The sequence below is a fragment of the Peromyscus maniculatus genome, chromosome 1 (assembly GCF_049852395.1).
Source record: "Peromyscus maniculatus bairdii isolate BWxNUB_F1_BW_parent chromosome 1, HU_Pman_BW_mat_3.1, whole genome shotgun sequence".
NCBI lineage: Eukaryota > Metazoa > Chordata > Mammalia > Rodentia > Cricetidae > Peromyscus > Peromyscus maniculatus.
In genome coordinates, this window is record NC_134852.1 from 2,730,276 (window position 1) to 2,802,364 (window position 72,089).

Here is a 72,089-nt window from a genome sequence, read left to right on the forward strand (position 1 = left end):
ACATACAGATTAACAGAAATGGGCTGAGTTAAGTGTAAGAGCTAGTCAATTGTAGGCCTGAGCTAATGGCCCAGCAGTTTAATTAATGTAAGTTACTGAGGGATTATTTTATAAGTGGTTTCAGGGACCATGGAACTAGCCAGGACTGGAGAAAACTCCAGCTACAGGTTAATTGAGGTAAAAAAAAAAAACTCTCTAAAGTGAGTGACCTCGAGTTATTTATTGGTCCTGGTCCCTAATGAATGTAAAGGAAGAAACAATGATAACAGTGGCATTCAGCTATCTCTGCATCCTGACGGTTGATGCAATGTGAACAGCTATCTCTATCACCTAAAAATATGACTTCCTGCAGTGAGTGAGTATACCTTCAAACTGTGACCCAAGGAAAACCTCCTATACTGCAAAGAGCAAAACAAAAAGTAACACATTTAAATATTTCCATCATGCTTTTCTGTCTTGACAGGGGCCTAGAAGCAAAAGGCCAACTGACCATTGACTGAAACCTTTCAAGATGGGTCCAAAATAAATCTTTTGTCAGATGATCTATGACAATGATGAAAGTCATCCTGAAAGAGATACAGTATATAGTATATTAAATAAATGGTCAGATTGGAAAATAAATACTTCATTCAGAAAAATTATATATGAAGACAGTCCTTTATATTGGTGGTCATTATGTGTTTATAAATTGGTCCTGTGTGGGCAGGGAAGGGTCATAACACACAGAAATACATTTTTTTGAAATTTCCATACAGGTCAAAATAATGGAGTAAGATGAAACTCACCTCTGTTAATCCTGTGGCCCACTGTATCAAGTGAGAAGATAAGGACAATTTCTGGCCCTCTGAAGCATTTGGAGAAAATGTTCCTACTTTTGCATTTATCCCAAGACCTTTTAGGAAATTCCAAAAATTAAGAATGTCATATTCTGCATGTGATTTTCTTTTCCAATCCAGGACCACCTGGTCTCCAGCATGATTGATGAGTTTAGTGTTCTTTAGAAAAGGTCTCAGCTGGAAGAGATGCATGCTCTTACGTTACATAAACTCCAGAGATGTACAACAGAGGCAGAATTAGGCAGCATCTCTTCTTGATTTTAATCCCTATTGTGAAAAGCACCTTTAACATAGGTATCACTCATATCAATCAAATTATACCCAAGGATATTGGAAACATCATTATGGTTCTAAAATATTCCAATCAGTTCTATTAGAAATCTTAGAACCAAGCACTCCTAAGTCATATATGCACATGGAGAAAGCTCCCACCTTCTTTCAAAATATATTCATACCTGGGCCTGAGAGATGTCTCTGAGGTTAAGAGCACCAACTGCTCTTAGAGAGGACTGGGGTTCAATTCCCAGAACCCACATGGCAGCTCACAACTGTCTGTAACTCCAGCGCCAGGGGACCTGACCCCCTCACCCAGATATACATGCAGTCAAAACACTAATCTTCATAAAACAAAATAAATAAAATAAAAAAAGAGTATTTAATCACATCAATTAAGTTTTGAAAATATTTGGATTTTCACTATGAGAAATGAATGATTTTATGAGAGTTCATTTATGTAACATAAGCATTTTAGAAGTATCCATGTCCATTGTGACAATTCTCTGTCTGTGTCTTTTCTGCTGTGTGAAATCTGTGTGGTTAATGGACTTTTATTATTGAAAAATATTGTATGACTCTTTGCAATACAACTACATATGGAAAATAAACAGACTCCTCCTTATACAGTCTCTCTCATAGATTTTGACAAAATAAACTATGCATTGTCTAGTTTTAGCACATTTATAGCCCCTTAGAGTGGCATGTTGCTAATGTTATAATACTACAGAATTCCCTTACTTGCCATGGAAAGAATACCATCTCTTTTCCTTTTCCAGGAGTGTGAAATTGTACTTGGTTGAGAGTCATCTCATGCAGACTGGGGGCCACAGCATACACTGCATTTTACACATTGTAACTCTCTACACTCATGGCCATATCAAACATGTTCCCTGGCAAGAATCCCAAGGAAGCATTAGGCAGACAGTTATCCACAATTTTACAGTCTTCCCTCAAAAGGAGCAATTGAAGAATTAATGCTACAATTATGAAGATAAATGTCTTCTGTATTTGGAAGGATTGGCTGTCTAGATAAAATCTGTAAAATTAATGATCTTCTCCTTATGGTGTGAAAAATAAGGGTCCCATGCAATGAGTCTAACAGGAAAAAGTTATCAAATTTGAAATGATCCCAGTGTGAGTTCAGGACCTAGACTTTCCATGTGAGTAACTTCTGCTTTATATTTAATATTAAGATCAACATAAAATCAGTGTCCCCCTAAAAAAAAAAAGCCGGGCGGTGGCGCACGCCTTTAATCCCAGCACTCGGGAGGCAGAGCCAGGCGGATCTCTGTGAGTTCGAGGCCAGCCTGGACTACCAAGTGAGTTCCAGGAAAAGGCGCAAAGCTACACAGAGAAACCCTGTCTCGGAAAAAAAAATCAGTGTCCCCATGAATAATAATCACATTTGCTGATGATTCCAGGATCTACACCTGATTTTTCCAGGGTGTGGTCAGAAATGAACCTCTGATAGCTAGGCTTATTTCCACAAATGCTATGCAGACTCCATTTTCTGCAGCTCACTTCTAAAATCTGACAGAATCTGGGAACCTTTGTCATCATCTATGATGAACAGCCAAACCCAGTTCCAGTGGAAATTAATCATCAATGATACAATGCCCAGTGTTAGATATGTGTCCTTGGGGGCCACATGGTACAGGAAAGAAAACCTTTGTTCACTCGGGGTAGTATCAAAAGGCCCAAAAGTAAGCTGTAGGGAGAAACAATCAGAAAGAAGAAAATTGTCATAAAAATCAACTCAATTGCAGAGCAATGGTTTGAAAGATTTAGGGCAATCCTGATTTGAAATTCAAATCACTCTTCCTATGGGTTTATGAGAACATACAATGATGTTCTTCTGTCAGCTCAGCAGCTGCACATGAATCTGCTGATACTTTAATTACTGTCTTCAGCCCCACAGTCCCACAGTCACAGCCACTCAGGCTGTAACTTTGAGGGACTTTCAGTCCCTGGCCTGGGTACATGGTGGTTGCTCTACATAAGTTTAAACTAAGATTCTATCATTTTATTTACCAACAAAGACTCAAAAATCAGATGTGAGGGTAAAATCTGTTAAATTAGAGAGACTGAGAAACATCCATCTGATCTTCCTGTTTGACTGGAGACATAGCAATAGACATGTCTCTCCATTTGTCCCAAAGCAAAACAAAGCACGAAATTCTGCATCACTCCCTACCCCTTCCTGTGATGTTTCTTTGTCTATATTCCTGATTCATCTGAGTGCTCTATGGCTAATTCTATTCAACTAGTTGTAGGCTGAGATCCCTGAACCAGGGTTGATTTTACTTAATTAATGTAAAGATACTACAGTGTGATTGAGGTCCTGAAGAAATACAGACAATATTCAGAGGTTTAATAGTGGTGTGTCTGCTTCAGCCTTCCTTCTCCTTCTCTCTCTTCTAAGCTACAAAAATATAGATGTGCCATCAACTATGTCAGGTTTATTTCCCTATCCATGAAGAGTTACTCAAGCTTGCCGTCTTTCCCTCACAGACAGCTGAAATGTTACCAAGCTGAGCCGACATCATGTCCTATTCCTGTGGTAATTTGTCCACTTTCATCTCTAGTTTTATTTTTTTTAATTCTTATATACTTATATGGAATGTCTGTTTTCTATTGTGTTTCTCTGTCTTTTTCTTAAGAGGTTTATAGTTTTCATTATAGAGTATATTGACTTCTTTGTTCAGATTTATTACTAGATAATTTTTGAGACTCATGTGAATGGCAATATGTTTATGAATTTCTTCTCTGTGCATTCGTTATTGATGAATTGGAAAGATATTCATTTGAGCAGTCGATATTCTATCTGCCAAAATTACTGAATCAGTTCATCATTTCTAGATTATTTTCTGTAGAAATTTTGGCATCACAAATATGGGCAGTTTGACTTCTTTTTCTCTTTTTTTCTCTTTTTTTAAATTTTATTTTATTTTACAATACCATTCAGTTCTACATATCAGCCACGGGTTCCCCTATTCTCCCCCCTTCCACCCCTCTCCTTACCTCCAGCTCACCCCCCATTCCCACCTCCTCCAGAGCAAATGCTCCCCTGAGGACTGCGATCGACCTGGTAGACTCAGTCCAGGCAGGTCCAGTCCCCTCCTCCCAGATTGAGCCAAGCATGTCCCTGCATAAGCTCCAGGTTTCACCAGCCAACTCATGCAATGAGCACAGGACTTGGTCCCACTGCCTAGTTGCTTCCCAAACTGATCAAACCAATCAACTGTCTCATCTATTCAGAGAGCCTATTCCAGCTGGGGGCCCCTCAGCCTTTGGTTCATAGTTCATGTGTTTCAATTCATTTGGTGATTTTTTCCAATAATTGAGTAAAACCAAAATTTATTATAAGCCACAGTCATCCTAGGGACCTCCATGCTATATATATATAGCCTCCAAGGTTCAATGGTTTGTGGTCTGATTGTACTTTATTTTATATCTAGAATCCACTTATGCGTGAGTACATACCATGACTGTCTTTCTGGGTTTGGGTTACCTCACTCAGGATGATTTTTTCTAGTTCCATCCATTTGCCTGCAAATTTCATGCTTTCATTGTTTTTCTCTGCTGAGTGGTACTCCATTGTGGATATGTACCACATTTTTTTCATCCATTCTTTCGTTGATGGGCATCTAGGTTGTTTCCAGGTTCTGGCTATTACAAATAGTGTTGCTATGAACACAGCTGAGCATGTATCTTTATGGTATGAATCAGCATTCCTTGGGTATATGCCCAAGAGTGGGATGGCTGGGTCTTGAGGTAGTTCGATTCCTAATTGTCTGAGAAACTGCCATACTGATTTCCACAGTGGTTGTACAAGTTTACATTCCCACCAACAGTGGAGGAGTGTTCCCTTTGCTCCACATCCTCTCCAACATTGACTGTCATTGGTGTTTTTGATCGTAGCCATTCTGACAGGTGTAAGGTGGTATCTCAGAATCATTTTGATTTGCATTTCTCTGATAATTAATGATGTTGAGCATTTCTTTAAATGTCTTTCAGCCATTTGTGATTCTTGTTTTGTGAATTCTCGGTTTAGCTCTTTAGCCCATTTTTTTAAATTGGAATGTTCAGTATTTTGATTCCTAGTTTCTTGAGTTCTTTATATACTGTGGAGATCAATCCTCTGTCAGATGTGGGGTTGGTGAAGATCTTTTCCCATTCTGTCTTTTTGTCTTATTGACTGTGTCTTTTACCCCGCAAAAGCTTCTCAATTTTGAGAGATCCCATTTATTAATTGTTGTGCTCAGTGTCTGTGCTGTTGGTGTTTTATTTAGGAAATGGTCTCTGGTGCCAATGTGTTCAAGAGTGCTTCCTACTTTCTATTCTAATAAGTTTAGTGTAACTGGATTTATGTTCAGGTCATTGATCCACTTGGACTTGAGTTTTGTGCATGGTGACAGATATGGATCTATTTGTAATCTTTTACATATTGACATCCAGTTATGCCAGCACCATTTGTTGAAAATACTTTCTTTTTTCCATTATATAGTTTTGGCTCCTTTGTCAAGAACCTGGTGTTCATATGTGCATGGATTAATGTCAGGGTCTTCAATTCAATTCCATTGGTCCGTATGTCGGTTTTTATACCAGTACCAAGCTGTTTTTATTACTATAGCTCTATAGTAGAGTTTGAGGTCAGGGATGGTGATGCCTCCAAAGGTTGCTTTATCGAATAGGATTATTTTAGCTATCCTGGGTCTTTTGTTTTTCCATATGAAGTTGAGTATTATTCTTTCCATCTCTGTGAAGAAGTGTGTTGGGGTTTTGATGGGGATTGCATTGAATCTGTAGATTGCTTTTGGTAAGATTGCCATTTTACTATGTTAATTCTACCTATCCATGAGCATGGGAGATCTTTCCTTTTTTGATATCTTCTTCAATTTCTTTCTTTAGAGATTTAAAGTTCTTGACAAAAAGTTCCTTCACTTACTTAGATAGTGTTATCCAAAGGTATTTTATATTATTTGTGGCTATTGTAATGGGTGATGTTTCTCTGACTTCTTTCTCGGCCCTTTTATCATTTGTGTATAGGAGGGCTACTGATTTTTTTTGAGTTAACCTTGTATCCTGCCACTTTACTGAAGGAGTTTATCAGCTGTAGGAGTTCCCTGGTAGAGTTTTTGGGGTCACTTATGTATACTATCATATCATCTGCAAATAGTGAAAGTTTGACTTCTTCCTTGCCAATTTGTATCCCTTTGATCTCCTTTTGTTGTCTTATTGCTCTAGCTAGAACTTCTAGTACTATATTGAATAAATATGGGGAGAGTGGACAGCCTTGTCTTGTTCCTGAATTTAGTGGTATTGCTTTGAGTTTCTCTCCACTTAATTTGATGTTTGCTGTTGGCTTGCTATAAATTGCTTTTATTATGTTTATAAATGTTCCTTGTATTCCTGATCTTTCTAAGACCTTTATCATGAAGGGGTGTTGGAGTTTGTCAAAGGCATTTTCAGCATCTAAGGAGATGATCATGTGGTTTTTTTCTTTCAGTTTGTTTATATGGTGTATTACATTGACAGATTTTTATATGTTGAACCATCGTTGCATCCCTGGGATGAATCCTACTTGGTCGTGATGGATAATTGTTTTGATGTATTCTTGGATTCGGTTTGCCAATATTTTTTGAGTATTTTTGCATCAGTGTTCATGAGGGAGATTGGTCTGTAGTTCTCTTTCTTTGTTGCATCTTTGTGTGGTTTGGGTATCAGGGTAATTTTAGCCTCATAAAAAGAGTTTGGTAGTGTTCCTTCTGTTTCTATTGTGTGGAACACTTTGAAGAGTATTGGTATTAGTTCTTTGAATGTCTGGTAGAATTCTACACTGAAACCATCTGGTCCTGGGCTTTTTTTGGTAGGGAGAATTTGATGACTGTTTCTATTTCTTTAGGGGTAATTGCTCTATTTAAATGGTTTATCTGGTCTTGATTTAATTTTGGTATGTGGTATTTGTCCAGAAAATTGTCCATTTCTTCCTGGTTTTCCATTTTTGTGGAGTACAGGTTTTTGAAGTATGATCTGGTGATTCTCTGGATTTCCTCATTGTCTGTTGTTATGTCTCCCTTTTCATTTCTGATTTTGTGAATTTGGGTGCTCTCTCTTTGCCTTTTGGTTAATTTGGCTAGGGATTTTTCTATCTTGTTGATTTTTTCAAAGAACAAACTCTTTGTTTCATTGATTTTTTGTATTGTTCTCTTGTTTTCTATTTCATTGATTTCAGCCCTCAATTTGATTATTTCCTGGTGTCTATTTCTTCTGGGTGAGTTTGTTTCTTTTTGTTCTAGAGCTTTCAGTTGTGCTGTTAATTGATTTGTATGGGATTGCTCCATCTTCTTTATGTATGCATTTAGAGCTATGAATTTTCCTCTTAGCATTGCTTTCATAGTGTCCCATAAGTTTGGGTATGTTGTATTTTCATTTTCATTGAATTCTAGGAAATCTTTAATTTCTTTCTTTATTTCTTCCTTGACCCATTGATGTTTCAGGTGGGCATTATTCAGTTTCCATGAGTTTGTGGGTTTTCTATAATTTTTGTTGTTGTTGATGTCTACCTTTAAGGCATGGTGGTCTGATAAGATACAGGAGGTTATTCCAAATTTTTTTGTATCTGTTGAGATTTGTTTTGTGGCCAAGCATGTGATCAATTTTTGCGAAGGTTCCATTGGGTGTTGAGAAGAATGTATATGCTTTAGTGTTAGGATGGAATGTTCTGTAGATATCTATTAAATCCATTTGAGTCATAACATCTGTTAGGTTTCTTTATTTCTTTGTTAAGTTTCAGTCTGGTAGATCTGTCTTTTGGTGAGAGTGGTGTGTTAATATCTCCCACTACTAATGTGTGGGGTTTGATGTGCGTTTTAAACTTCAGTAGTGTTTCTTTTATGAATGTGGGTGCTTTTGTATTTGGAGTATAAATGTTTGGAATCGAGACTTCATCTTGGTGGATTTTTCTAATGATAAATATGTAATGTCCATCCTGATCTCTTTTGATTGATTTTAGTTTGAAGTCTATTTTATTAGATATTAGGATAGCTACACCAGCTTATTTTTTAGGTCCATTTGCTTGGAAAGCCTTTTCCCAGCCCTTTACTCGGAGGTAGTGTCTGTCTTTGAAGTTAAGGTGTGTTTCTTGTATGCAGCAGATGGATGGGTCCTGTTTTCTTATCCATTCTGTTAGCCTGTGTCTTTTTATAGGTGAGTTGAGACGATTGATATTGAGGGATATTAATGACCAGTGATTGTTAATTCCTGTTATTTTTTGTGGTTGTTGTTGTGTTGTCCTTCTTTGGTGAATGTTGGTGTGAGATTATCTATTGCTTGATTTTTCATGGATGTGTTTAGTTTCTTTGGGTTGGATTTTCCCTTCTAGTGCTTTTTGTAGGGCTGGGTTTGTGGACAGGTATTGATTAAGTCTGGTTTTATCCTGAAATATTTTGTTTATGCCACCTATGGTGATTGAAAGTTTTGCTGGGTATAATAGTCTTGGTTGGCATCTGTGGTCTCTTAGTGTCTGCATAAGATATGTCCATGATCTTTTAGCTTTCATAACCTCTATTGAGAAGTCTGGTGTTATTCTGATGGGTTTGCCTTTATATGTTACTTGGTCTTTTTCCTTTGCAGCTCTTAATATTTTTTCTTTGTTCTGTGTGTTTAGTGTTTTGATTATTATGTGGCAAGGTGACTTTTTTTTGGATCCAGCCAATTCAGTGTTCTGTAAGCTTCTTGTATCTTCATAGGTATTTCTTTCTTTAGGTTAGGAAAGTTTTCTTCTATGATTTTGTTGAATATATTTTCTGTGCTTTTGAGTTGGTATTCTTCTCCCTCTTCTATCCCTATTATTCTTAGGTTTGGTCTTTTCATGGTGTCCCAAATTTCCTGGATGTTTTGTGTTACAACTTTTTTGTCTTTAGTGTTTTCTTTGACTGACGAACCTATTTTCTCTATTGTGTCTTCAGTGTCAGAGATTCTCTGTTCCATCTTTTGCAATCGGTTGGTTATGCTTGTTTCTGTAGTTCCTGTTTGTCTAGTCAGGATTTCTATTTCCTGCATTCCCTCAGCATGTGTTTTCTTTATTGTCTCAAATTCATTTTTCAGATCTTGGAATGTTTCTTTCATCTGTTTAATTGCTTTTTCTTGGCTTTCTTTGATTTCTTCCCATTTTTTGTTCGTTTTTTTCTTCCATTTCTTTAAGAGAGTTTTTTATTTCCTCCTTAATGTAGTTTTTCAATTCCTCTTTAAGGGAAGTTTTTATTTCCTCTTTAATGGAGTTTTTCATTTCCTCTTTAAGGGAAGTTTTTATTTCCTCTTTAAGGGAATGTTTTATTTCTTCTTTAAGTGCCTCTATCATCTTCTTAAAGTCATTTTAGGGTTGATTTCTTCTGTTTCTTCTGTCTTGGTATGTTCAGTTCTTGCAGGTGTAGAATCACTACATTCTGATGTTACCATATAGGTCTTTATGCTGTTGCCTGTATTTTTGTACTGGCGTCTGCTCATCTCTTCCTCTGCTCGGTGCAGGTGGTGTCTGTGTATGAGAGTGCCTCTCTTGTACTAATTTTTAGTCTTGGTTTAGTAGGAATTCTTGGTTAAATTGGTGTTATTGGGCTGTTTATTCAGGGGCAGCTGATCTCAGTCAGTGAAGTATATACTTATGATTCTGGTGATCTGGTTTGGTGGCTGGGCAGCACCTTCTTCTGTGTTCCCAGATCACATTTTGTTCATTCGTCAACTTCTCAGCTGATCTTGTTTCTTCAGACTTCAAACTGTAGGCATCTGAATCCTCTCCTGGATGGATTTCAGCTGAGTGGGTTAGTCTCACCAACACCTCAAAGTTGTTGGGTTTCTCAGGATCAGCAACTGGGCCCTGGGTTGTCCTCAGATAGAGTGTTCAGATTCATTCTGGTTCCGTCCCAGGGAGATAGCTTCTTCCAAAGGTGTTGGGGTTAGAGGTGTCCCTGTTCCAACCTGCATCTGCATGTCTCCATTGTTGGGCTTGTATACCTCTGCGGGCCGCCGCCGGGCCTGTATGTCTCTGTCGGCTGCTGCCATGGGTCTACCTACCTCTGCTTGTCACTGCTGCTGGGCCCTTATACCTCTGCAGGCCGCAGCTGGGCCTGTATGTCACTGTTGGCTGCTGCTGCCAGGCCCTTCTACCTATGCAGGCTGCCACCGGGCCTGTATGTCTCTGCCAGCAGCCGCTGGGCCTGTATGCCCCTGTTGGCTGCCGCTGCCGGGCCTGTCTACCTCTTTGGGCCGCTGCAGCAGGCCTACCTGTGTCTGCTTGTCTCCGCTGCCATGCCTGTCTGCCTCTGCGGGCTGCTGCTGGCCCTGTATTTCTCTGCCAGCTGCCCAGATTTTCTCAGTTCTTAGCTATGTCCTCTTACCCAAGAATCTTGGATTCCATAACCATTCTTACAGGTGTTCAAAGACCTCATTCCCGTTACTTGAGAACTTTCTAAAACACATTTTAGGTCATCACTTGTGCTCCTCTCAATTTGAGGAAAGTTTCCTTCAACAAACCATGAGTAATATGTTGCAACAAGTTTATGCAACTATCCCTCTGAATTGCCCAGAACGTCAGCAGAAAGCCAGATACCTTGGGTTGAGAGAATAAGAATGTGCATGTAATTATCTTTGGCATAAGAAAAGACTTTCTGAAAATGACTCTTATAACACAGACATTAATATTAATGGGTCATAGAAGGAACAACTTGGAACTAAAATGCTTCTGTACAGCAAAGGGCATCTTCGCTTAAGAAAAGTGACATGCTATGAAATGGGAAAAAAAAAAAAACCTTAACCAATTATTTAGCAGAAAGATAGTTAGATACTAGAAAGTACAAAGAACCCAGAAAACTGAACATGAGGAAAACAAACCAATTAAAAAATGGAGTTATATATCTAGTGAGTCCCTAAGAAATGAAATACTAATGACTGAGAAAACATTAAAATATTCAATGTCCTTAGCCATTGGGGAAATACAACTTCAAGGGAAAATGGCACAGCAAAATTGAGTGAGGAACCAAGATTCAGTAAAACAAGTACAGAGTGTTCTCTCTAATACGTGCATCTTCTCTTTAAATTTTACCCATGTACATCTATATATGAGATATAGAGGGCAAATGACATGAAACTTTAGAGGACCTCATGAATGAGAAAATTGTATCTGGCAGGAAAGAACCCTATACTTAAATCTTAGTAACTAGAATCTATGCCTTATATAAAATTTTAAAACATGAATGATTAGACTAGTATCTCACCTTTTATGGGAAAATTCAAAATTACTGATTGTGTTCTCTTAGAATTGAAGTTTAAATTTTTCTCCAGATCGACATCTCTTTCAATTTAATAATGTTAGTTTGGATGCCATGGCATTCTGTGGGTTTTGCTTTTTTGCATATGTCTACATATTTTTATTGGGGTTCAATTTTACATAATATTTTAAATCTTGAAGTATATAATCCCTCATATTTCCATCATACTTACCACCAACTCCTCCAGATGCAGCCCTCATTTACTCTTAACTGCAGCATTTTATCCCCCATATGTTATGTAAGCCACTGAGACCTATGTGTTGCCCATATACTACTGGCTATGTGGTCATTTACTACAACATGGTTGATCTAGAAGGTGCCATACCTTTAATAAAAACTGATTCTCCTTCTTCTGGAAGCTATGACACTTCAGTAGCTTCCCAGGAACTCCCATCTCCATTCTTGGTTAAATGGATTGCTCATCTACAGGCTTTGTTCTGCCAAACATAGCTTGTATTAGTTCATGAGTACTGCAGTCCTATTTGGTACAGAAGATACTGTTTTGATCAGATGATCCCTAACCTCTGATTCTTGAAAAACCTGTTCTTATCTTCCTTCATGGTGGTCCCTGAGCCTATGTCATTGGGTTGATATATATTTCCAAATGTGGCTGACCATTCTACTGTCACTCATTCTCCACACTCTGATGACTCCTGGGTATCTGAGTTAATGACTTTCCACTGGACAAATTTGCTTCTCTAATGGTGTCTAGAGTTGCACCAACCAGGGGATATGGAGATGAATTTAGAGGACTGTTTGATATTATGTTCACTTAGATAATTAATAGAAGTGATTTGCCCTTGGGGATCTTGGCCAGATTATATCACCAGGCATGCTTATCTGTCTACTGAGCACACCTTAAATCCAATAAGTAATTGGTTACCAACATAACATTTGTGCCACTACTGCAGATAAGGCATATCCTGCCTTGACAGGATATCATATCTAGCCTGTAGAGGGTTACTTTCATTTCTATCTTGATGAGTTTGATTTTAATTCATCATTATATAAATTTAAATTTTCTAATAAAAGAATAAAATCAAACACAAAAAAAATCCACAACCCCTCAACTATGTGTGAGCACCATGAGACAATAACCTTTCCATCCTAAATCTTTTTACTTTATTGATCTCTTTGAAGCCTTATATAACCACAGTTACTATTCATTCATGTATGTAACAAGCATGTTATGTCTAGGAGCTAGTCAAATTTGTCTTCTGACACTGATAAATGAACTTGGTTTTAGAATACATATGACTGAACATAGAATGTATTATGGAGTTCTGAGAGCTAAAGTTAAACAGCTAATTTCAGACTCCAAACAGGAATGCAACAACAACAACAAACACCTCATGTTGTATTGAAGGAATTGTATAAAGGCATGTCATTCTTAAAGTCAATCTTTCATTAACTCAACCATTTATTTACTGATATTCTGTTTCCAGTATGATTGTAACACAGAATTAAAAATTTGTATGTTCTTACAAAAGATGGATAGACCCCATGATCCTGGAACACTGAGGATAAAAAGGTTTCACTGTGTCTTTTATACTCTGAAATGGATGGAGAAAGAATTGTCTCTCTTGGAATCCACTACAGACAACGTTAGCCACCCTTGCATTGTTGTTACAATACTTTATTCTTTATCAAAGACACGACATAGGCTGTAATTTATTAAATAAACCAAATAATATGAAGCCCATCCACAGTTTACCTATTCTATTATGATTACTTCAAAAACCAACCAATTTCTAAAGAAGAATTACAGGGTATCAGGGATTAGATTATTATTAAAACCTGTGGTGAGACACAATAATCTTCATCAAGGTACAGGAAACTGGATGCAAGGTGATGTTTAGTTAAAGCTGAGTTGTTTTCACAATAGGAACCCTGTCACCATCTGTGCACAATGATCTACAGAGAAGCTGCTCTAGTGTTCACCAGGGGAGGAATACCATCTGCATTTTATTTTATTGTTCTGCAAAAGAGCCAAAGTAACTTTTACCATTGTATCATGGAATAAAACCCACAGACAACCTGATCTCACATGGCAAAAAGCATGAAGCAACAACACTGAAGCCAGGAAGAGGACAGAGATGCCCACTCTCCCCACTCCTTTATAAAACTGTGGTTAGAGTACTACCTGGAACAATAAGGCAAGAGAAGGAAGTCAAAGAGGGCACAGAGAGAAAAAGAAGTCAAACTATCCATGTTTGTGAATGACATGATGCTGTACATTAGAGATACCAAAAGTTCTTCAAAAAAAATCTAGACATAATCAATTGATTCAGCAATTTGGGCAGATAGTGGACTTGCTCAAAAAATATCTTTTCTATACATCAATAACAAATGCACAGAGAAGAAATTCATAAACATACTCCCATTCACAAGAGTCACAAAAACTATCTAGTAATAAATCTAACCAAAGAAGTGAAGGAATTCTTCAATTAAAACTTAAAATCTCTTAAAAAAATGGAAAAAGACAGTAGAAAATAGACATTCCATGTTCACGACTTGGTGAAACTAACACTGTGGAAATCATCATTTTACCAAAAGCTATTTTGTCACTACAATCCCAATCAAAATACCCACCTCCTTCTTCACACAAACAGCAAAAAGTTTCTGCATGGCTAAAGGAACAATCCACCAGGTGAAAAGGAGATCCACAGTATGGCAGAGTAAAAAAAATAAAAATAAAATAAAAATGAATTGAAATAAAACAAACAAACAAAATGACCAATTCAAAAACGTAGACCTGGAACCTATACAGAGAGTTATAAAAAGAAGAAAAAATGGATCAAGAAATCTTCAAAAAAACCCCATCATCCTTAGTTATTAAAGAAATGCAAATTTTGTAATTCATCTTACCTCATCCAGAATGGCAAAGATTAGCAAAACAATGGTCAACCAATGGTATTAGTGGTACTCAAGCCATGGAGTCCTCAGGGACCGGAGGTAGGGTAGCAGGAAAATCTCCTGAAGACAGATTGTTAAGGGAGAGGAGGGCAGGAAGGATAGTGAACCTTCTGTGAACTAGCCCTGTAATATTGATTCATCACTATCAAGAAGCTATTATATACACAATGATTCACATTCTATGTTGTGCATAGTTTGCATTGTGGTCACCTTTATGTTAGCACACATCATGGCTACCATGTCACATACAGTAGAGTCACAGACTTAACTCATTCCTGTGCTTATGGAAAGAGGGTCCTTCTCCTGACAGCTTTGCTCAGTGTTTGGAGGGGTGAAAACCTAGATGAATTTCTAAGGTATTATATTTCTTAATGACACTATGTTCTCAGACTTAAATAATTAGATTTAAAATATTACATCTAATAATTAAACTTAAATCAATCCAGTGTTCTAGGATTAGGGAGTATTATGACAATATGTAGATTCAGTGGTTTATGGTGGATAAATGAATATAACATAAAGTCAAAGTTTAGATTCAATGAGGAAACTTGATTTTTACATTAAAATGAAGTGGATAATTTGGAAATCAATTCGGTAGAACCATTAGTTTAATCAGAAAGAGACACAAACTATATAGAGAGGGGCATGGACATAATACTGGTGTTCAGATTTATATCTGTGGGAAAGTATTCTGTGACTCAAGGATACCATGGAAAACAAAACTAGGATTGAGAGTCTCCAGTTCTACGGAGCATGGTGTCAGCTATTGTGTCCTGGTCAGATCGCCATAGGGCCCTTTTGACCCTTTCCTTTATTATTTACCATGGCATCAAATGCTGTAACAAGTTTGTATCACCATAAATGGCTTTCCCATGAGTCGTTTCTTGGAAAACACTTGTGGCAGAATCCACTAGGACAATTTCATGTTTTGGGACTGGTTCTCTATGGTCTTGGATGAAATCATACTGCTTGTGGCTGGAGAAGACCTTAAAAAATATTTCTATGCATGTTGTTTGTTATTCTGAAAGCAAGACCTCAGATTCAATGCCTGAGGGAAGTAATTAGTAGATAATTCCACAGGGGAGTGAAGATTCCTGTCAGAAAGAACTTAGAATGGTTCAAGAATAGCTCCAGTCACCAATAAAATTAGAGACACACACTTACACACATGAGCTATGTATATACGGGCTGGACGCTGTAGAGTCCACCTTATCATGCTCATGGGTGGGCAGATGTTTTGTGAATATGCTGTGCTCTTGGATTTTTACCTCTTGCTTTCTGCAGATTCCTATTCTTGTGTGCTCCTACAGAAGCAGCGAGTGCTTAGTCCGAATGAACTACCATTTAACTGGTGAAGGAAATGTGGTGATTGTTGGATTTTTCCCAGTTTTTGCTGTCTACCCACTCAACAAAACAACTGATTGGATAATGACTAAATTTAACAGAGATATTATGATTGAGTAAGTCTTTTATTCATTTATTCCTTTTCAGAGTTTGGCATTCATATGCCCTAGGGGAAGTACAGACTCAAACATTATTCCATCTCTATCCCATTAAGATATTTCCTAGTGACTCTTCTAGTATTTTCAAATTGAAAAATGAATTTGGGTTTTATTCTTTCTCTTTTCTGTTGCAGACATGGAATTTCCCCCATATTACCTGTCATGCCTATATCTCCTCAGTATTTTGCTGTCTGAAATGCTAGTTCTGCAAGAGAAAGATTATATAATAGAGGATTGATAGAATATTTGAAGGGATTCTAGAGGTCTAAACATGCTCCTGTGAGAAGGGATAATGTCACTACATTTAGTTGCTAGCAATTTCCTTGTGTGAGGCTGTAGTAACAAATATTGTCTCTGTTTTCTGAAGAGGGTTTCAGAGCAGGAATGTCAGAAGTAGACACTGGAACTTACTGTGTGCTATAGAAATGCCTTCATATTTCTCAGATCCTTCATCTGACTTCTAATATTTGTATTATTTGATAACTTATGATGTTCATCTGTTTGCTGCAAATATTATATATATATATATATATATATAAAATAATATATATTGTATTTGTTCCTTGTTAGGAATGTGTATCTGTGCATACACTGACTATTATTGGGCCTCTGAAAGATTTTTCTAGGCATTCTCAAGGATGCAAGATTAAGGCAAACTGTCAGACTAATCTGCTTGAGTAACTTCAGTACTGCTAAAAAGAAACCATCATGTATGTTAGGATTTGAAAGAAGTTAGGTATATTTTATCCCAGGCTGACATGTCTATATCTGGAGGTAACCATATAATAAGTTTCAGAAAATGAGAAGTGCAGCTTACACTCAAGTCTGAACCCAACAAAGACAACGTGGAAATACACACACACACACACACACACACACACACACACACACACACACACACACACACACACACACACATACAGGAATTAGGTTGGAGGCAATAGATGGAAACCCACCTAAAACAAATATAGGTCGGATGGATTGTGTCTATGTGACATTACAGTGACGCTGAAATATGGCTGTGGTGTAAGTCATCAATTCTGCAGTGGAAGGGAAAAATGTTCAAGTGTGAAATGTCACTGGACATAAGTGATATTGTGATAGGTTTAGTGTGAAATAGACTTATCAGAGGTAGCTGGGAAAATTTAAAAAAATTAATTTAGGTAAAATATTCTATGGAAAAGTCAACTAGCTCTAGGGCCCATTGCTTACTTCATGTAAGGTTACAGTGCTGTATGGTCTACCAGACAGTAGATCTTGCATGCTAGGAGGAAACTCTTCTGATTTACAGCAGGTGGTGTCCCTGTTCCTCCCTCTTCCTCCTCTTCTCCTCTGCTCTCCAATATCAGCAGCTCAGGCACCACTCTGCATCAGCCTGAGAATTCACCATACCTGCAAAGATCACACTTGTAATTACATGAGCTCTCTGTGGCTGTCTTGTCTAATATGTACAAGAATAGAGTGCTGTGTCAATGTGATTTGATATCTTATGAAGTCAGAAAGAAACCAAAATTAACCTATAAAACTATAAGCATTTAACATATTTGATTAGACAAAGCATTTTCAACCTACACTTTTCATAGAGAATGAGACACATGCAAGCATATGCACTTCAAGGCTCACAGCTGATTTCATGCATTTGATAAAATTTTTTACATAGCTGTGAGAAACTATGTGTGTAATTTGATAGAGGAATTATACTGTCATTCTCCAGTTAAATTTCCTCACTTTGGCTGAGTAAGAATATTTATCTTAATTACCATAACTACAAAACACCATAAGTCGTACAGCTAGCATTATTTTATATGACACTAATTTTGTGTAGTCTAATTTTCTAATTGGATTTTACTTTCTAGTAAAAATTAAGAAGATGGTAAATTAATATTTAATAGGTACTGAATAATGTCTAATAATTACAATATAAGTCTACCATCTGATTAAAGCAGATTAATCTACACAAGCACATGTTGATGTACACTAATAGAATCTTTATACACGGTGATTAATTTCCTTGCAAAGTAGTAATGACAGTTTCCCACTGTATTGGAGTGCTTTCCCTTAACACTAACTTAAAAACATGGCTGACTTAGAATGGTCAAGTTGCATTGTCTCAGTTATATGTGCTTTTATATGTGAATAACTTGAAATAATTTATATTAGAAGAATGAAATATTACATTTTAAATTTTTTCTATTTTACTGTGGATATTTTCAGTTTATAGTTTTTCCTAATTAAAAGACATAAATATCTGCTCACTGGTTATTTGAAAACATTTTTACAATGTAATGTTTATTTTAATATTTATATTATGTGAAACTGAAGGTGTAAAATAACACAAACTTTTAATTGTTCAAGTTATATTTATCAATTATCAAAACTATTTTTCAGAAATTGCATTTCCTGCTTTGCTCTAAACCTATTTTCATTAAGTTTTGGACTGTCATAGATATCAGTAATATTTATACATGTTCATTTATCACCATGACATTGGTATCTAGGGGGTAGACGATGATAATTCATCATATATAAATATGTGCAGTGATTACACTATGGAAATTAACATGTATTTCTTTTCAATTTCAGTCGTATTAATTGTCCATTTTATAACAAGCCGTGCACAATCAGAACCAAGCATCTTACTGGGTATCATGGTGGTGCATGCCAATAATCTGAGCACTTGTGAGGCACAGGCAGGTGAATCTATGTTTGCAAGGCAAGAATGGTCTACATAGAAATTCTGGAACATGCAAATATGTATAATGAGTACTCTTTTAGAAATATCTTTTCAGATTCACTTTATTAGTAGAACTGGTAAAACAATATATTTTGTAAATACCTTTTAGTGAAAAATTCATATGTAATAATATTTGGGGAAGGTATATACCCCACTTGAGTAGCCCACAGTGTCTTTGTGTCTTGGTTTCCAGGAGAACAAAATGCCAAGCTCTAAGCTGTGTGTCACAAAGAGATCGAGAACCATTGTCCCATTTAGTTTTGCATTGTTGTGTACATAGTGCAAATAAGATAAAGAGGTCCTTATTTAAATCATATGAACTCTGTATGTGTTTTTTTAAAAGCTTTTAAACTAATATATTTTGTATTAAAATTTTCTGCTCAAAATTTTGAGTCTCATATTCCATTGCTTGTTAGAAAATAAAAGGTTTCTGGGAGAGAATGCTGATATTTTGAGGATATTTTGAAAGTACTGTTTCATGTGGGTGGGTTTTTGAAGGCTGCTGTGTGTATAGTGGACAAACAGTACTTTCTGTAAACATATGTTCTATCTAGAGGTTTATAAGTCCACAGGCTGTGTAAAATGTAGAGTTAAAACTGACTTATGATGTCATTTAACATCAGAATTTCTCTATTTAATTTTTCTCATGTTACCTGTCTGTTTTTGAAAGTAGGGCATTGAAATGACCCACCATCTCTGTGCTGGGGTTGATCTGTGCTTTTAAATCTAAGACTGTTTCATCAGTGAAGTTGGGGACTCCTGTATTTGATGTGTATGTGATTAGCATTGTAATACCATTGTTGGATTTTTTTCTTTAATGAGTACAAAGAACACTTCACTGTCTCTTCTAAATAGGACAGTTATGTCTGCTTATATTTGTTGAGGTTTTTTTTTTCTTATTTTCTTGTTCGTACATCCTGACTGCAATTTTCCCTCCCTCACTCCTCCCAGTCCCCATCTTTCTTTTTCCCCCAGATCCACACCTCCTCCATTTTCCTTCAGAAAAGAGCAGGCCTCCCAGGCATATCAGCCCAAAAGGGCATAACAAGATACAAGAACACTAGGCACAAACTCTCATATCAAATCTGGTAGACACAACACAATAGAAGGGAAAGGTCCCAAGAGCAAATGAAAGAGTCAAAGACACCCACACTCCCACTGTTAGAGGTCCCCTAAAAACAGCCAGCTAACAACAATAGCATGCATGCAGAGGACCTAGCACAGACCTGTTTAGACTCTGTGATTGCTGCTTCAATCTCTGTGAGCCTTTATGAGCCCTGCTTAGTTGACTCTGTAGACCTTGTTCTCCTAGTGTTTTCGACCCCTTTGGCTCCTACAATTCTTCTTCCCCCTGTACTGTAGAGTTCTCCAAGCTCCCAGAGGAGGGATCCAATGAAATCTTCAATTTGGACTCGTTCTTTCTCTGCCTAATGTTTGGTTATGGGTCTCGGCATCTGCTCTCATCAGCTGCCAGCAAAGAACTCTCTAATGACAATTGGATTAGGCACCATTTATGAGTATAGCAAAATATCATTAAGAATCATTTTATTGATTTTTTTCTAGCCTAAGTCTCTTGGCTATCCAGCCTTCAGTTCCTAGTCATCTAGTCAGTGACAGGCATGGGCTTGTCTTGAGCCTCAAATTAGACAAGTAAGTAGTTGGCCAATCTCACAAATTCTGTGTCTCCACTGCCCCCACACATCTTGAAGGAAGGATAAATTATATGTCAAATTTTTTTTGGCTGGGCTGGTGTTCTAGTCCCACCACTGGAAGGCTTGCCTTGTTACAGAAGATGGATGGGTCAGGACCCATTTCTTCCATTTTTAGGAGTTCTTCCCTAGTGTCACCTTCATAAAATCTTAGGAACTTCTACTGGACTAGCTTTCCCACACAAAATGCAACCTAATTCCAGTCATCTCCAAATACTCTCTTCTTTTATGCCTCCCAGCAACCTGATCCCTCCTGTTTCAATGTCCACACCATGCTCCATCCCCACCTCCTGTCCATCCCAAAAAATCTATTCCCCTTCCCCTTCCCAGGGAGATCCATAGTCTCCAATAGAGCCATCCTTGTTACCTATCCTTTCTGGTTCTGTGAATAGTAGCATGATTACAATTTACTTAGTAACTACTATACACCTATAAGTGAGTACATATCATGTTTGCAGTTCTAGGTCCATGTTACATCAGAAAGGATTATTTTTTTCTGGTTGCATCCATTTGTCTGCAAATTTCATAATGTCATTTTTTTCTAACAGTTGAATAATACTCCACTGCATAAATATAACAATTTTTTTTATCCATTCTTCGGTTGAGGGAAATCTATATTGGTTGCAGTTTCTGGCTATTATGAATAAAGATCCTATGAATGTGGTTGAATGTGTGTATTTATGGTAGAATGAAGTATCATTTGGGTATAAGCACAAGAGTGGTATAACTGGGACATGAGATAGACCAATTTTGAATTTTCAGAGGAAATGCCATATGAATTTCAATAGTGTGTGTATGAATTTTCACTCCCACCAGCAATGGAGGACTGTTTCCCATACTCCAAACACTCACCAGCATAAGCTGTCACTTCTGTTATTGATCTTAGCCATTCTGACTGGTATAAGATGCAATTTCCAAGTAATTGTGATTATATTTCCCTGATGGCTAAGGATGTTGAACATTTCTTTAAGTGTTTCTCAGTCAATTTGGTTTCTCCTATTGAGAATTCTCTGTTTAGATTTGTACTTCATCTTTTCACTGGATTATTTGGTTTGTTGATGTCTAGTTTCTTCAGATCTTTATATATTTTGGATATTAACCCTCTATCTGAAGTAGAGTTGGTGAAAACTTTTCCAGAGTCTGTAGGATGAAATCTTTGCCTGTTCATGGTTTTCTTGGCATTACAGAAGCTTTTTGGTTCCATAAGGTCCCATTTATTAATTGTTGGTCTTAGTGCCAGGACTAACTATTGATGTGCTGTTCAGGTAGTCATCTCCTGTGCCAATGCATTCAAGGCTACACCTCTGTTCTGTTAGGTTCAATGTGTCTGGTTTTACTTTGAGGACTTTGATACACATGGACTTGAGTTTTATTCAGGGCAATAAATGTCAGTCAATTTGGATTCTTCTACATGCAGACATATAGTTAAACCAGCACCATGGAAAATTCTTTCTTTTTGCATTGTGTCTCTCTGGATTCTACATCAAAAATCAGGTGTCCAAAAGTGTGTGGATTTATGTCTGGCTCTTCAATTAGACTCCATTGATCATCCTATCTGTTTTTATTACAATACCATGCAGTTTTTATTACTACAGCTCATAGCACAGTTTGAAATCAGGGATAGTGTTACCTCTGGAAGTTCTTTTATTGTACAGGATTCCTTTTACTATCCTGGGTTTTTTGTTCTTTCATATAAAATCGAATATTATTCTTTAAATGTCTGTAAAAATTGTCTTGGAATTTTGATGGGGATTGTATTGAATCTGCAGATTGCTTTTGGTAAGATGGCCATTTTTTACTATTTTGAGCCTACCAATTCATGAGTGTGGGAGATATTTCTATCTTCTGATATCTTCTTAAATTTTTTCTTCAAAGACTTGAAGTTTTTATCATAGAAGTCTTTCAAATGCTTGGTTGCTAACTTGGAGTTACCCCAAGATATTATCTGTGAATATTTTGAAGGGTGTTATTTTCCTGGTTTCTTTCTCAATTTATAAGTCCTTGTAAATGGGAGGGCTACTAAATTTTTTAAATTCGTCTTGTATCCAGCCACATTGCTGAAGGGATTTATCAGGTGAAGGAGTTCTCTGGTAGAATTTTTGAGGTCACTTATGTATATTATCAGATCATTTTCAAACACTGATACATTGAATTCTGTATTTCCAATTTATATACATAATCTCATCCAGTTGTCCTATTGCTACAGCTAGAACTTCAAGTACTATATTGAATAGATATGGAGAAAGTAGAGAGCCTTTCTTTCTGATTTTAATGGAACCACTTTAAATTACTCTATTTAACTTGATATTGGCTATAGGCTTGTGATAATTTGACTTTACTATGCTGAGATGTGATCCTTATATCCTTACTCTCTCCAGCCTTCTTAGTTTTTAGTTACGTTTGCATGGAAGCTTTTTCCATCCTTTAACGATAATTTGGGGGCTATTATTAGTTGTGAATTGTGTTTCTATGAGACAGCAAAAATCTGGCTATTTTTTTCTGATTCAACCTCTTTTTCTTTTCTCATAATATTATTAGACCACAAATATTAAAAATTATTATTGAATGGTATATATTAATTCCTGGAATTTTGTTTGTGTTTTTAGATATTTTATTAGAGGGTTATTATTCAGACTTATTTTTCAGCAACAAGTTCTGGAGTTGTTTATTGTTCCCTCTGCCAACTTGAATAAGTTTATCCTTTGCTTCAGACCTAGCTTTTCCTTCATTTGCCTTTTGCAAAATGGGTTTAGTGGTCATAATTTTCTTCAACCACTTTTTATCATGAAAAGTTTACCTTTGTCTATTATTATGATTGATAGTTTGCTGGGTATAGTAGTCTGGGAGAGTGTTGGTGCTTTCCCATAGCTTGTAGAATATCAACCCAATCTACTCTGGTTTTCTAGTATCTCCTGAAAGAATCTGTTGCTTTTCTGATGGGTCCCTCTTTGAATACAACTTGATCATTCTCATTTGTAGCTTTCTATATTCTTTCTTGATTTGGAATATTAAATGTCACTATTGTTTTATAACAAGGGAAGTTTCTTTCGTGGAACTTGATCTTTGGAATTCTGCAAAATCAAATAGACTTAACATATATCTATAGAACATTCCAAACAAAAAATAAAGAATATGCATGCTTCTCTGCACCCCATTAAATTTTCTCTAAAATAGACTACATATTAGGATAAAAGTCTCTAATGTACAGGAAAATTTAAAGCACATCCTGCATGCTGTCAGTTGAAATGGACTAAATCAGAATATAAACAACAGAAAAGAAAGAACACAAATTCATGGATGCTAAGTTACATCAAACTGAACCATAACTGACTGAAGGAAGAAATCTAGAAGGACATTGACATTTCTAGAATTGAATGGAATTAAATCATAACATAGCAAATCCTGTGAAACACAAGGGCAGCTGTCACAAGAGAAAAGTTTATGGAACTGTGAATCTACGTAAAAAAGAAATGAAAAACTCAACAGAAAGAATGAATGAAGCCAATACTAAGATCAATAGCATGTTAGTCAAATCAACAAATGAAGAAAGAGAATTCAAATTAATAAAATTAAAGATGGAGGGGAGGGATTACAACAGACATTGAGGAAATTCAGATGATCGTAAGGATATGTTATAAAACACATATATTCCTCTAAATTTGAAAAAATTAAAGAAATAGATGAATTTCAAGATATAAAATGACCTACCAATGAAGTTACAAATGAAGTTAATAGTTCAAATAGACATATAACATACAGTGAAATTAAAATATTAATTAAAAATATCCCAATTTAAAATAAAATTTTGAAGTTTAGATGTAGATAGTGAACAATTCTAACAGGCCTTCAAAAAGAGCTATCATTAATATTTTTCAAACTATTACACAAAATAGAAAAAGAAAGAACATTTACTTTGGAAGATGTTATTACCCTGATTTCAAAAACATACAAACACCCTATTATAAAATGAAGAAAAATTAGAGAGCAACCATTTATGAACATAAAAACAAATAAAATGCTTGAAAACTGACCTGAGGAACACAAAAAAAAAATGATTATACACCATGATCATGTTGGCCTTATCCAATAGATGCAGGACTGGTTGAGCACTTCTAAATCAATGAATGTAACCCACCATTTAAACACACTGAATGGCAGGGAAAAAAATGAATCATCTGGTTAAATAGAGTAAGGCCTCTAACAAAAATCCAAGATCACTTCATGATGAAAGTCTAGGAGAAAATAGGTACAAATAGAATAAAGTCTGTTTTATTATCAAATGAGTTTAAGGTGTAATTCATCTCCTCTTCTACAGAACCCAGCAACATGAAAAAAATAATATTGCATTTATATCAATCACTTAAAGCATGTCAACAGGGAATGAACTTTGGCACACAAATCAAAGAACTATGTATAAAATACAAATCAAATGAAACAAAACGTCATGAATATTATATTTTCCTTGTGAAAAGTCATAATATTCTTCCATGTGTGTGGAAATTGGGTGGCTACAGAGTGCAAGTTATTTTCCTCACTAGTGACTCATATGAAATGAGAGAGAGAAGGAGTGACTCATAAGAAAATGAGAGAGAAGGAGCAAGAGAACAAGGAGAAGAGGACACTAGGGGCCAGCCACACAGCCACACAGCCAGTCACAGAGTAAGAGTGAAAGTAAGGTTTACAGAGGAGAGATTCAAGATGGCGGAGACAAGCAGACACAGGTAGGCCTGTGGCGGCGGCCCGCAGAGGTAGCCGGGTCCGGCGGCAGTGGCTGACAGGGACATTTAGGCCCCGTGGCAGCTGGTGGAGACATTCAGGCCCAGCGGCGGCCCACAGAGGTGGACAGGCCCTGCGGTGGAGATAAGCAGACGGAGGTGGACAGGACCAGCGGAGACATTTAGGCCCGGCGGCAGCCCACAGAAATAGACAGGCCACACAGCAGAGAAAGGTGGACGCAGGTCAGCTACTCGCAGAGGTGGAAGGGCCCAGTGGCAGCAGCCGACAGGGACATACAGGCCCAGAGGCAACTGGCAGAGACATACAGGCCCGGTGGCAGTTCGCAGAGGTGGATGGGCCCGGCAGCGGTGACAAGCAGAGGTAGGTAGGCCCGCAGTGGCAGCCGGCAGAGACATACAGGTCTGTTGGCCGCCTGACAGGGACATACAGGCCCAGCGGCAGAGACAAGTGGATGCAGGTGGGCCTGCAGTGGCAGGCCACAGGGGTGGACAGGCCCGGGGACAGAGAGGGGCAGACACAGCTTGGAACAGGGACGCCCCTAGCCCCAACACCTGGGGAAGAGGCTATCTCTGTGGGTCGGAACCAGGGCGAGTCTTTTTTTTTTCCCCCACAGGCAATTTATTTTGTTCTATTCATTCACAGTTAATACAGAAAATACTTGGAAAAATTTCCATATAATGTTTGACACAGAAATCATCAAATAGAAGTATACAATGTTGACAGGAGGCAGGACATTTATAATTTATAACCCCAAATGTATTTATAAATTAGAAATGGAAAGATCTACAAATGAAATTATGAAGGTTCACCAAAGTCATTTAATCTGTCAGTTTCTCATTCATTTTTATGTCTTAATAATATTCTATTGTATGAATAAGCCACATTTTATTTCTCTCCAGTATTTGATAGCTATTTGAGTTGTTTTAACTTTTTTACTATTAGCAACACACTGCTGTAAACCTTCATGTACATGTTTCATAGGTGCACATTTTCAGTAGTTTGAAGATATATTCCTAAGGGTAGAATTATTGAGTAACAGAGTAACAAGTAACATATAAAGGTAAACCCATCAGAATAACACCAGACTACTCAATAGAGACTATGAAAGCTAGAAGATCATGGACAAATCTCATGCAGACACTAAGAGACCACGGATGCCAACCCAGACTATTATACCCAGCAAAACTCTTAATCACCATAGGTGGAATAAACAAAATATTCCAGGATAAAACCAAATTTAATCAATACCTCTCTACAAACCCAGGCCTACAGAAAGCACTAGAAGGGAAAATTCAACCCAAAGAAGCTCAACACATCCATGAAAAATCAAGCAATAGATAATCCCACACCAACATACACCACAAAAGGACAACACAACACAACCACAAAAAATAACAGGAATTAACAATCACTGGTCATTAATATCCATCAATATCAATAGTCTCAACTCACCTATACCTGGAGATCTCTGAGCAGGCTTCAGATTTTGGCAGTTGATGAAAGATACGACAAGCATTAATGTGTGGGTGAAAAGCTTGGTGAAATTCTGAGTGAAGTTTTAGTTAAAGTTGGTTGAACTTGGGATTGACTGGGAGGCCAAAGATTTAAAAAGCAGAAGATTCTCTCAAGACACAAGTTGTGTGATAATAGTGTGTTTTGTGTGTGTGAATGACAATTTGTAAATGTTGAATTCTAGGCTTGACAATCATTGTCAGTGCAGATCAAGCTGATGTTGAGAAAGATGCATCACAAGCACAGGCTGGAGGCTGGGGGCTAGATGGTTTTGAGGAAGAGGTCTTGGTGGACTCTTTCATGGAGCAAAGGGAAGCAATGCCTTCTGGGAAATGAGCTAAGTTTTAATCTAGTCTTTAAGATTAGAAGTCGAAAACAAAAATATTAAGGAAAGGAAAACCTAATTGATCTTTGAAGTATTGTTATGTGGAATTGAGTGGGACTTTTGAGGCTTTTCTTCCAGAGAACAGGGACTTGGTTGTCAGGCCTATGTTAGGCCTAAACCTTGGTGCCATGTAATTGTACTTAAATCATTTCAATGGAAAGTGTCTTAGTGATTGGAACTTCTAGTGCAGTTTGGAGTTCTTCCATTTGAAAAATGTGATATTTGATTGGGATTGTTTGAATTTTGTTTTCTAGTCCCTCCCCATCACCACCCTCATAGTCTGAAGGCAGATTTTTCTTTCGATAAAGGAACAAAAAAAGTGAACATCTTGTTTGTAAATGGGTATCTAGTAACTAGTGGTAAACTTGAAATGGTAGAATTCTTTAAAGCCTAATTCTAGGTAGTCTTAAGAAAATGTATCTTAATTATTTTTGAACCTGTATTCACCTTGTTTTTTTCAAATATCTCAAGTTATATTTTCTTTTTCAGAGCTGCTTCTTATTTGGGGCTATTTTTTTTAATTGAGGCGTAATTCATAAAAGGGTATATTGTTTTGATGAGACTCTCTACAACTGTGGCTGGATGTCTTTCTTTAGTCTTCCAAGAAGGACCATTTTACTTTTTTAGAGTTACTTTTTTAAGTCATGAGATCAACAACTTGGACTACTATGCATGCAAGTGCTAATGCAAATTAAAGCCCAAGTTGACCTCCAGCAGCAGTTCATTCTATGTTGACAGTGAGAAAACACTTTGCCTGTTAGGATACAGTTACTCGTGGACTGAAATGCTGAAGAAACCCCTCCCCCTATTTTGTTTTTTGCAAAAATCAAGGTATATTCTAGGGTTTCCTGGTTGACCTCAACAGATAAACTGAGATGATAGTTTTAGTTCAGAATTGATCTGAATGTAGATTTACAGTCTACATGTACAGCTGGCTAAGTGAGATCGCTTTCACAGTTCTGCATGTATCCCATCGGCTCCCCATTAGTCACTGAACTCTTAAAACTGGTATTGTAACCTTATCACAATGTTTTGCGCCAATTTTATAGACTTTACAGTGCAATATGTGTTCCTTTTCTGAGGCAAACCAAAGGTATATTTCTCAAGGTTCTGCTTCTATCAGCAGCGTTGATGGAGGATTTTTTATACATTTGTAATAGATAGAAATAAACCAGAAAAAAATAGAAGAAAAAAAAGTGGTGGAGGAAAAGGTGAACACTGCAAGAATACTCAAAAGGGCTGAGAGTTGCAAACGCCAAGAATGGCTTTGCATAGTAAATGGAATAGAACAGCTCTGAACTATAGCTTACTTTTCCTGGTTTGTTCTGACAGAATGATTGAATGCTTTTGTACAAAAATCAGAGGCTTAAAAACAAGGATTTGGTGAGATTGTAAAATGGTGTGCCACTTTGGCAAAACAGTTTGGTGGTTGGTCAAAATGCAAAACATTGCATACTTCTATTTGATGATTTCTGTGTCAAACATTATATGGAAATGTTTCCAAGTATTTTCTGTATTAATTGTGAATGAATAGAACAAAATAAATTGCCTGTGATGGAAAAATAAATAAATAAATAAATAAATAAATAAATAATAAATAAATAAATAGAAAATGAGTAGATATATCATAAGGTAACATGATTGCAGTGCAATATAAGAATTGAGTTGACTTTTGCAGTCACAAAAGCAAAATGGGGGAGGGAGCATTATAGTGCAGATGTAAAAACCTGTTGTTTTTGGAGAAATGAAGGGGAGAAGCAGGAAAAATTCAAATTTATGTGCCACAAAATATGTGTTATTAAATACAGATGAAGATAACAACCCCTATTTGAAGTTTTCACTGTGTAGCATCATGTGAATGTACACACACCACAGAAAAATATATACACATATTACACAACACACATAAAAATGAATGGTTATGGAAATGTCAACTGATGGTCAGAAAGGTTGAATGACCTGGAAGTTCATGAATTAAACAATGTCTTAATAACTAGTGGCTTGATCAAGAAACATTTTATTTTTCATGGTTGTGCAGATTGATAGTTGAGTTCTAGGAGATCTGAAGACCTACTTCTAACTCTTGGGCAGAATTTATCACAGATATAAGAAAACTGAATCTTTGCTTACCCTCTTAGAGCTCAAGCTATTGGGAGGTTCACATTCAGTGTTTTTCAGTCTTATAGAAATAAAGCAAAGAGCCTTTTAAGTCATATAGGAGTTTAATACAATAGCAGCTTCTTAAAATATATACATATATGAAAGAAATCTCAATGGAATCACCAAAAAACAGTGGAGAAAAAGCCCCAACAAAATATTTCTCACCAACAGAAAAAAATTTCCACTTCTGGGAAGGGTTAATAGATTTGTTAGCAAAACAGTTCCCTTGGAAATATCCAAACAACCCAGGCTACTGCCAAGGCCATTGGTTGCTGTCCACAAATTGGTGATAAAACCCCATTGCTGAAGACAACACTGCAGGACTCATTGAAAATGGAGAAGTTGAGCTAGTGCCTCCCTAGAGTCTTTGCTTCTATATACTAGTGTTTATGGTACTGGAAGACAGGTTGCAGGGAGATTGCATGGAACTAAACACCAATGTGACCACACACACTCCAATCTATATGTCCTGCCTGCAAGATATATTGGTGTAAAAATGGCTCAAAGCTTGTGGGACTCAACAACCACTATCTGATTGGATTTTAGGTTCACTCCATGAGATGGAACCCAACACTTCTCAGAATGTCAAGAATGTGAAACAAGATAGGCCACGGAACCAGGGGGGATCTAAATACTATTGTTTTGCTAAAGTCATAGCAATGTAATGTCTCCTAAGGATAATTTGCAATATTCATAAATCATTGCATCACTTAGTTATCATCAAAGATGTTCTCTACAGCCGTGGAATACTCAGTCCTAAATGAGATGTCTTTTTTTGATGTTTCTTTTTTTATTTTATAATTGAATTTAATTTTTAAATTTATTTTAATCAGCCATGGATTCCCTTGTTTTCCCCACTCCTGCTCCCCCCCCCCGCCTTCCCTTCAACCAACCCCCCATTCCCATCTCCTTCAGGGCAAAGACTCCCCTGAGGATTGAGTTCAACCTGGTAGATTCAGTCCAGGCAGGTCCAGTCCCCTCCTCCCAGGCTGAACCAAGTGTCCCTGCATAAGCCCCAGGTTCCAAACAGCCAACTTATGTACTGAAGACAGGACAGGTCCCCCTGCCTGGATGCCTCCCAAACAGATCAAGCTAATCAAATGTCTCACTTATCTAGAGGGCCTGATCCAGTTGGGGGCTCCTCAGCTATTGGTTCATAGTTCATGTGTTTCCTTTCGTTTGGCTATTTATCTCTGTGCTTTTTCCAACCTTGGTCTAAACAATTCTCACTCATACAAACCCTCCACTTTCTCTTCAATTGGACTCCTGGAGCTCCGCCTGGGACCTGGCCATGGATCTCTGATCCGGTTTCCTCAGTCATTGGATGGGGTTTCTAACACGACAATTAGGGTGTTTGGCGATCCTATCACCAGAGTAGGTCAGTTTGGGCTTTCTCTTGACCATTGTCTATTTTGGAGGTATCTTTCTGGATTTCTGGGGACCTCTCTAGCACTTTGCTTCTTCCTATTCCCATGTGGTCTTCATTTATCATGGTCTCTTATTCCTTGTTCTCCCTCTCTGTTCTTGATCCTGCTGGGATCTCCTGCTCCCCTAAGCTCTCTTTCTCTTGATCCTTGCCCTTCATTACTCCCACTCACGTCCAGGTTGTTCATGTAGATTTCATCCATTTCTCTGTCATTGGGCGATCCCTGTGTCTTTCTTAGGGTCCTGTTTTCTAGTTAGCCTCCCTAGAGTTGTGAAAAGCAGTCTAGTCTTCTATGTTTTATATCTAGTATCCTCCAATGAGTGAGTATATACCATGTTTGTGTTTCTGAGTCTGGGTTACCTCACTCAGGATGATTTTTTCTAGATCCATCCATTTGCCTGCAAACCTCATGATGTCATTGTTTTTCTCTGCTGAGTAGTATTCCATTGTGTATATGTACCACATTTTATATTTCTGAGATGTCTTCTTAAAGTCCTGTCCCTCAGGGTTCAGGGAACCCAATAGAAGAGGAGGTGGAAAGATTATATGCGTCAGAGAAAGTGGAAGATACTGAGGAAACAAGACTTTCTAATCATAGCAGGACTGATGTGCATATGAATCAAGAGACTGGGAAGGATGCACAGGGCCTGTACCACTAAAGACGGATGGGTTGTCAGCACTGAGAGGGCAAGTGGACACAAGCTCTCATCATTAATACAGAAGCCAGCTCCAAGTTGTCACAAGCCTCCATCACTAACCCAGTTGCAAATACAATAACTAATTTTCTTCAAGGGAGTCTCGTTGGGTATACCAGCAATTCTTAAGGGAAGGCCCCATGCTCAGTAGTAGAGGGAAAACAAAAAAAAAAACAAACTTAATGGCATTTGTGGATTTTAAATTTTTTTAAGATTATATGACTTTTGTGCACAATTATTTTTTCTGATTTCTTCTTTTCATGATTCTCTGAGTATGAAAATGTGTGCCTTTTCCTCCATTATGTTTCTTGTCTTTTTGCTTTGGATTTTTTTTCTTCTGTTTGTTTACTTATTTTATCCAATTTTGGCTAGTTTGTTTTTATTTTAATTTATGATAATTTTTCAATAATTGTTTGTTTTCTAATGAGAGAGGAATAAAGGGTATAGATTTGAGCAGGAGGGGAATTGAGGTGAACCTAGAGTAGTTGGTAGAGGGGAAACTGTAATCAGATCATATTGTACGAAAAAAATCTATTTTCAATTTGCTTGCACATATGTTATGGTTGTGTGGTGTGAGTTTTCCTCCTAAATATTGTTCTACCTTCTGTGCAGGTTCAAGTTGAGGAACTACCAATGTATTTTGGCCATGATGTTTGCCATTGAGGAAATCAATAAAAATCCCTATCTTTTACCTAATACATCCCTGGGATTTGAGGTCCATAATGTCCCAAATGGTCAACGGGCCACTCTGGCAACTCTTTTTGGCTCACTTTCAGGGAATGGCTATGGCATCCCTAACTACAGATGTGTAAGAGAAGGCATGTCAGCTGCTGTACTTACGGGACCGTCATGGGCAATATCTGAATACATAGGGACACTGCTGGATCTTTACAAATTTCCACAGGTGAGAGGTGATGGGCTAGGACATGATGTCAGTTCTGCTTGGAGACATTTTAGCTGTCTGTGAGGAAAAGAGGCAAGCTTGAGTAACTCTTCATGGATAGGGAAATAAAGGAGACACTGTTAACACATCTATATTTTTGTAGCTTAGAAGAGAGAGAAGGGGAAGGAAGGGTGGAGCAGACACACCATTATTAAACCTTTAAATATTGTTTGTATTTTTGAAGGATATAAACCACAGTGTAGTGTGTATGCATTAATTAAGTAAAATCAATCTTGGGTCAGGGGGCAGAGCCTGCAAATAGTTGCATGGAATAAGCCATAGAGGGTTCTGATGAACCAGGAATACAGATAGAGAGACAGCACAGGAAGGGGTAGTGTGGGACATGGAATTTGGTTCTTTGTTTTGCTTTGGGATGAATGAAGAGACATGTCTGTTGCTAGGTTTCCAGTCAAACAGGAAGGTCAGTTGGATGCTCTTTGGTCTCTCTTATCTAACAGATTTTCACCCTTCATCTGACTTCTGAGTCTTTGTGGGTAAATAAAATGATAGAGACTTAGTTTAAACCTACATAGAGCACCCACCATGTGCCCATGCTGTGGGACTGGATGCCCCTCCAGGCTTCAGCCTGAGTGGCTGTTGGGGCACTTATTGTGGGGCCATGGGGCTGAAGACAGTCCTTAAAGTATCAGTAGATTCGTGTGCAGCTGCTGAGCTGACAGAAGAACATCACTGTATGTTCTCAGAAACCCACATGAAGATAGATTTGAACTTCAAAGCAGGATTGTCCTATAGGCTTCAAACCATTACTGTAGAATTGAGTTCATTTTTATGACAACATTCTTCTTTCTTATTGTTTCTCCCTATAGCTTAGTTTTGGGCCTTTTGATGCTACCCTCAGTGAACAAAGAAGGTTTTCTTCCCTGTACCAGGTGGCCCCCAAGGACACATCTCTGACACTTGGCATTGTGTCTTTGATGCTTCATTTCCATTGGAACTGGGTTGGGCTGTTCATCATAGATGATCACAAGGGTGCCCAGATTCTGTCAGATTTGAGAAGTGAACTGGAGAAAAATGGAGTCTGTATAGCATTTGTGGAAATGATCCTAGCTATCAGGGGTTCATTTCTCTCCACATCTTGGAAAAATCAGGTGAAAATCCTGGAATCATCAGCAAATGTGATTATTATTTATGGGGACACTGATTCTCTATTGAGTTTAATATCAAATATAAAGCAGAAGTTAGTCACATGGAAAGTCTGGGTCCTGAACTCACACTGGGATCATTCCACATTTGATAACTATTTCCTGTTAGATGCATTACATGGGACCCTTATTTTTTCACACCATAAGGAGGAGATTATTAATTTTACGGATTTTGTTCAGACAGCCAATCCTTACAAATACCCACAAGACATTTATCTTCATGTATTGTGGCACTCATTCTTCAATTGCTCATTTTTGAGGAAAGACTGTAAAATTGTGGGTAACTGTCTGCCTAATGCATCCTTGGGATTCTTGCCAGGGAACATATTTGACATGGCCATGAGTGAAGAGAGTTACAATGTGTACAATGCCATCTATTCTGTGGCCCATAGTCTACATGAGATGACTCTCAACCAAGTACACTTTAAAACTCGTGGAAAAGAAAAAAAGATGGTATTCTTCCCATGGCAGGTAATGTCACTCCTGTGGTATTATAACATCAGCAAGATGCCACTCTAAGGGCTTATAAATGCACTAAAACTAGACAATACATAGTTTAGATTATTTTCTCAAAATCTATGAGAGAGAATGTGTAAGGAGGAGTCTGTTTTAAGTCGATATGTAGTTGTACTGCAAGGGGTCATACGATATTTCCAGGGTAAATTTTTCAATATAAAATGTCCATTAACCCCAGAGATTTCACACAACAGAAAATCCAGAGACAGAGAATTGTCACAATGGGCATGGATATTTCTAAAATGCTTATGTTTCATAAATGAACACTCATAAAATCATTCATTTTACATATGAATCTCTAAGTATTTTCAAAACTTAATTGGCTGTTACTAAATTTTCTTTTTTCTTTTATTTATTTTTATGAGTATTAGTGTTTTGAATGCATGTATGTCTGGTGAGGGGTTCCATTCCCCTGGACCTGGAGTTACAGACACTTGTAAGCTGCCATGTGAGTTCTGAGAAATGAGCCCCAGTCTCTGTTAGAGCAATCAGTGCTCTTAACCTCAGAGCCATCTCTCAGTCCTAGGAGTGACTATATTTTAAAAGAAAGTGGGAACCAGGCGGTGGTGGTGCACGCCTTTAATCCCAGCACTCAGGAGGCAGAGGCCAGCGGATCTTTGTGAGTTCGAGGCCAGCCTGGGCTACAGAGTGAGTTCCAGGAAAGGCGCAAAGCTACACAGAGAAACCCTGTCTCGAAAAACCAAAAAAAAAAAAAAAAAGAAGGTGGGAGGTTTCTCTATGCACATATATGATTTAGGAGTGCTTGCTTCTGTTTTCTAATGGAATTAATTGGAATATTTTAGAACCATAATGATGTTTCCATTATCTTTGGGTATAATTTGATTGATATGAGTGATACCTGTATTAAAGGTGCTTTTTACAATAGGGATTAAATTCAAGAAGAGATGTTGTCTAATTCTGCCTCTGTTGTACCTCTCTGGAGTTCATGTAACATAACAGCATGCATCTCTTCCAGCTTCACCCTTTTCTAAAGAACACTAAACTGATCAATCATGCTGGAGACCAGGTGGTTCTGGATAATAAAAGGAAATCACATGCAGAATATGACATTCTCAATTTTTGGAATTTCCCAAAAGGTCTTGAGATAAATGCAAAAGTAGGAACATTTTCTCCAAATGCTCCAGAGGGCCAGAAATTGTCCTTATCTTCGCACATGATACAGTGGGCCACAGGATTAACAGAAGTATGTTTCATCTTAGTTCACTATTTTGACTGTATGTAAATTTCAAAAAACTTATTTATGCCCACAAAGGACCCATTTATAGACACATAATAACCACCAATATAAAGAATTCTCTTCATATCTAACTTTTCTGGATGAAGTATATATTTTCCAATCTGGCTATTTATTTAATATGGATTTTCATCATTTTCACAGATCATCTGACAAAAGATTTATTTGATCTCATTTTGAAAGTTTCAGCCAATGGTCAGTTGGCTTTTGTAGCTAGGGTTTTTCTCTCAGGGTCCTCCCAAGCCCCAGAAGTCCCATAGCCCACTTATAAAATAAACATACAGACACTTATATTAATAAACTGCTCGGCCATTAGCTCAGGCCTACCATTGTCTAGCTCTTTCTCTTATACTCAGCCCATTACTGTTAATCTATATGTTGCCTCATGTTCCATGGACAGCAGGCTGACTTCTCCTCCAGATTCCACCTCCCAGCCTCTCCTCTCTGTATGTCCCGCCTAGCCTATACTTCCTGCCTGGCCACTGACCAATGAGCATTTTATTTATTTACAACATACAGGACATCCCACAGCAGGCCTTTTGCTTCTAGGCCCCTGTCAAGACAGAAGAGCATGAGGAAAATATTTAGATGTTTTAGTTGTTTGTTTTGCTGTTGCAAAAAGGCTACCTAACAAAAAGTATGAGAGGTTTTCCTTGGGTCATATTTTGAAGGTATATTCATTCACTGCAGGAAGTCATGTTTTAAGGTATTAGAGATAGCTGTTCACATTGCATCAACAGTCAGGATGCAGAGATAGCTGAATGGTATTGTTATCATCCTTTCTTCCTTTACTTTCATTAGGGACCAGAACCAATAACTTGAGATCACACACTTTAGAGAAGTTTTTCACCTCAAGTAACCTAATGTAGAAAACCTTTCACATTAGTTTTCTTAGATTGTTTTCCACAGTGGTTCTAGGATTAACCACTACCATGGAAGAGAAGATGAATACGCACCATGAAAGAAAAAATTTATTTGCCTTTCTATCCATGAGTCAAGAGACAATAGGTTGTAGTCACATCAAGACATGCTACCAAGGACCTAAACTCTTACTTTTACAACTCATCTCATAATCTTTCAACATTTTGCCAATAAAGTGATGTTATTGGGTCAAGCATTTACCACATGGGCCTGTAAATGACACACTTTAGCAATAAAAAATTCCACTGTATGAATTTAGAAATATTAACATAAATAAACAGTTCTATATTCAAAAACACTCTAGTAGAGATTCCGTAAAACATGATCCTTTGCTAACATTCGTTTTATTGTTCTCAGACTCCTCAGTCTGTATGCAGTGAGAGCTGTCATCCTGGATTCATGAAAACCCACCGAGAGGGGGAGGCTGTCTGTTGTTTTGACTGCAAGCAATGCCCAGAGAATGAGATTTCCAATGAGACAGGTATATGCCAATCATGCAGAAAGCATCACAGCTCTCCACATCTGCAATGTCCAAGCAAATGAAAAATATCTGTAAGTGAACTGCAATCAGTTTACTTCAGTAAAGACAATCAGTTTTCTTCTTCCCAACTGTTAGAAAACAACAGGTTGCAATTCATTTTTTCCATTGGAAAAACATACCCGTGGCATTGAAACTCATACCTGCTTTGTGTTTTTGAATCTTTGTGGACATGTCTGTCTAGAGAAAACCACTCTTCCCATACCAGTGCAGTATGCTGCATGTCATCATACACTTCGTCTCTATTTCTCCTCTATTGCTGTGGAAAGGCAATATAATCAAGCAACTTATAAAGAAGACATTTAATTGGCTTAAAATTTCAGACTGTTAAGGGTCCCTGAAGGCACAGCAGAGGCATGTGTAGTAGATTGACGAGATAGGCCCCAAGGGTTCATTTGCTTGCATACTTGGCCTACAGGTGTGAAACTGTTTGGGAAGGATTAGGATATGTGGCCTTGTTGAAGGACATCTGTCATTGAGGGTGGGAATAGAGATTTCAAAAGCCTACTTCATTCCCATTTATGTCTCTCCTCTGTCTCTCTCTCTCATCTGTTTCTCTCTGTCTCTATCTCTGTCTGTCTCTGTCTCTGTCTCGCTCTCTGTCTCTCTGTCTCTCTGTCTCTCTCTCTCTCTCTCTCTCTCTCTCTCTGTGTGTGTGTGTGTGTGTGTGTGTGTGTGTGTGTGTGTGATGCCTATAGATCAGATGTAAGCTCTCAGCTATTTTTCCTGCTCCATTCCTTCCTTCCTCCAGCTTGCCATGTTCTCCATCTGGAACTGTGAGCCTATAATTATATTCTTTCTTTTATTAATTGTCTTTGTTATGATGTCTTGTCACTGCAATAGAAATTTAACTAAAACAGTGTGACAACAGGAACACTTGAGACTTTACATACTGATTCACAAGTAGGAAACAGAGAATACACACTCTGTACAGCAAGATCCTTAAAACCATTCCACAACAACAGGCCTCTCTCAAAAAGGTCCAAATCTCCTATTCCTTTCCAAATAGCTCTACCAATTGAGGACAAGTCACACAAATATGTGATGTAAGGGGTAACATTCTCACTCAAACCACCACAGTTTTATCCCTTATACCCATAGACTTGTGAACATATCATGGTTTTATTTTTTTTACTTTAATTCAATTTTATGATAAGTCTATATATTATACAATACATCCTGAGAACAGCCTCCCTGTTCGTCCGTCCACCCAGCCACCCACAGTACCTCCCCTTCTTCCCCAGATCCAGTTTTTTTCAGTTCCTTTCCAAAAATAACAGGCCTCTGAGTGATGTCAACTGAACTTGACATAACAAGATGCAATAAGACTGAGCATAAACTCTCATATCAACACTGGACCAGACAACCCAGTAGGATGAAAGAGTCCCATGTGCAGACAAAAGATACACGCACTTCTAACTGATAGGCGTTCCACAAAAATCTCAAGCTAAAATAAATTCAGCATGTATTCAGAAGGCCTAGCACAGACCCACAGAGGCTCCCTGACTCCTGCTCCAGTCTCTGTGAGCCCCTATGTTCCCTGCTTATGTGATTCTTTGGGCCATGATCTCCTGGTGACTTCAAACTCTCTGACTCCTACAATCAATTCTTCCTCCTCTTTTTCTGTGTTGTTTACCAAACTTCCTATAATGTTTGGCTGTGGGACTCTGCATCTCATTGGCTGCTAGAGAAAATCTTCCTGATGATGATTGGGCTAGGCACCAATCAATGATTATATCAGAATATGATTAGAAATCATTTCATTGACTTTTTCTTTATTTATTTCCTTCTTTTTTTCTTTTCAGTAGTGTTTGGTTCTCTTCTAGGTATCTGAGCATTCAGCTTCATGTTTGTGGCCATCCAGGCAGTGTAAAGGATGGGCTGTTTCTCATGACTTGGGCCTCAAGACAGATTAGTCACTGATTGGCCACCCTGTAAGCTCTGGGCCACCACTGCACCAGTAAAGCTTGTTAGCAGGGCAGGTTGTGGGTGGAAAGTTTGGTGGCTAGATTGATGTCCAAGTCCCACCAATGAAAGCCAAGCCTGGTGAAATAAGATGGCTGGTTTAGGTTCCATATCCTCCATAACTAGGTGTCTACTTAAGGGTTACCCTCATAGCTTCCAGAAAGTATCCACTGCACTGGATTTCCACATAATTTCCTATATATCCACCTATTCCAATAGTCTGTCCTTATACTCTCTCCCTGTGTCCCTCATTTTGCACCTGATCCCTCCTGTTCTCATCCCCACCTGCCCCTAGTACACCCACAAAAATCAATTACATTTCCCTTTCCCAGGGATGTCCATTTGTCACCCCTAGAGCCCTACTTGTTACTTAGCCTCTCTATGTATGTGGAATGTAGTGTGATTATACTCTACTTAATAGCTAATGCTCACTTATAAGTGAGTAAATATCTTGTTTGTCTTTCTTGTTCTGGATTACCTCACAAAGTATGTTTTCTTTTCCTACTTTCATCCACTTACCAGCAAATTTCATGATGTCTTTTTTTTCTAACAGATGAATAATATTCCCTTGTGTAAATGTACCACATTTTCTTTGTCCAGTCTTTGGTTGAGGGATATCTAGATTATTTCCAGTTTCTAGCTATTATGAATAACACTGCTGTGATCAGGGTTGAGCAACTTTCTTTATGAGAGGATGGAGTGTCCTTTGGGTATGTCCCTAACAGTGATATAGCTGGGTCTTGAGGTAGATCAATTCCCGATTTTCTGAGAAATCACTATATTTGTTTGATAATGGCTGTACAAATTTTCACTCCCACCAGCATGGAAGAGTGTTCTCCTTGCTCCATGTCTTCACTAGCATAAGAAGTCACTTGTGTGATTGATCATAGCCATTCTGACTGGTGTAATATGGAATATCAAAATCTTTTTGATTTGCATTTCAATGATGGCTAAGGATGTCGAACATTTCTTGGAGTGTTTCTCAGCCATTTTGGTTTCCTCTATTAAGAATTCTCTGTTTAGATTTATACCTTATCTTTTCATTTGATTGTTTGGTGTGGTGATGTCTAGTTTGTCTAGTTCTTTATATCATTTGGATATTAGCCCTCTATTTGATGTAGTGTTGGTGAAAACATTTTTACATCTGTAGTCTACCATTTTCTCCTATTTATGGTGTCCTTATCCTTACAGAAGCTTATCAAATTTCATAAGCTCCCATATATTAGATGTTGATCTTAGTGCTTGTGCTATGAGTGTTCTGTTCAGGAATTCATCTCCCATGCCAAAGGGTTCAAGGCTTCTCCCCAACTTTTCTTCTGTTGAGTTCAGTGATTCTGGTTTCTTTTTCAGTGAGTCTGCATTTATGTTGAGGCTTTTGATCCATTTGGACTTGAGTTCTGTGCAGGATGATGACTGTAAATCTATTTGCATTCTTCTACATTCAGAAATCCAGCAAGATAAGTACCATTTGAGGACTATGTTTTCTTTTTTTCCATTGTGTCTCTCTGGCTTCTATATCAAAATTCAGGTGTCCATAGGTGTGTGGATTTAAATCTGGATCTTCTATTAGGCTCCTTTGATCAACCTATCTGCTTTATGCCAATACTTTATGGGTTTTGCTACTATAATTCTGTACTAGAATTTTAAATCAGGGATGGTGATACCTCCAGCAGTTATTTTATTGTTCCAGATTGTTATAACCATCCCGGGTTTTTGCTTTGCCATATGAAATTGAGTCTTGTCCTTTCAGCTCTGTAAAGGGTAGAATTGTGTTGCAATTTTGACATGGGTTATATTGAAACTGTAGATTGTTTTTGTTAAAATGGCCATATTTTCCTAGGTTGAACCTACTGATCCATGAACATGAGAGAACATTCCATCTTCATATCTAGTCTTCATTTCTTTCTTCAAACACTTGAAGTTTAAGTTATGCAAGTCTTTCACTTGCTTGGTTAGGTTTACCACAAAAGATTTTATATTGTTTATGTCTATTGTGAAAGGTGTTGTTTCCCTGATTTCTTTCTCAAACACTTTGTAATTTGTAAAGGAGAGCTACTGAATTTTTTAATTAAACTTGTATTTGGTCACATTGCTGAAGAGGTCTATCAGCTGGAGTGTTGTTATATCTCCTTGTTCATTTCTGATTTTGTTATTTTGGATGTGCTCTCTGTCTTTTGGTTAGTTTGAATAATGTCTTGTCAATCTTGTTGATTTTCACAAAGAACCAACTCATTGTTTCATTAATTCTTTGTATTGTTCCCTTTGTTTCTATTTTATTGATTTCAGCTTTCAATTTGATTATTTCCTGGCATCTATTCCTCCTGAATGACTTTGCTTCTTCTTGTTCTAGAGCTTTCAGGTGTGCTGTTAAGTCACTACTGTGAGATTTCTCCAACTTCTTTATGTGGGCATTTAATGGTATGAATTTCCCTCTTAGCACTGTTTTCATAGTGTTCCAAAAGTTTGGGCATGTGGTATATTCATTTTCATTGATCTCTAGGAAGTCTTTAATTTCTTTCTTTATTTCTTCCTTAACCCATTTGTGATTCAGTTGAGCATTATTCAGTTTCCATGAGATTTTAGACTTTCTTTAGTTTTTGTTATTGTTGAAATCTAACTTTAAATAATGGTGGTCTAATAGAACACAGGAGGTTATTCCAATTGTTTTATATCTGTTGAGATTTGATTTGTGACCAAGTATTTGGTCGATTTTAGAGAAGGTTCCATGGGGTGCTTCTTTTTTGTTAGAATGGAATGTTCTGTAGATAACGATTTGAGTCATAACATCATTTAAGTCCTTTATTTCTCCTAAGTTTCATTTTGGCAGATCTGTTCAGTGGTGAGAGTCGGATGTTGAAGTCTCCCACTATTAATGTGTGGGGATTTATATGTGATTTAAGCTTTAGTAATGTTTCTTTTACATATGTGTGTGCCCTTGTGTTTTTGGCATAAATGTTCAGTATTGAAACTTCAGCTTGGTGGATCTTTCCTGTGGTGGGTATGTTATGCCCTTTTTGATCTCTTTTCATTGATTTTAGTTTGAAGTAGATTTTGCTGGATATTAGGATGGCTATACCCACTTGCTTCTTTTTTTTGGTTTTTTGAGACAGGGTATCTCTGAGTAGCTTTGCGCCTTTTCTGGAACTTGCTTTGGAGACCAGGCTGGCCTCGAACTCACAGAGATTTACCTGCCTCTGCCTCTCGAGTGCTAGGATTAAAGGCATATGCCACCACCGCCCAGCTAACTTGGATGGGAGACCGCTTGCTTCTTTAAACCATTTGATTGGAAAGTCTTTTCCCAGTCGTTTATTCTTAAATAGTGTCTACCTTTGAATTTGAGGTGAGTTTCTTGTATGCAGCATAATGATGGGTCCTGCTTTCATATCCATTCTGTTAGCCTGTGTCTTTTTATATGTGAAATAAGGCCATTTATATTAAGGGACATTAATGATGAGTGATTATTCATTCCTGTTATTTCTTGGTGGTTGTGTGTGTGTTCTTTTCTTCTTTGGGTTATACTGCTATTGTGTTATCTATTGTCGGTGTTTTTGAGGGTGTATCTGACTTCCTTGGTTTGGAATTTTCCTTTTAGTGATTTCTGTAGGGCTGGGTTTGTTGATAAGTATTTCTTAAATCTGGCTTTGTCTTAGAATGTCTTGAATATTCTGTCTATGATGATTGAAAGTTTTTCTGGGTATATTAGACTAGGCTGGCATCCATGGTCTCTTCATGTCTGCACTACATCTGTCCAGGTCCTTCTGGCTTTCAAAGTCTCCATTGAGAAGTCGGGTGTTATTCTGATGAGTTTGCCTTTACAGGTCACTTGGCCTTTTTCCTTTGCTGCTATTAATATTCTTTCTTTTTTCTGTACATTTTGTTATTTAATTATTATGTGGCAAGGGGATGTTTTGGGGGTGTCTAGTCTGTTTGGAGTTCTATAGGCTTCTTGTATCTTCATAGGCGTTTCCTTCTTTAAGTTGGGAAAGTTTTCTTCTAAGATCTTGTTGAAAATATTTTCTGTGCCTTTGAGTTGATGTTTTTCTCCTTCATCTATCCCTATTATTCATAGATTTGGTCTTTTCATGGTGTCACATATTTCTTGGACATTTTGTGTTATAATTTTTTTTGGCATTGGTATTTTCTTTGACTGATAAATCCATTTCCTCCACTGTATCCTCTAGACCAGAGATCCTCTCTTCCATCTCTTGTATCCTTTTGGTTATGCTTGCATCTATATTTATTGATCATTTATTCAGATTTTCTATTTCCAGCATCACCTCTCTTTGTGTCTTCTTCTTTTTTTCCTATTTCCCTTTTCAGGTCTTGGACTGTTTCCCTCATCTGTTTCATTGCTTTTTCATGCTCTTCTTTCAGGGATTTATTGTTTCTTCTGCTTTATTTGTCTTTTCCTCTAGGTTTTTTTTTTTTTTTTTGGTTTTTGGTTTTTCGAGACAGGGTTTCTCTGTGTAGCTTTGCGCCTTTCCTGGTAGCCCAGGCTGGCCTCGAACTCACAGAGATCCACCTGCCTCTGCCTCCCGAGTGCTGGGATTAAAGGCGTGCACCACCACCGCCCGGCCCTTTAGTTTTTTTATTGTGTTCTTCCCATTTTTATTTGACTTTTTGTGTTCTTTATTGATTTCTTCTACTTTCTTGTTTGTCTTTTCCTCAATTTCATTTTGATTTCTTCTTTAAAAGCCTCTAGCATCTTCATGATGTTGTTCTTGAGGTTGCTTTCTTCTGCTTCATCCATTTTGTGATGCTCAGGTCTTGCTGTTGAAGGAGGGCTAGGTTCTGGTGATGCTGTATTGCTCTTTATTTTGTTGTATGTACTTCTGCCTTGACGTCTGCCCATCTTCTGTGGATTCATTCTTGGTCTTAGTGCTCTTGGTCCAGACTGAGCTGACAGATTCCGCATTTCAGGAAGCCTCTCTTGGTCCAATGAGAGATGATGAATTCTGCTTCTCAGAAAGCCACTCTATGTCTAATTAGGGCTAGCAGATTCCTTGTCTCCTGAATTACTCTTGGTCTAATGATAGATCTTTTTCTGGGACTGGTTGGAGCTCTCTGGGCCTAATGAGAGGTATCTGGGCCAGATGGGAGCTCTCTGGGTCAGATGGGAGCTCTCTGGAACAGATGGGAACTGAGGGCTGGTCACCAAGTCTCGGGAAATGACAGGGGTCTTGGATGGATGGGTGTGCGGGCAGGGCATGTAGATTGCAGGGTCTGCCTGAGGGAGGGAGGTCTTGGAGAAGGGAAATCTTCCTGGAGGGGCCATACCTGATGGCCAGAAACTGGGGCCAAGTTGGGCAGGACTTCCAAGTGGGCAGCTAATTCCCAGGAATGGGACCTAGGGCCAGGCCTCCTTAGGTATGACCCTAGACACTCACCTCTGGTCTGGATGGGAGCTGGGGGCTGGTCTTCAATCTTCAGGAAGTTGGCGGGGGCTCTCAGGTGGATGGATGTGGGGGCAGGGCTTGTAGATTGTCATGTCCCTGGGGGGTCTCTGGTCCTGTTGGTAGCTTCAGGTTTACTGATTTTCATATGTTGAAACATCCCTAAATCTCTGGGATGAAGCCTACTTGATCATGATGAATGATCTTTTTGATATGTCCTTGGATTCTGTTTGCAAAAATTTTATTATATTTGCATCTATATTGAAAAGGGAAATTGGTCTATTATTCTCTTTCTTTCTTGACTCTTTTTGTGATTTGGATATCAAGGTGACCATGACCTTAAAGTGAATTTAGCAATGTTCTTTCTGTTTCTGCTTTGTGGAATAATTTAAGATGTGTTGGTATTAGCTCTTCTTCAAAGGTCTGGGATAATTCTGTGCTAAAACCACCTGGCACTGGGCTTTTTTTCTTGGGAGACTTTTAATGAATACTTTTATTTCCTTGGGGGTTATAGATCTATTTAAATTGTTTGTTTGATCTTGATTTAATTTTGATAAGTTGTATCTGTCAAAAAAATCCATTCCTCTTAGAGTCTCCAATTTTGTGGAGTACAGGTTGTTATAGTATGACCCAATGATTCTTTGAATTTCCTTGGTGTCTATTGTTATGCCTTCCCCTTGTCATTTCTGAATTTGTTAATTTGGGTATTCTCTCTCTCTCTCTGCCTTATAATTGGTTTGGATATTGATTTGTCTATCTTGTTGATTTTCTCAAAAAAAAAAAGCTCTGTGTTTCATTGATTCTCTGTATTCTTCTCTTTGTTTCTATTTTATTGATTTCAGCCTGCAATTTGATTATTTTTGCCATCTACTCTCCTTGGGTGTTCTTGCTTTTTTTTGTTCTAAAGCTTTCAGATGTACTGTTAAGTTGCTGGTTTGAGATCTCTCCACTTTTTATGAAGGCACCTTTTTTTCCAACCCTTTACTCAGAGCTAATGTCTATATTTGGTTTAGAGATGTGTTTTTCTTGTATGCAGCAAAAGGATGGAGGCAGTTTTCATATCCACTCTCTTACCTATATCTTTTTATTGGGGAATTGAGTCATTAATATTTAAAAAATGTAAGTGTTCAATGGTTGTTAATTCCTGTTATTTTGTTGTTGTTGTTGGTGGTGGTGGTCTGTGTGTATGTGTGTGTGTGTGTGTTTCCATTCTTTGTTTTTTGTTGGTATGAGATTATCTATTGCCATAATTTAGTGAATGTAGTTAACCTCCTTGGAGTTTTGGTTGGAATTTTCCTTCCTATTCCTTCTCTAGTCCTGGGTTTGTGGCTAGATATGATTTGAATTTGACTTTGTCATGAAATATCTGGTTTTCTCCATCAATGGTGATTGGGCATTTTGCTGGGTATAGTAGTCAATGTTCTCTTAGAGTCTGCATAACATCTCTCCTGATTCTTGTGGCATTTATAGTCTCCATTAAGAAGTTTGGTGTATTATTTTATTTTATTATTAAGACATTTTCTATTCATTTTACATATCAACCACGGATTAACCTGTCTTCCCTCCTCTCACCCCCAGCCTTCCCCCTGAAACCACATCCCATTCCCACCTCCTCCAAGCCAAGGTCTCCCCAGGGGAGTCAGCAGAGCCTGGTACATTCAGTTAAGGCAGGTCCAAGTCCATCCTCCCTGCACCAAGGCTGAGCCAAGTGTCTCAGAATAGGCACTAGGGTCCAAAAAACCAGCTCATTCACTAAGGACAGGTCCTGGTCTCACTGCCTGGGGGCCCCCTAAACAGTTCAAGCTAAACAACCGTGTAGCTAGAGTTTTTCTGGTCCTGCCTGGCCCACAGTCCAAACAAATCTCTCTAACCCACCAGTCTTGCAGAAGCTCAGACCCTACCAAGTAAACACACAGAGACTTATATTGCTTACAGACTGTATGGCTGTGGCAGGCTTCTTGCTAACTGTTCTTATATCTTAAATTAATACATTTCTATAAATCAATACCTTGCCACATGACCCATGGCTTACCGGCGTCTTCACATGCTGCTTGTTATGGCAGCAGCTGACAGTGTCTCCCTTCCTCTCAGCCTTCTACTTCCCAGAATTCTCCTCTCTCCTTGTCTCACCTATACTTCCTACCTGGCCACTGGCCAATTAGTGTTTTATTTATACAGAACGATATCCACAGCCCTTCCCCTTTAATACAAATGGACTAGACATTGTTTGGGTATTTATTACTTGTATATATTGTGTATAGTTATTGTACTTTTGTATATAGTTTTTCTTATGTTAGTTATAACCTTTTTCCTTTTTTCTTTTTATTAAAATAGAAAAGGGGAAATATGGTGATATTTTATTTGTACTGAATTGTGATTTTATTTGTATGTTAATAAATAAAGTTGTCTGGGGGTCAGAGCTAATAGTAAGCCATAGTAGAGCTGGGCACACGTGGTGCACGCCTTTAATCCCAACACTTGGTAGGCAGAGCTAGGTAGATCTCTGTGTGGTCAAAGATTCAGCCAGCATTGGAGACACATGCCTTTAATCTCAATACCAACCATAGAAGAACTAGAGGTCTGTACAGACAGGCAGTGACTAAGAGGTCATGTGGTTGGGTTTACAACCAATGAGAAGGCAGAACAGAAAGTCTATATAAAGATAAACACACAGGAAGTACACCTCTCTTGGATAAAGAGGATCACTGAAGCAGGAAGGGTAAGGCTCTTAGCTCTGAACTCTTGGGCTTTTAGCTTTACATTGGCTCTGCGTTTCTCATTTAATAAGATGGTTACTTCTACACAACTGTCGCACTTATCCAGAGGGCCTAGTCCAGTACCATGGGGGCTCTTCAGCTATTAGTTCACAGTTCATGTGTTACCACCACTTTGGCTAGTTGTCTCTATATATTTTCCAGTCATGATCTCGATATCTCTTGTTCATATAATCCCTCCTCTCTCTCAGCAGTTAGACTTCTAGAGCTCCACCTGGGACTTGGCCATGGATCTCTGAATCTGCTTCCATCAGTCATTGGATGAAGGTTCTATCATGACAGTTAGGGTGTTTGACCATCCATTCACTAGAGTAGGTTAGCTCAGGTACCCTGTCAACCATTGCCACTGGAGTCATCTTTGTGGATTCCTGAGTACTGCTCTAGTACTCTGCTTCTTCCTATTGCCATGGTGTCTTCATTTATCATGGTTTCTTTTTCCTTGTTCTCCCACTCTGTTCCTGATCCGGATAGGACCTTCCACTCGACTAAATTCTCTATCCCCCAACACGACCTCCATTACCCCTCTTACCCACAGATTGCTCATGCAGATCTCATACATTTCTCCATCACTGGAAGACCCCCGTGTCTTTCCTAGGGTCCTCTTTACAAGCTAGCCTCCCTGCAGCTGAGTTTCAGTCTGGTTATCCTTTGCTTTACATCTAGTAACCACTTAGGAGTGAATATATACCATTTTTGTCTTTTATGAGTCTGAGTTACCTCACTTTGGTTTCTTTCTGGTTCCATCCATTTGCCTGCAAACCTCATGATGTCATTGCTTTTCTCTGCTGAGTAGTATTCCATATGTGAAGGATATGTACATATGTACATATCCTTTACCCATTCTTCAGTTGAAAGGCATCTAGGTTGTTAGTTGAGCATGTGTCCTTGTGGAATGATTGAGCATTCCTTAGGTATGTGCCCAAGAGTGGTATAGCTGAGTCTTGGGGGAAATTGATTCCTTATTTTCTAAGACAGTGTCATATTGATTTTTAGAGTGGCTGTACAAGTTTGCACTCCCACTAGCATAAGCTGTCTTCAGTGTTTTTGGTCTTAGAAATTCTAATGGGTGTAAGATGGTATCTCAGAGTCATTTTGATTTGCATTTCCCTGTTGATTAGGGATATTGAGCAATTCCTTAATTGTCTATCAGCCATTGGAGCTTCTTCTGTTGAGTATTCTGTTTAGCTCTATAGCCCATTTTTTAATTGGACAGATAGGTATTTTGATGTCTAGTTTCTTGAATTCTTTATATATTCAATAGTTCAGCCCTCTCACAGATGTAGGGTTGGTGAAGATATTTTCCTATTCTGTAGGCTGTCATTTTGGTCTTATTGACCAGGTCCTTTGCCCTACAAAAGCTTCTCAGTTTCAAGAGGTCCCATTGATTCATTGTTGCACCCAGTGTCTGTGCTACTGGTGTTATATTTAGGTGTTATATTTAGCCTGATGCTAATGCATTCAAGACTACTTCCTACTTTCTCTTCTATCAGGTTCAGAGTAACTGGATTTATGGTGAGGCCTTTGATCCAGTTGGTCTTCAGTTTTGTGCACAGTGACAGATATGGATCTATTTGCATGTTGACATCCAGTTATGCCAGAACCATTTGTTGAAGAACCTTTATTTTTTCCATTGAACAGTTTTTGCCTCTTTGTTGAAAATCATATGTTCATAGGTGTGCAGATTAATGTCAGAGTCTTCAATTCGATTCCATTGGACCACATGTCAGTTTTTATGCCAGTACCAAGCTGTTGTTATTACTGTAGCTCTAGTACAGCTTGAAGTCGGGGATTTTGATGCCTCCAGAAGTTGTTTTATTGTACAGGGTTGTTTTGGCTATCCTGGATTTTTTTCCATATGAAGTTGAGCATTGTTCTTTCAACTCTATGAAGAATTGTGCTGGGATTTTAATGGGGATTGCATTGAATATGTAGGTTACTTTGGTAAGATTGACATTTTTACTATGTTAATTCTACCTATCCATGAGCATGGGAGATCTTTCCATTTTTTTGATATCTTCTTCAATTTCTTTCTTCAGGGACTTTCCTTGGGTCTCTAGAACCAGCCTGGCCTGATGTAAAACAGGAGGCTTCTGCCTAAGGTGTGAGATGGAATACGGAGCCCAGGGGAGGGAGTATATTCTGGGCCTGTAGAGCAGGCTTTGTGGAGTGTTAGCAGGTGATATGGTATCCTAACTGGGCTCCCTGGGATGAACCTGGCATCCAGTAAAGGTGCCAGAGTTGTGGGCTGGAATATGGAGGCCAAGAGACATGGTGCTGCTGGGATACATTGGGCATGGGTTAAGGAGTGTTAGCCAGCAGTAAGAAGAGACTTACCTGGGACCTGAGGACCTTCCAGAGCCTTTTGCTGGAGTATATATCCAAGTGAAGAGGATGCTAGGGTCCCTAGAACCACCCTGACCTTTGGTAAAGCATAAGTCATCTGATGAAGTTGTATGCTGGAATATGGAGCCTTGGGGCAACAGTGCAACCTGGAACTGTTGGGAAGTCCGGCCTGAACTCCATTAAAGTACCAGAGTTTTGGGCCAGAATACGTTGACAAGCAGAGATGGTAATGTTCTGAGCTGTTATTTTTCTTTATTTATTTTCTTCTGGTTGTGCTGGACTTTTTCTTTAAACTTTGATTCACACCTTTGCGTTTAGTGCTTTTGTGGTTTGTGTGTGCATATGTGAGAGAGTAAGGTTATTTAATTGCTGTTTTGTTTGTTCTGTTGTGATTCTATTTTTTTCTTTTTTTAAAGAAATAGTTAAAGACATGGTATGGAATTGGGTGGGCACGGAGATAGGGAGAATCTCATAGGAGTTGGGGGAGTGCAAATTCATGATCAGAATGTATTATATAGAGACTGTGATGATATAAAGAGAATTAAACATATATCAAAAATAAAAATGTTTATAGAAATATGGACATTATTAATACATTGAAAATATAGCAGAAAAATCCATAAGCACACATCATAGTCCAAGAGTAAATTTATAAGATATCTGGAAAAGGGTGTTCAAGCACTAGTCCATAAAGACATAAGAATACATGAATAGTTCTTTATCTATGCAATACATAGATACTACTATTCAGAGTTATGAAAACAATGTCACTGATGAAGTGGTTCAAGGCTGCATTAATTTAAGAATTTTAACTCATTCAGGTTCCTTCACAGAGTGAAGAAACTTAGAGAACACCATGAATATTATGAATGTAAATGCATTTAGAATATGAGAACATCATATATGATTTCAAAGGACATTTTTTCTATTGCACTGAAATCTCATGTCCTCTTAAGAATGGAGATGTATTAATGAAGAGGCAATGACAGAGTGAAATTAGGTTCATGTGATATATGCCAGTGATCTAGTGACTTGTAAAACAGATATAACAGTGTCACTCCAGGATAGGATACCATATGAGTAATAACAGAGAAAGAATGGGTGCTGCTTAATTTCTGTCAGCATGAAGTAGAAGGCAAATTGAGTTTAATCCTTCTGTACTTGTATGTGAAACAAAGCAAGGTAGTTCAGATATCATTGCAATGTTCTTGAGCAGGTAAGTGACTTAGAATAAAAGGGGGAACATGAGTATGCATTCATAATCACCTGCATTTCTGCCAGATGTGGATCAGTGTGTGAAGTGTCCAGAAACACACTATGCAAATAATGAGAAGAACCACTGCCAACATAAGACTGTGACATTTCTGGCCTATGAAGACCCCTTCGGGAAGATATTCAGCATCATGTCCTTGGGTTTCTCCTCACTCACAGCTGTTGTTCTTGGGGTGTTTCTGAAACACAGAGACACTCCTATTGTCAAGGCCAATAACCGTCATCTCAGTTATATCCTGCTCATCACTCTCATCCTCTGTTTTCTCTGTCCCTTGCTTTACATTGGCCATCCTAGCACAGTCACCTGTATCCTGCAGCAGAACATATTTGGACTTCTGTTCACTGTGGCTCTTTCCACTGTGATGGCCAAAACTTTCACTGTACTTATAGCCTTCAAGATTACTACTCCAGGGAAAATGAGGAGGTGGCTACTGATAGCAAAGGCCCCCCATTTCATCATTCCCATCTGCACACTACTGCAAGTTGTTCTCTCTGGAATCTGCCTGGCAATCTCTCCTCCATTTATTAACAAAGATGCCCATTCAGAACATGGGCACATCATCATCATTTGCAACAAAGGTTCAGCCATTGCTTTCTACTGCATCCTGGGATACCTGGGAACACTGGCTATAGGCAGCTACCTTATGGCTTTTTTGTCCAGAAATCTGCCTGACACATTTAATGAAGCCAAGTTCCTGGCTTTCAGCATGCTGGTGTTCTGTAGTGTCTGGGTCAGCTTCCTCCCTGTCTACCACAGCACCAAGGGGAAGGTCATGGTGGCTATGGAAATCCTCTCTATCTTGGCTTCTAGTACATCAATCTTAGGCATCATCTTTGTTCCCAAGTGCTACATAATACTATTAAAACCAGAAAGGAACTCACTTCATCACATTAGGTGTACAACATATGCTAGAAGAACAAACTTTAAACCTAGCTCCCATATTTCTTATATTAAAGAGTATTGAAGCATGATTATTCTTCACTATCTGAATACTCACATATGAAATTATTATTTGGCATTTGATCCCATAGTCTATTATTTCTTTAAGTAATCATACTAGGCTAAATGAATTTTGCATCTATCATCTTATTCATGTTCAGATATAGCCTGCATGTTCAGTCCTCCTTTTACATTCACTATTACTTTTTTGTTATTGATTTCATTTGCTGATGAAATGCTAATTTGGGTGTTCTTCCACTTATATCATTCACATATTTTATTAATTTGACCACTAGATTATTCCAAAAAAAATTATTTCCACTGTCAATTACATATGCTGATGAAGAGATTCAAGAGTTATACATGTAAATATTCTTAAACATTTTGTAAATTTGACATTCTTTACAGCAAAATTGTGTCAATACAGTATTTTGTTTCTGAAGCCCTTAAAATTCTCCAATTTGTTATGCTTACTATTTTTATATGTTTTTATTCTGAAGAATTTCAAATTATTCACATTCAATGTAACTTTTCATAAAGATTATACTGTCACAGATCACTGCATAATGAGCTACATACTAAGTTATGGCAAATTTAGGACATCATTTTATAACCCGACACCAAAAGTCAATCAGAACAACCAATTTGCAGTCAATACCTGGAACTTCTCTATGATTTATGGTGCCTAGTGTCAAATGCTCAGATGTAATTACTCCCATTGACTCTGTACTCACTTCTCTGAGTTACTCTAAACATCCAAGCAGCCTTTATCTTGTCACTTCCTCACAGTCCATTACCGTTTGCTAAAGGAGTACATATTCCCTCATCTCATACAGACTGGAACATACCTACAATGCAAGGGGGGCATTTGCAGCCATTGAGGTGGAGGCTTTCTGTACTCAGGACTCCAAATAGAATCAGCAGAAGATCCTTGGCACTCAGGTTGAGAACAGGTTTGTGTGATGGCTGTATGTGAACCAGGACTTCATGAACCATGTCTGAGTGAGCCAGATCAGCCAGAAAAAAAGAGAAAACAATAATCCACAAATAATGTGGAGACTGGCACACACTCTTATACACACAGGGTTCTCAAAAGAGGAAGATGATGCCTCATGTGGCGCTAAAGCTCCAGGACTCTTCCCATGATGCACTTGCCTCATTCTCATGGAAAACCACTTCAGTTGCCTGATCCATTAAAATAGTGTTTGTGTTGTAGTGTGTGAATGTGTTTGTGTGTGTGTTGTGTTTTGTGTGTGTGTGTGTGTGTAAGAGAAAAAGTGTGTGGATAAGAGAAAAAAAGGAAAAATGGAATAAAATAAAATAAGGGAAAATTTTTTAATTTCATCAGAGAAGCTGCAGTGTGAGACAATGATTCATGCCATGAACCCTTTGTGCATTTACTTTACTTGCAAGTGTTCATTGCAAAGATTCATTGGCCTGGTTCAAGGCCTTTGGTTTCTACTATCTTATCAATGTTGATTCCTAACTAGGGCTTCTCCTGGATATCCTGTTGTTGCCCTGTGTTTTAGAAATCTTGAGACTTTAGGTCTACAGGCCAGGTCCCTTCACAAGCTCCACCAGATCATAGATGGAGTGGCTAGTGGGGCAGGTCAAGTCATATCCTTGGGTCTGGGCCTATGAAGCTGTAGGACTGGTCTACCAGATATCAAATGGGAATAACTCTCCCATGTTTACAACTTCAGGACTAGCTCACACACACCTGCACTAACAAGTATGGATCTATTGTGCTGCTCTGGTGAGGTACAGGGCCTGCTCTCCCAAGTGTTGTAGCTGGTGGGAGTCAGGTATAGCTCTCCCATGCTAAGACCACAAAGCCAGCTGTATCACTTGTCCCAGATATTGATGGGCATGGGGGAGGAGGGCAACTCTCCTCCACCCATGCCATCTCAAGACAGATGCATAATTGGGACAGATCTCCCATGCTCACAATTGTTTGCCTGGATCATCCACAACCACACCATCAAGGTTGGCTACATTGTGATTTTTCTCATGAAGTATAGCATTTGCTCTCCCAAGTGTTGCAGCTAATGGGGGTTAGAGATAGTTCTCCTATCCCTATGACCACAGGACATCTGTGTGGTCATGGCATGGGTAGGCATGAGCTTGCTTCCTCCCCCTTCCATCACCCAGAAATGCCTGGTTCATGTGGAAGAGCTGGTCCTGTGGTCATAAGTGCTGAAGGCATTCTTTTAATTGATGTCCCTTCTTCTCAGATGACTTTAGATGTGAGGACTCAGATGTATCAAGTTGTTAGGAAACCATCCAGCACAATTGACCGCCATATCATCTTGACACACAAATACATCACCACAAAGTTACCTTTCCTTTCCCATTCATCCCCGAGATCTCACAATAAATTCTAAGTAGGGGTTGGAGAGATGGCTCAGCATTTAACAGCACTGGTTATTCTTCCTGAGGACCCAGGTTCAAGTCCCAGTACCCACATGGCAGCTCACAACTGTCTGTAACTTTAGTTTCATGGGATCTAATACCCTTACTTAGATAAACATTCAGGCAAAACAAGAATGCACATAAAATAAAAATAAACACATATTTTTAAAAACATAATTAACTTTCAATGTCCCACAGTTTTAAAAGTCCCACAATGGAACACACTAAAATTTCACTCAGAGGTTAAGAGTACTGGCAGATCTTCCAGAGGTCCTAAGTTCAACTCCCAGAAATTGCATGTTGGCTCACAACCAGCTATAATGAGAGCTGGAGCCTTCTTCTGGCATTCAGAAATACATGCATGCAGAACACTATACACAATAAATAATTCTTTTTTTTAAAAAAATTGAAGTCCTTCTGGGAAGTGGAAATGGTGGCACACACATTTACTGCCAGCACTCAGGAGAAAGAGACAGGTGGACCTCTGTGTTTTCAAAAGCAGTCTGATCTACAGAGTGAGTTCCAGGCCAACTAGTTCTACACAAAGAAATCCTATCTCAACAAACAGAAAAATCAGTCCCCTTATGATATTCAGCCTGTTTTCAAACCCAAACAGTACGTTTAAATTTTGAAATCTCTCAAGTGTGGCCTCCTAAAAAATTAGAGATTAGGAAAAATAATTCCTTACTTCTAGAGGGAAAGGCCCAAGGCAAAGTCTCTCTCTGACAAATAAAATCCACTTTCCAACTGTATAATAGTGCAATTTCCAATGCCTAGATCCACTTACTATCTTCTGGGATTCTCCAAAGGGCATGGGTCAGTTCTTCAGCTCCATCCTCTGCAGCACACACAGCTTGCCTTCCAGGCTCAGGATGGCTCCACTCTATAGACGCTGCTGTTCTTGTCAGTCACCCCACAGTACTGACATCTTGTGTGGTGGTATTTTATTTGTACTGAAATGTGATTTGTATGTTAATAAATAAAGTTGCTCGGGGGTCAGAGATATTAGCAAGCCATAGCAAAAGCTGGGCGGTGGTGGCACACACCTTTAATCCCAGCACTTGGTAGGCAGAGCTAGGGAGATCTGTGTTGTCAAGGATACAGCCAGCATTAGACACACACAACTTTAATCTCAATTCCAACCATAGAAAACATGGAGGTCTGTACAGACAGGCAGTGACTAAGAGGTCATATGGTTGGATTTACAACCAATGAAAAGGCAGAACAAAAACTATAAAAATGACAGGCACAGGAAATAGCTCTTTTTCAGGGAGGTACAGCAACAGCAACAGTGAAGGGTAAGGTTTTTAGCTCTTAGCAATTGCTTTCACCTCTTGGTTTTCATCTCTGTATTGGCTCTGTGTTTCTTATTTTAAGATGATTGGCTACAACTACAGACATCAACCACAATGCTGGGTCTTCTGTTGCAATATGGCTGCACTTTCATCAATGCCTCTCATAGACTTTCTTCATGGTTCCAACTCTCAAATTATCTGTGTGACTCCTTTAATTTTGGACCTTCAACTGCTAGTGGACTTCTTCCTTCACCAATTGCATCTCCTGGCTTCTCACAGTGCCAAGCCTCAACTGGAATCCATGACCAAATTATGCCTTTAAAACCAGTAACACCTGGGTGTCTCACACCACCAGATTTGACTGCCAGCATGAAATACAACTGCCTCTGGAACACAACATCTGTGTGCCCTCACAAACCACTTCTCAGAAGATTTCAACTCAGCAATGCTGGCCTCTTCTTTTTTTTTTCACTTTGGTTTTTTTGAGACATCATTTCTCAGTGTAGTTTTGTTGCCTGTCCTGGAACTCACTGTATAACCCAAGCTGGCCTTGAACTCACAGAGATCTGCCTCCACAGTGCTGGGATTAAAGACATACACTACCACCTCTGTGGGCTTTTCTTAATCGCCACTAATTTCTCAACTCCAGCCAACCAGCATCCAGTATCTCAGTAAAACAAAGGTTTCCCTTTAGCAGTTCAGATATTTTGTTAATCATAGCTGATTATTCATCTCCAGCTACCAGGGCCACAGAATCTTAATTCAAAATAACAAATGGCTCCAATAGAGTCTTTAAACTTCCCCCTCTCAAACTTCACAAGTCATGTTCCCATCTCCTGCATTGTGCTCAACGTTATTATATTCCAAGCTACTACAAAACAGCTTGCTGTTCCATAAACAGTCAAAGGATTTTCTTATTCAATGTTTCAAAGTCCTCCAAAGTCCTCCTATAAAACAACATGGTCAGGTCTGTCAAAGCAAGACGCCATTAATGGTACTAACTTGTCTTAGTTGGAATTTCTGTTGCTACAATAAAATGACATGGTCAAAAACCAAGTTGTAAAGGAAAAGGCTTATTTCGCATACACTTTCACATTTGAGTCCATCATTACAGGAAGCCAGGACCAAAATCAAACAGGAACTGAGGCAGAGGCCATGGAGAGGTGCTGTTTACTGCCTTGCCCAGCCTGCTTTCTTATAGAACTCAGGACCACCAGTCTAGGTATGTCAACACCCACTTTGACCTGGGCCCTCCCAGTCAATCACTGAATAAGAAAATTCCATATAGCTGGATCTCATGGAGACATTTCTTTCAAAGAGGTGGGAGACTTTAAGACAGGGTTTCTTTATGTAGCCTTGGCTATCCTGTAACTAACTTTGAAGACCAGGCTGGCCTCAAACTCACAGACATCTGCCAGCCTATGCTTCCCAAGTGCTGGGATTAAAGGTGTGCACCACCACCGCCAGCTTAAAAACATTTTCTAAATTGGGGTTCTCTCCTCTCAGATGACTTTAGTTTGTGTCAGATTGACAAAAAAAGTATCCAGTGAGGGGTCCTTGAGCTGAAAGGAGAAGTGGACACAGGCCTGATTCCTAACCAAGAAGCAATATCCAGTTGATAGCCAGCTGCTAATGAAAGTTTAGTTTTCACCAAGGGAGTCAAGCTGGAGTTTCAACTATGCTGAAGGATAGAATGCATGTGCTACAGTGGATGACCAAAAGAAAATGAACTCATTGGCATCTTTGGATCTTTCTTGTCTCACAATATCATGTCAGGGTGTTTCCTTTTTTTTGTTTGTTTGTTTATTTCTTTGTTGTTTTAATATTTTTGTTTTGTTTCATTTTGTTTTGTTTTTTCTTTTCTCATTTTACCCTGTAAGTTCCTTTTAGTAGATTGTACATTGATGTACAATGGCTACCACTTTACAGTTTTGATGGGATTGAGAATGTGCAACCAAGTGGGTTTCTGATTTGTGACTTTCCTTCTTTTTGGTTGTTTTGTTCAATCTAATGTGTTATTTTTTCTTTTATCTTAGTGTATTTTATTTCATTATTATCCCATAGAATTATGTTTATTTTCTAGTGATAGACAGAAAAGGTTTGGATTCTGGTGTGTGTGTGTGTGTGTGTGTGTGTGTGTGTGTGTGTGTGTTGTGTGTTGTGTATATGTGTGTGTTGAGTGTATTGTTATGTGCATGTGTGTGTACAAGAGTCCATGGAGGCCCAAAGTGGACTTTGATCCCTAGCAGCTACTGTGACAGGTAGGTGTTAACTACTTTTTTTGATGTCTGTGTATTGAACTCTGCCACTTTACAAGAGCAGTACATGATTTTTTTCTGCTGAGGCATATCTCCAACTTCTGCAATATTCCACATTAACTGTTTATTGAAACATTCTGCTCACTCCTAATTTCTACTTCTCTAACTCCCAGGATGCATCAGGATTCTTTAGTCTTCACCCTACAAGGGGAAGCATTGTGTTGCCTTCATCTGTAAACATGAGGTCAAAAATGTCCTTCAATTTCCCCAATAAACAATTGCTGTCAAAGTCTTACATTCAATGAGATATCAAAGAGAAACCTCTGAGTTACATATTAGAGACAAGTAGAACAGTTCCACTCTTCACTAATATCCAAAAGCCAAGTCCTGTAACAATAGGTGGCTGAGTGGAAGGTTATGGGAGACAATATAGATAAAAGTAGAATACATGACACTGATAAACAACACCATTAGAAGAAACAGTGAGAGTCACTAGCTAATGAATAACCTTACATTGTATCCTAATAGGTGGTTCTGTACCAACATTACATTTGTCAGTTAAAATTTATGACACATGAGTTCTCGAAAATGTTTTTCCCCTTAACTTTTGAAGAGAATTTCTCTCTGGTCTTAGCAAAATGATGTAACATTTGGGAAAAAAGATGCATCCCAGCAAGCCAGCACTGGAGCCTAAGATGAAGATGACCTTGCCTTTGGTGCTGTGGTAGACAGGGAGAAAAGTGACCCAGACAATGCAGAACAACAGCATACTGAATGTCAAGAATTTGGCTTCATTGAATGGGTCAGGGAGATTCCTGGGCAAGAAAGCCACCGTGAAGCTCCCCAGGGCCAGAGAGCCCAGGTACCCTAAGACAGAATAGAAAGCAGTTACTGAGCCCTTGTTGCTCACAATGATGATGTGGCCATCCTCAGAGTGTGCATCAATGTCAACAGAGGGAGGAGATGTTCCCAGCCAGATTGCACAGAGAATAATTTGGATGATGGTGCAGATAGGAATGATATAGGTTGGTGCCCCTGATACCAGTAGCCACTTTATCCTTCTTCCAGGACTTGTGACTTTGAAAGCCAAAACCACAATAATTGTCTTGGCCAACACAGTGGAAACAGCCACACTGAATGAAACTCCATATGTTCTTTGCTGCAGGACACAGGTAGCTGAGTTGGGATGGCCAATGAAGAGCAAGGAACAGAGGAAACAGAAGATGAGCAGGATGTAGCTGAGTGTGAGGTTATTGGTCTTCACAATGGGAGTGTCTTGGTGCTTCACAAAGACCCCAAGAACCAGAATGGTGAATGCAGACAAACACAAGGCCATACAGGACAGAGTCATCCCCAAGGCATCATCAAAGGCCAGAAAGGTCACATCTTTGTACAGGCAGTGGTTCTGCTCTGCATTGGCATACTGGTCCTCTGGACACTTCATACATTGATCCATATCTGAAGTAGAAAGCAAAAGTATTGTTAGTGCAACTTCAGCATTTCTTATGGACAGGCCACTCCAGTGTATTTTGGAAACTTTACAACATACGCGTACCTTATTAATAAAGATATAATTGAAACTTTTCTGAAGAGCAATGCTTCCATTTCACAGTGCCTATCTTCTTCAAGGACAAACACAGATCCTATTGATATAATATAACATGAATCTTTCTGTCTGAATTAGAAGTGATGCCCTCATGAGAGACGGAGAATTGGTCTTATCCAGGATGAAACACTTATAGTTTTTTTTATTCCCATATGATCATCAAAAACACATTGAACCTATTGTGTGTGTGTGTGTGTGTGTGTGTGTGTGTGTGTGTGTGTGTGTGCAAGTGCATATGTATGTGAAAGCAGTAAATGAAAAAGGGTGTTTGAAAATTGTAAATGAAAAAGAGCTCATGAGTTTGAGAGCTTTTGTTGCATGTGATGTATGGGAAATAGAATTGGGAAATCAAGAGAGCTTTTATAATGATGTATGAAATTCTCAAGAATAATTAATTAAATATGATGCCCTTAGTTGTGTCCTCAGCAGGGAACAGGGACATTAAAAAGTTTATAAAATGAAATAATCCTACTATTATGATAGAAAATTCCATACATATATAACTCCCAGAAGTCTTGTATCTTTTATCAGCACCTTTGTTAACACACAGCACCTACTTCCTTCCCTAATTTCTTTCTACATGAGACCTCCATAGGGACTTTCCCCCTGGGTGTTTGGGGAGTGAGGGATAAGTGGTTTAGATGGAAATATAGAGGGAAGAGAGAGACAGAAAAACAGGATAGCCTCAGAGGAGCCTAGATTCTTATCCACCAGCCCAGAACTTTATTCCAAAGGGCTTTTTATATCAATTCCAAGGGGGGAGGCAAAAGACCACCCCCTTTCTAGATACCAAACAGCTAGTACCCAGGCCTGAGTTCCAATCATCCTTTTATGCAGCCCTGATGGTAATGCAATGCTCTGTTATCACTAGGAATCATTTGTGGACTCCAACAGACCTGGGTTCTACTACTGTACTCAAAGGTGAAGGAGTTATTGTTAAAACAGCATGAACAAGGCAACAGGAGAACTCCCAGGTGAGAGTGGTAATACAGAATATTTGAAGTGAACAATAATACCCCATTCATAAGTTGTAATTTCCACAACAGCAAGTAAGTGAAATATGGTTGTCATTGTGGTAAACTGTGGATATAATGTAAAGCAATGATGTGCTTCCAGAATTTTAAGTCATTCCATGAATAAAACCAACCTAGCATTTGTTGCCAGCTATGATTCCTTTTTTTTGTTTGTTTGTTTGTTGTTCTTTAAGGGGCTGGAAAGATGGCTAAGTGTTAAGAACGTGGTCTGCTCTTACAGGAGGGTTAAGTCCAGTTCCCTGGACATGTGAAGTGCCATATTACTACCAGGAACTCTGGTACAAAGGGCATCAGAAGCCTCTGGTGGCCTTCACATAGACCAGGCCCTGTATGGACTTACTACCCTCTACATATGCCTAATTCAAATATTCATAAACATAAAGGTTTTCTTTAATTTTTGTTGGTATTCATTAATATAAATGTCCTTTATAGTTATTATCTTAAATCAATTTTATTACAATCTGTTAATTTTTTCACATGTGTGTGCGTGTTTTGTGTATGTGTGTGTGTGTGTGTGTGTGTGTGTGTGTGTGTGTGTAAAGTGCAAGTTGTCAAGAAGGCATCTTGTAGGAGTTGGCTTCATCTCATTTCAATGGGCTTCCTGCAATGAGTTCAGGTCATCAAATTTGTGGCAAGAGATTTACCCGCTAAATCTTCTCATTGATCCTAAATATCTTTTTTTTTTAAGATTTAGTTATTTATTATATATTCAGTGCTCAGCCTGCATGTATGCCTGCACACAAGAAGAGGGCAGCGAATCTCATTATGGATAGTTTTGTGCCAGCATGTGGTTTCTGGAAATTGAACACAGGACCTCTGGAAGAGCATCACATGCTCTTAACTGCTGAGACATCTCTCCAAATCCCCAAAAAACTTTTTTAATTTTTATTTTTTATTATTTAAACTGTTTGGTCTAATGGCTCAGGCTTCTTGCTAACTCTTCTTATATCTTTTATTAAATTTAATTAATTTTACATATCAGCCACGGATTCCCTTGATCTCCCCCCTTTCAACCACCTACCATCTCCCCAGCACATCCCCCCATTCCCAAATCCTCCAAGGCACAGACTCCCCTTTGGTGTGACACCTTGAATAGCCTTGATGCAGTGGGCTTGGACCAGCCTAGGCTCAGTGTGCTGGGCTCCCTGACTCCCCATGGGAGAACTCAATTTGAGGGATGTGGGGATGTGGTGTGCCTTGGGAAAGAGGAATAGGGTGGGAGGAGTGAGGGGGTCTATGGTTAATATGTGGAGTGAGTAGAAATTTTCTTAATGAAGAAAAATGGAAAAAAAGAGTGCTTACAGCTCTTGCAGAGAACAAGGGTTTGGACTCAGCATCCATGTGGAAGCCTGTACCTGTCTGTAACTCAAGGTCCAGGGGCTTGTATGCACTCTTTTGGCCTCCACAATCTCCTGCACATAAACTCACACAGGAATACATACATACATTCAAGGAAGATAAATGAATAACCAAATATTTAGAAAGACCCATGACTGCAATCTAGTCTACATGTACCTTTACAGGGATATAATCATTTGGACAGATATAGTGTAGAATTCCCTCACAGGGCTGTTTGATTTTTCAAAACACTTTCTTTTACAAAATATTACCAACAATGATTTTACAGTGAGTCAAGGGTATATGTGAAGGTACAGGTTGTTATTTATAAGGACATTATTATTGATGACATACTTGTAAAACAAAATTAGTAAAGGAGTAGATTTTATTTGTGCTGTAAAAGGCCACAGAACTTAGTATGTCCTCCGACCCTCCGTAGCAAAACTGAATCCATGATAGATGTACCACTCAGACTATAAAACTCACCACCTAGCAGCACCACCTGCCAAACTAAAGGAAATGCCTAATCCATCATAGTCCTTATAGTTCTGGGAAAGTCTCAAAATATACTAACTTTGCTTTTTAGCTTCTGTGGATCTGCTTTTGGCTCACTGTTCTTGGTAACTGAAGTATGTCAACCCAGAACATGATTCTTTTGCTTCAAATCTCACCCTGAGAATGGCTCAGTGCTACACTGGGGTCCTGTACACCAACTGCAGTTGAAATCCAGGTAATAATGACTTTATTTGTCTTAAACCTATGTCTGAGCGGTCTTCTCTGTTGAATACCACACAGCAGTGCAGCCCCTTTCCAGGCCCCTTCAAAAGTGCAGGGTGGATAGCAGAAGTCAATCAATCTGAAGGATTTCTTCCTGAAGTCAACACTTACCTGTCTCATTGGAAATCTCATTTGCTGGGCAGGGGGTGCAATCAAAACAGCAGGCTGCCATTCCTTTTTGTTGGAATTTTCTGAATCCAGGGTGGCAATCAACACTGCACTCAGCAGAGGGCATCTGAGGAAAATCAGACAGATGCTGGGCCAGCAGTCTGACTACTCCTTCAACAGTTATAGCATCTCATCATGTTGAGTAGTTAACAAGATTTCTTTCTATACAAGACCTTAGTGAACACATTTCTTTCAGGAATTTGTACAAGGCCAAACATGAATATGTGAGAACAAATTGATGAAATATTGAGGTGATTCCTAATACTAAAAGTTCAGGAAGATCTAGGAGTATATGTTGTGTCACCACTAGAGTGCCTGAACTGCACACCCTACCCACCCATTGTGTAGCTTAGATTTGTCAACTTGACACAAAGCAGAGATACAAGAAAGAAGAGAAACTTCAGTGAGAAATTGTCTCTGTCTAATTGGTCTCTGGTCATATTGGTGACCAAATTTTTAGTTTTTCATTAATTCTGGGAAACACCACCACACTTGAGTCCATTTCTGAATTTAGTGGAATTGCTTTAAATTTTTCTCCATGTAGTACAATGTTTTCTATGTTCAGTTTTTTTTTTTAAAAAAAAAACTAATTTGGTTAAAAAAATGTCCATTCTATTTTTCAAATGTGTTTTTTTTATGTTTCATTGTTTGCTTTCTCTGAAGGGATGCTGGACATTGCTCAAGACCTTTTCTCTATCTTTTTCAATGAGCATACAATTTTTATCCTAGCATATATTTAAATGACATATTATGCTTGATTGATTTGCATATGTTGAACAAGCCTTACATCCCTGTAATATAGTCATCTTGTGTATAGGGACTGATCTTTCTGATGTGCACTTGAGACCGGTTTGTAGGTATTTATTTGAGAATTTCTTCATCCATGTTCATTGATTAGAGTAAAATTTTATTCTTTCTGATACTTTTTACCTGGAGTGGTCTTTTTCCTGTAGTGTGGAGACTCTATTCTTTTTTATGAGTGCAGTAGAAAGACAGTATTGTTTGTTTCTTTGTTTTTCTTTAAAAAAATCCTTGTCTTTGTCCTTTGATTAGAGAATGGGATTCTTTAAATTCTGTTATTAATGAAAGCTGTTTGGTGATTGTTGTCAATTTGTGTTTTTGTAAGTATTTCAAAACTTTGCTTTTCTGTCTAGTGATCTAGTGTAGTTGACACATTCCTTTGACATCTACTGTTTATCTTAATATTCAGTGTGAAGGAGTGTGACATGTCAAGACAGTCTGAAAGTGTCTTCCTTAGTGATGTTCCAGTAGCTATATATTCCTGCAATTTGTGTTCACGATAACAAGTTTTTTTTATCTTCCTGAAATTATGAAGGATTGTTTTGTTGTGTACAGTAGTTGAAGGTGGAAATTTTGTCTCTCTTTGAAACACATAATTGATACTCCCTCCTTTTAAAGTATCTATGAATAAAGGTACTGTGATTGTGATGGGAACTTTCAATGAAACTGATCTCTCTTGTAACCTAAATTTCCCTTATTCTGTCTAATTCAGATTTTAAGTAATATTCAAAATTCAAAATATCCTTTTCTGAACCTGTCTGTTGGGCACTCTGACTGCCTCCTCTATCTGGATGGCCATATTTCCCCAGCAATTGGTAAAAATTTGGCTGTCATTCTCTTAGAAATACCTTTGGTCCTTTCACATGTTGTCCTCCTCTTGTGCCTGTGCTTTCTTAATTTGGTCTTTTGTTGATGTCCCCTAAGTCTCTTGTGTTTTCTTCATACTTTCTTATTGTTTTATCTTTGTCATAGTTTGAATTATAATTCACCTGTTTTGTTTCAAGTTCTGAAAGCCTGTCTTCTACTTGAGATATTCTCTTCATAAGACATTTTATACAGTTTGTTGTTTGAATTGTTGTGTCTTTCATTTTCAAACTGTTAGTATGAATTCTTCATGGTCATTATAACATTACTGAATTTTTGTCACATCTTCACTCTATTCCTTATTATTTGAAGTGTTTGTGATCTAATTGGATTGTCCTTAGAGGTGATTTTTTTTTGCTCTTTGATTTTTTTGAACATCCTTACAATTATTCTTTGCAGTCTTTGTTTAATATGTCATTGATTTCACTGTCACATAATCCTATGATTGTATCATTTGGAGTCATCCTGCCTCACTGTTTGCAAGTTTCATTTCTGCATTATGATTTGCATATCTGTAGTTCGGCACATATTGGGTTGATTTTAGACCCGCCAACCCTTTTGTTTGATGTTTTTTAATGTTCAATTTAGACCTGGTAGAAGCAGGCTTGTGATTTCATTGCTTGCCTCTGATCTAGTGGAACAGACCAGTAGTTAAAAATTCATCCCATTTGCTCTGTTCTCTGGGCATAAGATTCTCATCATTATGAAAATAGAATATTAACTCATGATTCAACTCGATTTGACCAACTTGAAATTATCACTTCAAATTAAGTTTGCACACTTTCTGGAAGTAAACCCCTTTCAAATCCAACACACAACATTGTAATAGGCAAGGTAGTTCAGATACTATAAAAGCAGATATATCAGAATCAATACCTATAATATATCTGGGGACACATAGTGGGATATTTTATTTACAAATTTTCTCAAAGCCTAATTATGAAGATTATGAGTGCCTGTCCAACCAGAAAAGGAAAAAAAAACAAATCTTTTTAATTTCATTGTTTATTCCTTTTTTTGTATAAATGAGTTATGCAATAAATAAGGTGCATAGAAAGGCTCTTCTAATGAAGGATTCCTTTAGAAGTTATGATTAAGGGCTGGAGAGATAGCTCAGCAATCTATCACACTTGCTGTTCAATCCCCCACTCCTACACTTAGGCTCAAATTTGTATTCAGTTCCTCAGTATCTTAATCCCTCTCCAGGCATATTTAGCTACCTCATACTCAGATGGAACACAGATATATACAAGCAAAACATCCATATACAGAAAATAGTTTCAAAAACAAGTTGTAATTAATAAAATATCTAAGGTGGCACAAGAAAATGTGATGTATTGTTAGAGAAGTGGGGAATTTAGGACCTCCTGGTCCAAGTGCTTGATTAAAATTATAGAATATAAATTAATGACTTACATATCTGTTCCTAGTTCCAAATCTTTCCTTACAATTAGTTTCAGTCTTTTCAGCATGCAGAATAGAGATTCAGCAGAAGAGAAGAAAGGCATATGCAGCAATCAGAATGATACCGAGAGAATATTGGTAACTTTACAGGGAATAATATCAATCATTGGTCATATCTAGTTTATATTTGTTTATAAATCAGAGAGTTTCTGATATGATAAAAATATATCATATGTGTGGCTTAGATTTTAAAAAAATAGAAACATCAACTAGAAGTTTAAAATTGAGTCCTTACATGACCATCCATCTAATTTCCCTAAGTCACATGGAAACCCAAATGGCCCTCTTGACACTGGTGAAAACTGTGAGGTGTGCATCAGTACATTTTGGTCAGACCCACCAGTCTCATTCCTGTGGCCTACACTATCATGTCTTCATATAAATGGAGCTGTTGACCATGTGGAAAATATGGTTTAAACTCTCCTATTTTCACCTTAAGTCCAACACCATGGGGGAAATTAGAAATGTGGTAAATGCCATACTCAGCTTGCAGTTTTTCTTTCTGATTCATATTTATTACATCTCCAGCAGGATTAAAAAGTGCATATTCTTCAGAAATGGGTGAAGCTGAAAGATAGACAACACTCTTCAGTCTATATTACCTTAGAATTTGGTCTGAAAATATGTTCTTATTTCATCCGAAGGCAAATTTATTGAAGGTGTCCAAGGGAGAAACTCAATGAAAGCATGTGAATAAATAAAGTCATTGTGTTCGTAGAATTTTAGTTCTCTCAGAAGAAACCCTCAAATGTAAACACAGAAATACACACAAACACCAAATATAAATATGCACCACACACACACACACACACACACACACACACACACACACACACACACACACTTCCACACATACACCCATGCAGAGGCACACACATAATAGAGCCACACTCATTCACACAATATGCACTTAAACACACGTACAGACAGACCTAAACAATCAAGTACTGACACAAACACAGAAACACATAGGCACATAAAGATAAACACACACACACACACACACAGATACACACTGATAAAAAAAATCACAAAAAGACACACACAACAAATATATGCTCATATACACAGTCACGAACAAACACAGGAGAGAAATATTCATATATGCAAAGTAGCACATCTATACACATGCATACAAAGTCACAGAAATGCATTTAGATACTCACAAAGACACAAACATGAAGACATACAGAAAATCAGACGCAAGTATACTCACACACACAGGTACACAAGTAGGTATTGAACTGAATCAGCACTATTTCCTGTAATATAGCTGTCACAAAATCACGAGGGTTAAGGTCCCCAGAGCCTACAGTGGTGTCAGAATCAGGTGAATACACTTATACAAACCATCCCTTATAGCAAACACCACATACATGACAAATACTGGTTTCAGCATGTGAGAGACTCTTTCAAGATTATAACATTGATGACACCAAGTAACATCCATTGGAAGATATAGTACCTGTGAGCTGTCAGAATGCAGTTCTCTCAGAGTGTTGATTTGCTGGTTTTCTACTTGGTGAAGAAGCATTTCATGGAGAGCATGAGCCATAGCATACACAGTATTGTATATATCATAGGCATCATCACTAAAGGCCATGTCAAAACTCTGTAGCATTAACCATTCCAGTGAGATGTTCAAAGAGCAGTTCTCCAGTGTCTTACAGTTGGATGCTGAGGCTTCACAGCTAAAGTACATCCACTCCAGTCCTGCCAGGAACATGTCTGTGTATTTGGAAGGGTTCAGTGTCTGAACAAAATTTTTAAAACCAGAAATCTCAGCATGGTTGTGTTCAAAAGAAAGAGTCCCAAGGAATGAGTCAAGGATAAAGTCTCTCTTACTTGTAGTGACATCCCACTGTGAGGTGGTGACCCATATTCTCTGTATACCCTGTGATACCCACATTATAAAGCACACAGCCAGAGTACTGTCTGTGTCACAATTAATGATAACAATATTTGTGGATGATGTCTCAATTTGGTTGTTAAACACTTCAGCTCTTTACATGAATAACTCCATGTTGACTGGGATCATGATCACAAAGGCTAAGCAGACTCTTTGGACTTCAATTTCTCCTCTCAGATCTGAAAGAAATTGGAGACCCTGGTCATCATCTGAGATGGCCAGCCCAACCCAGTTCCAGTTGAAGTGAAGCACCAAAGAGACCATGGCCAGGGCCAGAGCTGTGTCCTTGGGGGCCATCTGATACAGATTGGGAAACTGTTCATGATCACTCAGGATAGGATGGAAAGGTCCATAGGTGAGCTGAAGGACATAAAACACAGGGAGCAGCATGAGGTAGAGGAATGTCAGAAATCTCAATGAGAGCCCAAGGTGTGTGAAGTACCAGTTTAAATGACAGGAAGGGCAATTTTTCCCTATTACTACAGTTATACTACACTGTTAGAAACATGAAAAAATCACTTTCTACAGTTTGTTCAAAGAATATCTACTTGACTGCTAATTCTTCTTTTCATCCATATCTCAAACAATGAATTGGGAATGTCCCTTTGAGTGCATGATTAACTACACTTGAACTTGATTTACATAAATTTGAAGCCAATCTCCCCCTAATACTCTCCTCAGCATCAGGCTTAGCCAAAAAAATGAGAAAGATTCCATAATTTACCACCCAAACAACCTCACCTGTGGATAATTGTAGAACACCAAAAATTGTGCCAGGCTCATGGATGGTGCTAACATTGGTCCTGTAATCATTACACAACATTGGATCTTACATTTACAGCTGTAGGTAAGAGGAAGTCTATGCCTTTTTGTAGTAACGTATATGAAATTTTGAAATGCATGTTTATCATGATAATTGTCTGTGAAGAAGTTAAACATGAGAAACACATTTGGTAGAAGATATAAATTCCTGTTGATTTCTTCCACAGCAAAAGCCAAAGGCAGAGCAAACTTGTAGTTTTCAGATGGTATTCTAAAAATAAAGACACAGGATTTAGTATGGATAAGGCTCTATAGATGAATGCTTTGTTGTTAATACAAGGATTATCATGCATTTGATGGCATTTTCAGATATAGCTTGACAAATTCCCCTGTGTTGTAAGGTTGGAAAAACAAGAGATGCTTGAGAGCTTGAAAAAAACCTAAACGGCTGATGAAAGTGGATGTCACAAAAATGAGAAATGTGTTCTTGTCCACTTTGACAAAGAATTTCACCTTGGCAATTTGAGTACTGAAAGCACATTTGATAAATGATATGTGTGTGTATCTATAGGAAGCTTGAGAATGTAGTTCTCATGGGGGCCAGAAGAGGAAGCTAGATCCTGGAGAGCTGGAAATTTAAGTGATTTTGAGGTGCCTGCCAACATAGGTGGTTGAAACTGAACTCAGATCCTTTGACAGATCAGCAAGTGCTCTTAACTGATGACTCATGTCTACAGCCCCAGTTCATTGCTGCTTTCTATATTCTAGATATTCTTCAGTCTAGTATAGCCAGTAGATATTATTCCATCTGCGTGGGCTGCCTCTTCACAAGTTCATAGCATTTTTGAATGCAAACAAAATTAGCTTTATGCAATCACACTTGTTAAAATGTGGTCTTATTTCCTGAGTTATTATATATATTTAGATGTTTTCTCCATGTTTTCTTTATCAGATTCGTCCTTTCTGGACTTACACTAAAGTGTTTGGTCCATTTGGACTTGGTTTTGGAACAGGACAATGGTTGGGAGGTAATTCTTTTCAACCTCTGGCTGGCAGGTTTTCCACTAGCATTTCTTGAGTAGGCTTCTCTTCTCCACTTTATATATGAGGAGATTGCCTACTATTAAAATGAATCATTACCTAGAGTGTATTTTGATAATATTTTACTCTTCTCCCACTTTCTTCTGGGTCCTCCTCAAGTACCTACTTACCTTTATATTGTTTTTTCCTCTATATTTCTTTAAAAACCAAAAAGAGGAGAAAAATGCAGAGAACATGAGAAGGGGGTTTAGGATTTAGCTTAGTGGTGGAGCACTTGCCTAGAAAGTGCAAGGTCCTGTGTTTGGTTCTCAGCTCCGAAAAGAAAAAAAAAAGGAAAAACAAAAAAAAAAAAAAAAAAAAAAAAAAAAAAAAAAAAAAAAAAAAAAAAAAAAAAAAAAAAAAAAAAAAAAAAAAAAAAAAAAAAAAAAAAAAAAAAAAAAAAAAAAAACACCCTATAAAGGAATATCATTAGGAATCATTCCATTGACTTTTTTTCCATTCTTGTTTGGTTCTACCTAGGTCTCTGGGATATCCTGATCCTGAGTCCTGGTCCTCAAGGGGGAATTCCTCTCATGAAATGGGTCTCCACCTGTGCCAGTCATCTGTTGGCCACTCTCACAATTTCTGCACCACATTTACCCCAACATATCTTCTAGGCGGGACAAACTGTAACAGCCAAACATTAGCAGAGAATGGGGAATCCTACAGAAGGTCAAGGAGAAGGATTGTAGTACTCAGTGATGTCAAGGATACCAGAAGAAAACACACAGAATCAACTAACCTGGGCTCAGAAGGGCTCACAGAGACTGAAAGGACAACCAGGGAACCTACATAGGACTGACCAAGAATCCATGCCTATATATTACAATTGTGTAATTGGTATTCAAGTAGGACTCCTAGCAGTGAGAGCAGATGTCTCTGACTCTGTTGCATGGGTCTGGGACCCATTTCTCCTGCTGGACTGCCTGATCCAACCTTGATGGAAGAATGGGTGCCTGCTCTCACTGCAGCTTGATATACCTGGACACACTGATATCCTTAGGATTCTTACCTGTACCTATAGAATATCAGTGAAAGAGGATTTGATGTGGTGGAGTGGGAGAATAAAGAACCAGGGGTCCTAGGAAGAGGGAAGGGAGGAGAAGCTTTGGGTGGAATGTAAAATCAAGAAAATATTAAATAATAATATTATAATAAACATAAAATTTGAAAAATAAACAAATACACAAAGAAGACCAAAGGAAGCAAATTAAGACAAAAAAGTCTACAAAAATACCATTCTCTTCATTTTGTGTTATCCAACCACTTCTGTGCATGGGACTGGTCCTGAAGTGTATCTAATAATATGCTCAGTGAGACTCCACTGGAGAAAACAGATTTTCCCTTTCAAAGCAAGTATCAATTTCAAATAGCTTTTTTTAGGGGTGAGAATTGGTGTGCACTTGCTCCTCACAATTATGAGACACCATATGAACTTGTACCATTTGAAACTCAACAAGCCTTCGGCATGCTCACACACTTTGGGTGAGCTTATATATGTTACAGTGTCTGGGAGACACTGCTCCTTGCAGTTATCCATCACCTTTGACTCATAATTCTGTCTGTCTCCTCTTCTACATAGATCTCTGAGCCTTTAGTTGAAGGAAGTGATGAGACAACTCACTGAACTCAATGTGCTCCAGAGTTCTTCACTCTCTGTATACTCTTCTATTGTTGATTTCTGTGTTAGTTCCCATTTACTACAAGAAGCATTTTTTTCTGATGAGACCTGGATGATGCACTGATCAATGGTATAGCAGAATATCATTATGATTCAATATATTGCTGTGTTCCTTAAACAGAATAATAGTACTAGATTTCTCCCTATGTCTTTGACATGAATACTCTGAGGTTCTGGGAATCTTTATCCATGTCAGGTCGAGTTCCATTTCATGAAGTGGACTTTAAATCTGGTCAGACATTGGTTGGTTAAACTCCTAGTATTTATGCCATTATTTTATTTATGTATCATACAGGCAGGTGATCACTGTAGATTACAAAGTCTGTAGCTGGATTGGTGGTTACACTTCTCCACTGACAGAATGCAGAATACCTTCCAGTACTGTGAATCAAGTCAGTGGTGGTGAAGGCTTGAGAGAGCACTAGCTTGACTTCTCCATGTTCGATGAAATAATAAATGGTGTCTTCTGCAATAAAGCCTTAACAGAAACTTGTGTAGAGTAACCCATAGCCTTGGGAACAACAAATGATGTTTGGTAGTTTCCATGGATCCCATATGGCTAATGACTTAATAAGATATGTTACCTGTTCCTGGCATTAGATAAATATTTGTTGCAAAAAATGTCTAGCTGGGGTACTCTTCCCCCCTTTATTTGGTGATCCCATTCAGACTTCTTTTACACATGTAAAAACTTTAGGAACCTTCCAAATATCAGTTTCTAAATAGTTTTCAACTGGCCTTGAGTGTGAATTGTCCTTCTAAACACACCCACATTCACCACTCTTTGCCATTCCCTCCCTATTTAATCTTCTATTTCTAGTTTTCCCTGTGTCTCTCCATAACATTCCCTCTTCATGCTAGATCCTCTCCTCTATCAGACTCTTACTACATACTTAACTTCTGTGGTTATTCAGAAGGTAGCATGCATTTCAAAGTTTTAAAAGCTCAAAGTCACATGTGAAAGAAAACATATATTTGTCTTTTTCTTTTTGCATCGTAGGTACATTCCACAAAATGATTTTCACTAATTCTAATATTTACTTGTGAGTATTAGGAATTCCTTAATGTTTATTTATTATTTCATATCCTGACCACAGTTTCCCCTCCCTCCTCTCATCGAAGCCTTTTCCCCCACCTCACTTCTTCCCCTCCCCCATCCACTCCTCCTACTTTTCTATTCAGAAAGGTTCAGGCCTCCAATGGTTATCAACAAATTTTGCCATATCAAGAATCAGGAAGACTAAGCACCTCCCCTTGTATTAAGGCAGCCCAGGATAAGGAGTAGGGTCCCAATGCTGGCAAAAGTGTCAGAGACAGCCTCTGTTCCCAATGTTAGGAGTCCCACAAAAAGACAAAGGTACACAACTGTCACACACGTGCAGAACACCTAGATCACTACCATGC

At 38.2% G+C, this 72,089-nt stretch overlaps 1 protein-coding gene and 1 pseudogene across 1 annotated transcript; one reads left to right on the forward strand and one right to left on the reverse strand.

Moving 5' to 3' along the window:
• The first annotated feature begins 15,598 nt into the window (after positions 1-15,598).
• On the forward strand, positions 15,599-51,261 carry LOC102907724 (vomeronasal type-2 receptor 116-like). The gene is made up of 6 exons (XM_076548323.1): positions 15,599-15,813; positions 31,826-32,117; positions 32,984-33,790; positions 34,812-35,039; positions 36,369-36,492; positions 50,306-51,261. The coding sequence occupies exons 1-6, from the start codon at positions 15,599-15,601 to the stop codon at positions 51,259-51,261; spliced, it is 2,622 nt and encodes an 873-aa protein (XP_076404438.1).
• A 6,505-nt stretch (positions 51,262-57,766) lies between these two features.
• LOC121826134 (vomeronasal type-2 receptor 116-like) lies at positions 57,767-67,552 on the reverse strand (annotated as a pseudogene).
• Between the last annotated feature and the right edge of the window lie 4,537 nt (positions 67,553-72,089).

Bases quoted from the DNA above. Each gene is read 5' to 3' on its own strand.
- LOC102907724 (XM_076548323.1), top strand. From the start codon at position 15,599: ATGCTGTGCTCTTGGATTTTTACCTCTTGCTTTCTGCAGATTCCTATT. The intron at 15,814-31,825 runs GTAAGTCTTTTA...CCTTCTGTGCAG, and splicing joins AACAGAGATATTATGATTGA to GTTCAAGTTGAGGAACTACC. The intron at 36,493-50,305 runs GTATATGCCAAT...CATTTCTGCCAG, and splicing joins TGAGATTTCCAATGAGACAG to ATGTGGATCAGTGTGTGAAG.